The following is a 72,089-nucleotide window of genomic DNA, read 5'->3' on the forward strand; positions in this document are numbered from 1 at the left end:
GGCGCAGCAGATTTGGGCTTCTGTGGGTCATTGAGTTGGGCTAATATGAGCTTGGAAAGGTATAATCTTTCTTTTTGGTTTGGGCTTGTTTCAATTGATTTTGGGTCTAGTCTATTTTGTTAAATAAAATGCATTTTTTTGTTATAATTTAAACCATATTAGGAAAGGTTATATATATATATATATAATACAAATGCTCATTTTAATGTTAGAAAATCAAAATAAAAAATAATAATAGTAATAATAATAAAAATGCAGAGTTTAGAAGAACATATATATATATATATAATAAGTAAATAAATAGTAAGAAAACTAATAATAGATTTAGTTTGGTTAAAAATAGCAATAATAATAAGCAAATGAGAGGAATAAGAAAAAAGAAAAGAAAGAAATATTCATATTTAGATACTTGTAAATGTAATATATATTTTAAAAAAACAACATGATACAAATATAAAAATTAGAAGAAAAATGAAATGACTATTTGAGAGATTTTACCTAAAAGGGGCAAAGAGTTGCCTCTTTCTGGTGGATTTTTTAGGTGTGGAGTTTGAGATGGATTTTCATTGAAACGTCGAGATAAATCCGAACTCTATACTCCAACACCCATTAATTCAAATAATTGTTTAAAAAATATAAAATGAAATAAAAAATAAAAAAATAAAAAAAGTAAATAACAAGCATTAAAGAAAAATTTTAATAATAAACACGTAAACAAGGTAATAAATTACCTTAAACTATTAAACACATAATTGGATGTATTATGAACCATTTAAATTAACAAACGTGTGCATGTAGATATCATCATTTTCTTCTATCATAAGATGCCACATTTATCGTGTAAATGGGGCAAGAATTTCGATGACGGGATTCCCTTAAAGAACTTGTAAAGATGAGTTCTTCCAAGGATATCTCTAAATGAGGAACATTTCAAAACTTCACCAAAGCGTTAGGATGGTTTTCGAATGATTTTTCAATAAAAAATTATCGACCCCATTATTTAAAACAAACAAATCACGACATCATTTTACGCTTGCATCATGTGCATAGGTACTACCGAATAAAGGATTCAATCGGATAACATAATAAAGAATTAATTAATAAGAAAGATTAAGGAAATACAAGAATAAAATCAAGGTAGGCTACAATAGGATAACTTAAGATTGAATGGTACCGTTAGTGGAACGGGCGTAACAGAAGTGCTAACCCTTCCCCGTGCGTAACCGCACCCTCGAACCTATCTCTAAAAATTGTAGACCAGATCTCGTTCTTTCGACGGATCTAAAATTAATTTAGGACTTCGTCGATTAGAACCGAGTTAATAGGTGACTAATCACACCTAAAATATATAAAACAGATTGGTGGCAACTCCTAGTTATTCTATTTTCACCTACGTCTAGCGGTCGGGTTCCTAGACCCGTACTTAACGACAACTTGGCAACTCCGCTGGGGACATCGAGAGTCAAGCCATTAATTAATCATAAGTTATCTTAAGCTTTAAATAATTTGGTGTTTTCTCTAGCGTCGAGTATTTATCTTGCATATTTTTTTAATGCATTTATTTATTTTGCTATTATTACTTTACTGTCTTTAATAATTGTGGGATTTTAGGATAAGGGGAGTGTTAAATTATTGGTCCGAGGTCGGTATATTCCTCTTTACACACAACACATCTTGCATTCATGCATAAGCCTTCTACTCGGGCTTTGTCCTTAATTAGGAGGGAGTTAAGTAGTTACGCTTTCATGAGGTGATAACCTCCTCATGGGCTAGTGAAGACTTCGACTCAGATCGAACGCAGTCCATTTGAAGCCTATAATGGGTAAGGACTGGGGTGCCTTACTAGTCCGTGTAGACGACAGTGAGAAGCAATTTGGGAACCTTTAGCTCCATTTTCGACCTGAACTCAGCATGTAAAATACCGAGAGTCACCTTGCCTAGGTAGAGCTTCACCCGTGAGAGAATACCCTCTGATTAGGTACACAGAAGGAATGGTCATATTCCCTCTACCTTAAATTTTTCTCTGTAAAATAATGAAGGTATCTTGCGTATCCATGTTATTAATTTCATTAGAATTACTCTTAATTTTTCTTGTATATACTAACTTAAACCTGTTGCCATTTTTGCATGTGCACATTTGCATCATACTTTTGCATCTAGGAAAAGTATTTGTCACTAGACAACTATTGACGGAGTACATCCAATTGCATCCATGGAGTCATCATAGCCACCTTCAAGCTACAACAGAATATATGAAGTGACTTAGCACATGGCGAGTGCCCAACAAAGTGAGGGGGATTGCTTGCCAAAAGATCACATCTCATCACTACTAGATAAGGTCCACGTTGATCTTAAATAGAATGACTTCACCGATCTGCTTGACATATGGGATAGGTGGGAGGCCACCACTCGAGTGAATTTCGATAAGAAATATGGCCATATAGCTCAGCTCTTTAAGGTCCAGATTGATGAACAGTTGTTGAAGGCCATTGTACAATTATGGGACCCGTCGTATAGGTATTTTGTGTTTAATAAGGTGGATATGGTCCCAACAATTGAAGAATACTCAACTCTCCTTCAAATTGATCTTGGTAATCTAGATAAAATATATTAGAGAAGACAAAAGACTGGGCACAGGTGAAAGCTAGCTATGATGATGGGTATTACTCCGGGGGAAGTCAACCAAAACCTAAGAAAAAAGGGAGACAATGAATGTATCCCATGGAGTTTTCTACGCAGCTATATCATGAAGCATCAAGACACCGAGCAAGGACAACTAATGATGGCTTTAGGAATTTATGGGCTAGTGATCTTTCCCAAAGTCTTGGGGCATATAGAGGTCGGAATTATAGATTTCTTCGAGCAAGTTATCAACAAGGCCAACCCTTCGCCTTCAATTCTAGCAGAAACTCTCAGATCACTGAATTATTGTCTGAAAAAGGGGGAAGGATAATTTGTGGGATATGCACAGCTTCTTTCCATCTAGATAGTAAGTCACTTTAAATGGAAGGTCAAAAAGTTTAGAAAGCCATTTCATCTGCAAAGTGCCCCTATTAGAGAATTTTGTGAAAGTAAATGGCCGACAAACAAGACTACGGAGCAATGGATTTCTAGGCTCAGGAAACTCATAAGCGTGGAGGTAACATGGAGAGCTCCATGGATGCCGCATCACCTAGTCATGTATAAATGCGAGGATGAACCCTAGGTACCATTAATTGGGCCATGGGGAGCGATCAGCTATGCCCTAATTATGGTGAGAAGACAATTTGGGTTAGAGCAATTTGTGTCTATGACACACCGACTTAACACTTTGGAGTTTGCTTATGAAGAGCCAGGTTTTCTGATAAGGATCGAGGAGATTGCACGAGCTTGGAAAAAGACAAGTTGAGTCAACCAATGAAGGTACACTGATGAAGTTACTACTGGGTATCTAGTGTGGCATGCTCGACGAGTTAAGGATGTGGTATACCCGAAGGAAGATGGACCTCGTGGCCCAAGCTATCCGGAACCTCGAGATGCTTTGCTAGGAAGTGAATTGGCTCGAAAGAAGTCTGAAGCTGACAACACCAGTTGAAAACAACAATATGAAGATCTCCAAAAAAGGTGTGAAAAGATGAATATAAAAGCAGCCAAACAAAGAAAGAAAATTCAAAAATTAAAACGTAAAGAAAATTCGAAAAATAGAACGTGATTGGGAAAAAAAGTATGAGAGCCTGAATAACGAGTTTTCTGCCACGACCAGTGAACTCCAAAGGGAAATACAAGCGAAAGAAAACCAAGGCAATGAGCTTCAAGCGTACAATGATGGATTGAGAAATCAAGTGCGATTCTAACAAAAGTCCATCCAATTACTAAGACAAGAGTATGAAGAGCTCAAAAGGGTCATGACGACTTATCAACAGGAATATGAACACCTAACGCAAGAGAGCACTCGATTTCAAGAGTGGGGTGAATCCTACAGACAAGCTTATGTGGAAAAACACAACCAGATGGATTACTTCGTTAGGCAAATCAGGGAAGTGGCTTACAAGGCAAGAAGCATGGCTAGAAAAATAGACTTATTGAGGAGTCAGGTCTTTCCAATTGGGAAACGATAGCAACAGTTGATTAAGTATCTTGATGAAGTGTATAACCATCACAACAAAATTATTGAATATTTCTAGATATAAAAGATGACTCCTGAATTGTAATCAAAGACAATATATTATGCAATGGATTACTTTGTTGATGGGTATTATGTGACAAATACTTTTAGTGCATGATCATTCATTGATACATGTATACATCATCATTTCATGACAATGAACGTTTTCGCCTATAAATAAAGATAATGGGTGCATTTTTTCATCTCATTCATGCACTAAAAATGCATCTAATTCATGTTTATGATTTAAAAATAAGGATTCCAAGATAGATCGACAACCTCAAATCAGTGACCAGCGTGTTCATAATACACATCAATGAGCAAGAATCATGGAAGAAGAACAAAAAGAGCGAATGGATAAAATGGAAACAGCTCAAGAGGAAATGAGAGAGCAATTAACAAAGATGATGGAATTGATGATGAACTTTAGTAAAAGAAAAAGAGTGGTTGAAGAATCAGCTCCACCAGAAAACCCATCGGCACAAGACACTGGAAACTTAAGGGATGATCCACCTTATCCCTCGGGGTTCACTCCACCCCATGCCTAGACTTTTCCAAGGGTCCACCCTCAAGTGACGTCATCCAATTATTACAATATATTACCCCCGATGAGCCATCAATCGATTCACGGGCAATTTGGGACAAATCCTACTAAACCAATACATGTTCCGAATTTAGACGATCCAAAAGAGCAAGAAAAATTAAGAAAATGTTCATCAAAAACAAGAAAAAATGACAAAGACCAGAAAAAGTACAATATGTTGGAAGAGTGCCTTCATACTATCGAAAGAGTTGATAGGTTCGGCACTATGGACGTAGTCAACTCTGCTTAGTGCTTGATGTACTGATCCCTGCCAAGTTCAAGTTTTCGAAATTTGAAAAATATGACGGAACGAAGTGTCCCATGGCATATATTACCATGTATTGTCGAAAAATGGCTGCACAGTCTCACGATGACAAGCTACTGATCCATTTCTTCTAGAACAGCTTGACTGGGTCAGCTGCTCGGTGGTACGTACATTTGGATTGAAATCATATTAAAACCTGAAAGAGCTAGCAAGAACCTTCATAGCCCAATACAAGCATGTGGTTGAATTAGCTCCTCATTGGTTGCCATTGGAGACTATGGAAAAGAAGCAAAGTGAGAGCTTCAAGGAGTATGCCCAAAGGTGGAAGGATATAGCAGCGCAAGTTCAACCACCTCTTACTGATAAGGAAATGATTGTGTTGTTCATAAACACACCCTAAGCTCCATTCTATGAGCGTTTGATCAGCAATGCCAAGAAAAAACAAATTGACATAGTTAAGGGCATTTTGGTAATTTTGCTAGAAATGGATAAACTTAAGCCATAAAAATCCAAGTTTCTAGGATGTTCTTCAAATTTCCAGCACTTTTTCTTCTTCTCCTTCCTCTCCCATGTTCTCTCGCCCCCCTCATGGAAGCTTGCCTTGAATTTTCATATATTTCCTTGAGATAACCCTGATTTTCATGTTTTTGTGCACCCTTTCTCAAAGTTCTTTGTGCTCTTTTACTTTTTCACCATAAAACCCTCAAAAACCATTCCTTATTACACTCTCTCACTAGCTGGACGTTCTAGAGAGAGAGAGTGTGAGATTTTCATGATAGTTTGAAAGCTTTTGGGAAAGAAATTCAATTACAAAGCTACCAAGGTGAGTAGTGAAATTGAGTTGGATTTTTTTAAGTTGTTGAGAATGTTTAGTAATTAGATTTGTGAGAATTTATTTGTTGGGATTATTATTCATTTTTGTGTGACTAGAGTGTTGCAAATAATAGTCATTAAATGGTAGTTGGGAGCTAGTTAGGAATAACTAGCTAAACTTGAATTAGGAAATAGCTTTGAGAGTGTATTAATGCCAATTTGGGTTGGTTGTAATGTTGTGTGTGTATAGGTTCCAACAAGACCTCACATGTCCATTTGGAGCATTAGTTGAGGTTAGAGTCAAGTAAAAAAATCAACAAGACCAGTGAGTGAACTTGCATTTTAAAATTGTTTTGAAAAATAGAATTGTGTTGAGATGAATTATTTGAATGATTTTATCCAACTTTTCATTAAAAATGGGTGCTTGGGAACCAACCCTTGATAAATGTTTTGATGTTGCTAAAATGTGAAAAGTGCAAAAAGATGAATCCATGTGCTCCTATATTATGTTGGCATGTATATATATATATGAAAATATGTTGTGCATTGATGAATAATGTTGTGTGATAATATTGACTCGGCTATGTGCGAGTAGGGAGTGTGCATAAGCCGATGATGATGATGACCCGGCTATGTGCAAGTAGGAACTGCGCATAAATCGATGATAATTATGACCCGGTTATGACGATGAATGAAGTGGGGTGGTGTACTTGTTGATATATGTTTATATATGTATATGTGATAACAAGTTTATGATTATAATATGTGATTGTTTTGAATGTTGATAACTTGATTATTGTCAATGTGTTCACTTTGATGTGCAATATGGTAGGGATGGATTTTGTGGCATGTGAAAACCCCTTATTTGTCATTTGCCCTGAATCTCACTGCAGTAAGAAACTCTCAGGTGGTGGGGACATAAACCAACCCTGTTTCTCATTGCAGCGAGAGTCAGAGAGGAAATTTCGCTGCAACGAAAATAAATCTCGCTGTAGTGAGAAATTCCCAGGTTCTAATGTAGTGCTTTTATTTTGGTGAAGATTTTGACCACCTTCCCTTCCGAACTAGGAAAAGTGGCAAACATCAAAGTTGTAACCCTATCTCTTAGATTTCTAATGGTTGAAAAATTAGGTCAATTAGACTTCTTTAGTGGGAGATATGCTTGAAAAACTGAAATATATGCAAACTAACACTATTTCTTGCTGCAACGAGAAACTTTCTGTTTTGGCCCCTAAATCTCACTGCAGTGAGAAACTTGCTACCATGCTTACTACCTTGCTTGATTTTGACATATTTTTCACCTATTTAACTTCATGGGTTGATCTTGGGTTTTTGCAACACTATGAGGTTATTAATCAAAGTTTGAAATGAGGGGTTTTTAGTAAGAAACTAAATTAATTTCATTGTTTTTGAAACGAGTGCATAATGATTTCCAAATTCTTCCTATTGATTGCTTGTTCCCTTCTTATGTTCACTCACTGAGTTTTATACTCACGTTTTGAAAATTCATGTTTTCAGATTTAGAGGTAATTGGGACCTAGATTGAGTCGCACACATGCTCACCTTCTTAGTAGGTATTATGACATCTCAGTAGCTATATCTTCACCCAGAGTCACTCCGTTGACGGTCAAGAGTCTTATGCTTGTGTACATGTATATGTAATGAAGACCACTAAGATTCATGTTAAAAAATCAAATATGTATATTTGATTACTGAAGCCACTATAAGGTGGCAAATGAGTAATACTATGTTAGCATAATACAATTGTGAGTATTGGGTTACTATAAAATGTTATTGAAATATTTTTAGTTGAGAATTACAATATGAGTTTGAGAAATGATAGTTTGGAATGATGATCAGGATTGCATAAATAAGCTTGCTTGGGCTTAATGAGCTATGCCCATTGGGCCTATGCGCTGGTCATAGCTTGAAATTTGGGCTGTGACAAGAAATACCAGTGACAATTGGTCCCTGCGTGTTTGATGTCCAATTCTAAGTGATCGACATTACCCCATCTTATAACTGTCTATTAAGACGCCCGTGGATTCATATGGCTAGAGCTGTATCGTCTTCTCTGCATCAAAAGGTAAAATTCATAATTGAAGGCCAATTGATAAACATCTCTGCAGAAGAAGACATACTAGCCATCCAATCCTCATCAGCCCCTTATGTAGAAGTGATTGAGGAAGTCCCTGAATGCTCGTTCAGATCTTTTGAATTTGTTAATGCTACTTACGTGGGAGAAGGGGCAGTGATACCGACTCCTTGTTTGTCAGTAGCAACTAAAATGGAAGTTAAGTAGATAGTGGGAAAAAGATGTCGTGCTGGTCTAGGGCTAGGGAAGAATTTACAAGGAATTAGTCGTCCTTTGATTCTAGTTAAGAATGAAGAAAGGTTCGGTCTGGGGTATAAACCTACCAAAAAAGAGAGAAGGAAATTGGCAGCCCAAAAGAAGATTAAAAGGATGGCTTAGCTCGAGGGAAAGGAAGAAGAATTTGAGAAAAGAACAACTCCATACTTGTATGAGACTTTCCGCTCTACAGGTTACATTCATCCTGAAGCACCAACAAAAGACAATCAAGTTCTGCAGATGCTTGATGAGCTATCAATCCATATGATCAAAGATGAAGAATCTAACAAGAAAGTCCCTGTGGTGTATCCAGTACCTCCAGGAGAGGAGTTAAGCAATTGGACAGCCACAGAGTTACCTGTCATCTTTAAGTCTTTAAAAATATAATGAACAATTTTACCTAAATGCCTATGCCCAAGGGCGTTAGGAGTAATTTCCTGTTTAAGTAGGGCTTTCTATTACCATAATCATTTAATCAATGACAATGCATGATGTGTTTCATAATTCATCAACCTTTTTGCATATTTCCTTTTCATTTATTCATTTAGCCAATAAACACTTGCCCATACATGTGTCCAATTTTACCTATTTGTAAGTCTTTAAATAATGAACATGAAGACAATCTAGAGAACAATGTGAATTTTGATTTCGAGAAAGTTTTGAACATTGATGAATTGAAAAATAAAGAGGAAGTGGGTGACTATGACTTACCCCCTGATTTGTCAAGATTATTGGAATAGGGAGAAAGGGAGATTTTAACTCATCAAGAACTCACAGAAACGATCAATCTGGGAAATGGGGAAGAAAAGAAAGAGGTTAAGATTGGTACCTCGTTATCATCTGATGAACGGCAGAAGTTAGAGGAATTGCTTCGTGAGTATGTGGATGTGTTTGCTTGGTCATATCAGGACATGCCGGGTTTTAATACTAACATTGTTGTCCACAAGTTGTCTCTGAAACTGGATTACAAGCCAATTAACAAAAATTGAGAATGATGAAGCCAGATATATTGCTGAAGATTAAAGAAGAAGTAAAAAAGTTATTTGATGCTGGGTTCTTGAAGGTGGCCAAGTATCTTGAATTGGTAGCTAATATAGTCCCGGTTTCTAAGAAGGATGGAAAAGTTTGAATGTGCATTGATTACAGGGATTTGAATAAAGCGAGCCTGAAGTATAGCTTCCTTTTGCCACATATCGATACTCTTGTGGACGATACAACAAAACATACTTTATTCTCATTTATGGATGATTTTTCAAGGAACAATCAAATTAAGATGGCACCCAAAGATATGGAAAAAATAACGTTTGTAACCATGTGGGGAACATTTTGTTACAAAGTAATGTCATTTGGATTAAAGAATGCAGGTGCCACCTACCAAAAGGCAATGGTAACTTTATTCCACGATATGATGCATAAAGAGATAGAGGTATATGTGGATGACATGATTGCAAAATCTCGTACAGAAAAGGATCATACTGTTAATCTCAGGAAGTTGTTCGAGAGATTGCAAAAGTTTCAACTCAAGCTGAATCCTACAAAATGTACTTTTGGTGTTATTTCTGAGAAATTGTTGGGATTCGTAGTAAGTGAACAAGGAAATGAAGTGGACCCGGATAAAATACAAGCTATTCAAGAGTTGCCACCTCCTAAAATGCAAAAAGAAGTGAGAGGATTTTTAAAGAGATTGAATTACATTGCTCTATTTATATCCCAACTCACCTTCAAATGTGATCCAATCTTCAAGCTGCTTCAAAAACAAGACTCAAGAGAGTGGAATGAAGAATGCTAGATAGCCTTTGATAAAATCAAAGAATATCTCACAAATCCACCAGTATTGGTACCACCAACGGTTGAAAAACTTCTATTTTTGTATTTGACTGTGAACAAGAATTCGATGGGATGCGTATTGGGGCAACATGATGAAACTGGAAAGAAAGAACATGTCATATACTACTTGAGCAAGAAATTCACGGAGTATGAGTCCAAATACTCTGCGCTTGAAAAGATGTGTTGTGCGCTAGTATGGACCGCCCAAAGGCTCCAATAATATATGTTGTATCATACAACATGGTTGATGACAAAGTTGGATCCCATCAAGTATATTTTCGAAAAAACTTGTCATGTCTGAAAGAATAGCACAATGACAAATTCTACTATCTGAGTATGATATTGTGTATGTGTCCCAAAAATCAATCAAAGGGAGCGTCATAGCTGATTTCCTGGCAGATCGAGCTACTGAGGATTATGAACCTGTAAGTTTTGATTTTTTAGACGAAGATTTGATGGCCATCTTGCACATAGAAAAGGACGGTCTCAATGAACTTAATCCTTGGAAAATGTATTTTCATGGGGCATCCAATGCTTTGGGGCACGAAATTGTTACAGTGTTGATTTCTCCAGACGGAAAGTATTATCCAGTCACAGCAAGATTGAATTTCAACTGTACTAATAATATGGCAGAGTATGAGGCATTGGTAATGGGATTACAAGCAGCAATTGAGATGAAGGTTGACACGATAGATGTTTATGGAGATTTGGCTTTGATGATATGTCAAATGAAAGGCGAATGAAAAACTAGAGATTCTCAACTAGTTTCATATCAAAAGCTAGTTACAGAATTAGGCAAACAATTCAAGGAAATCAACTTCAACCATTTGTCTCGAGAAGAGAATCAGATTGCTGATGCTTTGGCCACTCTCGCAGCTATGTTCAAAATAAAAGAAGCGACTCATGTACGCCCTTTTGATTTAGAAGTTCGTGAAGTCTCCGTACACTGCTTGAACGTCGAAGAAGAGGTTAATGGTAAGCCGTGGTATCATGATATTGGGCAATACATCAGGCACCAAGCATATCCGGAGAATACCACGGACAATGACAAGCAGACTTTTAGAAGCTTAGCAATAGGTTTCTTCCTGAGCGGAGAAGTGCTTTACAAAAGAAGTCGGGATCAAATACTTTTGAGATGTGTAGATGCTACTGAAACGAACAAAATAATGAAAGAAGTCCATGAGGGAACTTGTGGAGCTCATGTTAATGGACATATGTTGGCTAGACAAATTATGGGAGCTGGGTATTATTGGTTGACATTGGAATTGGACTGCATAAACTTTGCTCAAAAATGTCACAAGTGTTAGATTTATGCAGATAGAATCCATGCTCCACCAGCCTCATTGCACGTTTTCACGGCACCTTGGCCATTTTCAATGTGGGGAATGGATGTGATTGGGCTTATTATGCCAAAAGCCTTTAATGGACTTCAATTCATAATGGTGACCATTGATTATTTCACGAAATGGGTAGAAGTGATATGCCAATGTGACACAAAAGGTGGTGTGCAAGTTCATCCAAAGGGAGATAATAGGTAGATAAGGGCTGCCGAAAAGGATCATTACTAATAATGCAAGCAATTTGAATGGTGCGATCGTGAAAGAGGTTTGCGCTAAATTCAAAATCAAGCATCATAACTCGACAACTTATCATCAGAAGATGAACGGAACGGTAGAGGTAGCCAACAAAAACATTAAAAAGATTGTCAAAAAGATTACTAAAGTCTATAAAGATTGGCATGAGAAACTTTCTTTTGCCTTGCACGCATATCAAACTTCTGTGCGTACCTCCACGAGGGCAACTCTGTACTCATTAGTATATGGTACAGAAGCAGTTCTACCTATTGAAGTGGAAATCCCATCATTGAGGGTGTTGATGGAAACAGAATTGGAAGATGCTGAGTGGATCCGTTCTCGCTATGAACAATTGAACCTGATTGAGGGAAAAAGGCTTGCGGCTCTTTATCATGGCCAAATGTACCAACGAAGGATGATGCGAGCATATGAGAACAAGGTTCATCCCCAGCAATTCTGAGAATGAGAGTTGGTTCTTAAGAGAATACTCCCTAATCATATTGATTTTCAGGGAAAATGGATGCCAAAGTGGGAAGGACCATATGTGGTAAAGAAGGCTTTTTTAGGAAGAGCTTTAATTTTGGCTGACATGGATGGGGAAGATTTGCCTAATCCAATAAATGCAGATGCGGTGAAGAAGTACTATGCTTAAAAAAGAAGAAGAAAAAAATAATAAAAAATATATAATATGAATAAAAATGGAAGGGGTTTGTGTTGAAAACCAGAAAAAGGACAACTCATACCCAAAGGAGGAGGCTCATGCTAAAAACCCAAAAAGGGCGGCTTGAGGCCAAAAGGCAGGAAGTTAGAACGAAATGTCAGCCCAAATGGAGTACAGAATTGAGGTAAAAATACACTATGAATAAAGCTCCACAATTTCCAAAACAAGGGGAAGTTAGGGAGTCTACAACCTATAGATTTGCTCAAAGCATCAATCAAGGACAATTCTTGAAGTCGAATATCAAATTGGTTTTTCTGAATGGTTTGAGTGTTCATTACTTAAAAAGATCTAATATTTGCTCTGTAAATTCTCTTTTCTTGGAATTATTTGAACTCTTATATATGAAACTCCATTTTCTTATCTATTTCAACCTCTTTGTTCTTTACCATCCCATGGTTTCACATAATGATTGTCATAAAATGCATGTTGACTGGTAAAAGGAATAAGCTAATTAAGCAAGAAATTACACTCATTGTTCAGCAAAGACTTAATGATGAGGAAAAAGAATGGCAAAGTTTTAAACCTAAGCAAAAAGTCAAATGTCAAAAGAGAGGATGCTTAAGGGAAATCTAGAGTTTCCTAAAGTAACCAGAAAGAAACAAACAAAGATGGTTAAAAGCTGCAATGAAAAATTGGATAAAGCAGGAAAAGGATCTTGGAACCTTAATGAATCATAAACATGAAAGCATTCCATCATTTCAATCATGCATACATGCCTAGCCATGCACATGGTCATTTTCGAAAACAAGAATCAAAATTAATTCATGTCCCAAGCTTCGAAAGTAGGGATCCACCTGACCTAAAATGTTGAGGTCGTAAAACTTTGCTAGAAGGATTTGAGTTTTTCATTGTGAAGTTAACCCAATTAAGTTGGCCTCGTGATTTAAATCGAACCTGTTTTGAGATAGGTCGAGCCTAGATTAAGTCTAGGAATTTTCAATTTATTTTAAATCGAACTTGTTGTGAGATAGGTCGAGCCTAAATTAAGTCTCAATTTTTTTAAATTGAACTTGTTGTGAGATAGGTTAAACCTAAATTAAGTTTAGGAATTTGAATTTTTAAATCAAATCTGTTGTGAGATAGGTCGAGGCTAAATTAAGTTTAAAAATTTGAATTTTTAAATCTAACCTATTGTGAGATAGGTCAAACCTAAATTAAATTTAGGAATTTGAATTTTTTTTTAAATCGAACCTGTTGTGAGATAGGTTGAGCCTAAAATAAGTTTAGGAATTTGAATTTTTAAATCAAACCTGTTGTGAGATAGGTCGAACCTAGATTAAATTTAGGAATTTTAATCGAATTTGCTCTAATATGGGTCAAGCCTAGATCAAGTCTAGGAATTTCAATTTTGTTTAAATTGAACTTATTTTAAGATAAGTCGAGCCTAGATCTGATTGATTAAAGCAACTAGCTTCGAGATAAATCAAATGTGGTGTCTACGTCTTTGCATTATCCTTGATTCTCAAGAATGTACAAAGAGGGGCAATTATAGACACCCATTCAATAAAAATATTAAAAATATATATAAAAATATAAATAAAAAATAAATAAATAAATAAATCTAATAAAAATAAAAAAAATAAAAAAGAAAGAAGAGTCTAGAGACCCGTATGGCCTCCACAGTCAACAAAAACGGAGCATTAAATGCTCCTCCGGCAGTCGGGATTTGAAGATCCTTCCAGCAGATTTCTTTTTGACTTGAAGGCCACTCGAAAATCATGCTGAACAGAGCATGATTGCCCTCTCTGATTGTCTAAAACTTTGGACAACTGGATTCTATAAGAACCCTAAATATTTTGAAGCAAAGGAGAGATTTTTGGGAGGAACCAAGAAATAACCCAGAAAACCCAATCTTTCCATATCACAAAGCACCAAAAAATCCCATTCTCAAAACCAACAAAATCACAAAATCAAATCCAAAGGTCCTAAATTCTACCAGCAAACTACCATAGCCACAATAAAAACAATAAATCAAAATCAATAAAAACAGAGCAAAAAAAAAAAACAAACAAAAAAGAAAATTAGTGTTTTAAAAAAGGGGTTGATTTATGTGGGTGTGGGAGGCCGACGGCACAAAAAGGGCCGTTGGCAAAAGGGGGCGACAGAGAAAGGGAGATTTGGGATTTAGGTTCGCTGATCTACGGTGGTAAGGAGAATGTAAGAGAGCCGACAACAAAGAAAGGGAGATTTGGGATTTAGGACCACCAATCTGCAGCGGTATGGAATAAAAAGAAGTCATCAACCGACGAAAAGAAAAAGAGAGTCAGAGAAGTCACCGATCGACGAAAAGGAAAAAGAGAGGGAGAGAAGTCATTGATCGGTGAAAAGGAAAAAGAGAGGGAGAAGAGAGAGAGAAGGGAAAGTTTTAGAGAGAAGGTAGAGAAGGTTGCGGCTAGAGAGAGAAAAAAAAGACAGAAAATGAGAAGAGAAAGGAAAATGAAGGTTTAAATACTTAGGGTTAGGATTTTCAAAACGACGCCGTTTTGGAGGATTACAGTTCGCCAAACAAGCACCCAAAACGGTGCGTTTTAAGCTCTACCTTGTGGGCCTCAAGAAGTAGATCCGACGTAGCAGATTTAGGCTTTTGTGGGTCATTGAGCTGGGTTAATCTGAGCTTGGAAAAGTATAATCCTTCTTTTTGGCTTGGGCTTGTTTCAATTGATTTTGGGTCTAGCCCATTTTGTTAAATAAAATGCATTTTTTTGTTATAATTTAAACCATATTAGGAAAGGTTATATATATATATATATATATATATATATATATATATATATATATATATATATAACACAAATGCTCATTTTAAAGTTAGAAAATCAAAATAAAGAATAATAAAAAATAATAATAGTAATAATAAAGATGCATAGTTTAGAAGAACATATATATATATATAATAAGTAAATAAATAGTAAGAAAACTAATAATAGATTTAGTTTAGTTAAAAATAGTAATAATAATAAGCAAATGAGAGGAATAAGAAAAAAGAAAAGAAAGAAATATTCATATTTAGATACTTGTAAATATAATATATATATATATATAAAACAACATGATATAAATATAAAAATTATAAGAAAAATGAAATGACTATTTGAGATATTTTACCTAAAAGGGGCAAAGAGTTGCCTCTTTCTGGTGGATTTTTTAAGTGTGGAGTTCGAGATAGATTTTCATCGAAGTGTCGGGATAAATCTGAACTCTATACTCCAACACCCATTAATTCAAATAATTATTTAAAAAATATAAAATGAAATAATAAATAAATAATAAAAAAAAAACAAATAACATGCATTAAAGAAAAATTTTAATAATAAACACGTAAACAAGGTAATAAATTACCTTAAACTATTGAACACATAATTGGATGTATTATGAACCACCTAAATCAACAAACGCGTGCATGTAGATATCATCATTTTCTTTTATCATAGCATGCCACATTTATCGTGTAAATGGGGCAAGAATTCTAATGATAGGATTCCCTTGAGTTCTTCCAAGGATATCTCTAGGTGAGGAAAATTTCGAGACTTCACCAAAACGTTGGGATAGTTTTCGAATGATTTTCCAATAAAAGATTGTCGACCCCATTATTTAAAACAAACAAATCACGACATCGTTTTACACTTGTATCATGTGCATAGGTACAACCGAATAAAGGATTCAATTAGATAACATAATAAAGAATTAATTAATAAGAAGGATTAAGAAAACACAAGAATAAAATCAAGGTAGGCTACAATAGGATAACTTAAGATTGAATGGTACCATTCGTGGAACGGGCGTCACAGATGTGCTAACCTTTCTCTGTGCGTAACCACACTTCCGAACCCATCTCTAAAAATTGTAGACCAGTTCTCGTTCTTTCGACGGATCTACAATTAATTTAGGACTTCGTCGATTAGAACCGAGTTAATAGGTGACCAATCACACCTAAAATGGATAAAACAAATTGGTGGGGACTCCTAGTTATTCTATTTTGGCCTACGTCTAACGGTTGAGTTCCTGGACCCGCACGTAACGACAACAAAGTTACAAGATGTTCCCTCTCTAAGCTCTCAAAGCACTACTTGCAATTTCAAAGCCTAAAGATCCACTTTTATAGTATAAAAGTCCAAAGTCAAATGTGATTAGGACTCGATGTGGAATAAGAAGTTTAAAACCATACAACTACTCAATGTTGTACACAAACAAGAATTTTAATCAAATAAGATTTAGAATTCTAGTCAACCTAAAACTCAACAATCACAAATCAAACATGTGGCAAAAAAGCAAAGCATCCAATTGAATCACAAAAGCCTCAAAAAATCTCCACAATCAGAGAGCAATGAAAACCAAAAACTATTCTATCATTAAAACCGAAAGAAAGAAAAAACTATTAACGGCAATCAATTTCTTTTATATATTGACAAATTATAATACATCCCTGCATCTTCTCTTCTCCTGTTATTGTTGATGGCTTCATTTCTTGGAGTTATGAATTTCTGTAAGCCTTGAAACGAAAAGGAAAACTTGTTTAGCTAAACCAGAAAAAATATAATATGGTATATGTACAAGAACAAACATATAAGAGTACGAAGGAATTTCAAGAAAACATGCATTAAAACCAAAGGATACAAAGATTGCTCATGTTTCATTTTGTTTTGCACTAACAAATTGATATATAGGTGACAAAATTATCAAATTTTTTATAACAAAAAATGAAAACACCACCATAGTCTAGTACCATTCATGCGACTATTCATACTTTTTTGTTTTTCATACCGAAAACTGAAAACAATTATTTACAGTGAAAGCAATCAAATAAGTTAAAATATCACCTATTTTCATCTAAAAAGCAGCAATAATATTAGAACAATTTTATCCTCGGTTTTCAGAAAAATAATGTCTTACATATGAGCAAGTGATGAACACCATATCCGCAGCGACCCAAGGATTAAAGTTTTTCTCCACCCCATGAACAATCACGTTGCCATCATTGTAGATGTTCCAATTGGTAATTCTAACATGGTTAATCGTAGGGATCTCATCAGCGTAGTTTGCCATAAGCATGGGCCATTGTGGATCAAAGGATGGCAGCATTAAGCAGTTTGAGAAATCTCCACTATCGACTTTCATAGCTACAATTTGATATCGATAATGTGTTCGTTCCCATTTCTTGAACGAGATAGCCTCATCTGGGGGAGCGAATATGGTAATTTTACGACCGCTATATAGAGTAATTGTGTTACTATTTTTTTTGTAGGTACCACTTTTTCGGATTCCAAAATCTGAATGTGAATCTCCATGAGGTATGAGAGAAGGAAGATTTCTGTCAAGAATCAATGCCATAAGTTTGAAACCTGTAAGCCTTAGAGCTTTCGTGATCTTATCAACTTGTATAACTACTTTATGGCTATCTGGTCTCGGTTTGAAATTGGAGTGAAGCTGGTCCCAGCTCAAACCATCGCTTTCTGTCGAGACATGCTGCGAGGTATTAGTTTCATTAGGTGAAGTTCGGGGGCGATAAATAAGTAGGAAGATAATGGCATAGAGGAAGCACTGGAAGATAATAGAATAAAAGAAACGCTTGGAAGCCATGACACGATACAAAATAAGGGCTAATGTGACCATCAAACTTCATAAAATATATATAGATTGGAGTCTCAACAGAGGTTAAATTCTTATTTAGGTACAAGTATAGTTGGACTTGACATCAATTGCCGGGGAACCACTGGAAATTATAGTTTTTTTGTTGCTTGTATTTTCCTCTTAATTAATCAAAAGGTGTTATTGTTCCCCACCAAAAATGAATTACTCCTAACCCAAATACCAATGGAAATCATAGTTCACCTTATGTTGAAAAACAAAATTATCCGTAAAAATTCAATACATTATGTTGAAAACACAAAAGTTGAAGTACAATTTAACTTATTAGATCCCTTCACTTGTCACGTGACAACAATCTTAACAAGCCAACTATTTTATCTTCAATTTATGTTATATTATGACCTATTGGATGAGCATAGGTTTTCACTTCCTAATCGTTTATTTAAAATATAATATAAGTCAAATTTAATCAGGTAATAAAACACACCACCAAGTAATTAGTTTTTTAATTAATTTTTTCCACGTATTTATTATTCTATATACATTGAATTTGAAAATTATTTGATAGTGATTGTAATTTTTAATCTCGTTAAAAAAGCTTGTTAAATTTTCAATTCCTTTCAAGCAACATCTGTCAACAGCGTACTACTTGATAGAATGTAACACACATCTAAGCTTTAATGCAAGGTAAACTACTAGCAGAGTATACAAGCAGAATGTAAGCAGCCTGCTTTAATTGCTCAGGAATTCCTTTCACATTTTGCATTCTCAACAATAATTGATCCTACTTTTATTAAACACAATGCTACGCAAATTAATGTAAAATCAGGTAAACGAAACTGGTGCAACTAGCTTTGAGCCAATAGTTTAAGACTAATAATTAATGCTAATAATAACAATTACAACCAGCAAAATCTAACTCTAATTAAATAAATAAACAAATAAAATTTCAGAAATAATTAAATATTCTTTGAAGACTTCCAGAAATTGCAATTGAAAAAATTTTGGACTCCATGAACAATGATGTGACCATCATTGTAGATGTTCCAATGTGTTATGTTAACATTGTTGATGGATCCGTAACCATTAACAAGGACTTTGCAATAGGAATCGCATGTGAGCAGCTCGACGCCCCTTTGTACAGATCCTGAATCGAAACCTTCTTTATCGACCCTGGCAGTCACAAACTGGTACTCCAACACCTTCCAATTTTCATCATCGGAGAAAGATTCGTCCACAGGAGCAAATATGGTGATTGTATTGTTGTTGTATATGGTCACACTGTCTGTGGCATAACAAAGGCGACAGCCAGCAGGATACGTACCACCGAATGGAACAACGGTGCGGAGATGGTTTTGGAGAATTAGAGACATGATCTTGAAGCCAGCATCCCACACAGCTTTGATAATCCCATCAACTTCTATGATGGCGTTGGTATCTGATGGCTTGAACATCAAGATGTGCTCTTCTCTTGGTTGCGTTGGAATTGCAGATAATTGGAATGTAGGCAGAGTATGAACAAGGACAATAACAAGAACCAAGGCTAGGGTGTATTTGGATACCATGATCAGGATTCAGAATTAGGATTAATAGAGGAACAAAACCCTAGTTCTGGGAAGGGGGAATTAATGCCTTAGGATTATTGTGTATATAAATAAAAGCAGAGTTGGATTTAATTATAAGATTAGGTGTATAATTTGATCAAAACTCAAAAAGTAGGAAGGTTGCTGGCTTCAAATCAAATTATTAAAACTCATGCTTTTTTTTTTTTTGCTGCTTTCTAAAATTTTACTAATTTGTTGCCAATGCATGGGCTTTTTAAGCTCTTTCTAAAATTTTACTTAATTTGTTGCCAATGGATGGAATCCCCAATGCATAGATATGTGTCATCATAATATTACAATTGCGACACGATAAAAGTCAGATTATAATGCAAATTTTGGTTAATAGGCAATATAAAATCAGTTGAATAATTTATTGATAAATGAATAGCTCATAGAACATTAATATTTGAATAATGTTATTCAATATAGAGCTTCATAAAAACTGACTAGACGTAATTTAGAGAAAACTCTACTTATTCAATTATATATATATATATTAAGCCATCCAACCTAAATCAAAACAACTAGGTGAAGATTTTCCCAACCATATGCGGTCTCTTTTTTCCTCTACCTTTCCTAGTCCAGGCATATATGTATTATTATTATTATTATTATTATTATTATTATTAGTTCAGACCTTTTATCAATTGTATATGTTACCTCTTAACTAGTCTAAAACTCGAGATGTTGAAAAAATTTGTAGAAAAACAGGAAAAGGTAAATTGAAGAATAACGGACTTGTGTGTGATAAGATGTCTGTGTATTGGTTGTTGGTTATATAAGATTTGAATGGGCAGCCAAAAGAATCCATTGGTGTTGCTATGGAGCAAATATTAGCCACTGTCCAATATTTTCTCTTCTTGACCTTTACCATTGTAAGCTTAACCAAACTAATATCACTGCTTTTTGAAAGCTCATTTGAACCATATTCTCGTTTGCTTTGTCTCTATCACAGGGAGGATGGTATTACCTTTTGATCCCTCAGCATTAACATTTCAGAATGTGCAATACTATGTTGACACACCTCCGGCAATCACATAAATCTGCCCTTTGTATAAATTTGAAGTCGTAGAGCACATTCTCTCTCTCTCCCTCTCTCTCTCACACACACACACACACACATGCATAATCAACTTACATATAACCATGGACAAACTCTAACATAAGTTATTTAAGTCAGAAGGAACCCATTTGAGGTGACTGGCGAGACTTGAACCGAAGAATTCATCAACAATTGCTAAATATCATGACTAATGAGCCATTGGATGAAACAACACTGATTCCTCAACAATTCGAATCAAGATGTTTGATGGTATAGTAAGGGCACTTGAGGTGAAACATGTACCTAACATGAAAAAGAATTTGATATCCTTGAGTTTGTTAGATAATAAGGGTTGCAAATATAGTGGCCAAGATGGTATCTTGAAGGTATCTAAAATAGCCTTAACTATCATGAAAGGTAAGTTATCCGGTGGCCTTTATTGTCCAGTGGGAAGTACGATTATTGGAACTGCTTCTGTAGTCTCATCCCATGATCCTGATGATGATGTTACACGTTTATGGCATATGAGATTAGGTCATATGAGTGAGAAAGGAATGACAGAATTGAGTAAGCGAGGTTTACTATGGGGTCAAAAGACTGGGAAGATAGATTTCTGTGAACATTGCATCTATGGCAAACAACACCGAGTGAAATTTAGCATTGCTACACATCGAACCAAGAGTACAGTAAACTACATCCACTCAGATTTATGGGGTCCTTCTCTTGTGGCATCAAAAGGTGGATCATTATACATGTTAACATTTATTGATGATTTTTCAAGAAAAGTATGGACGTATTTTCTGAAGGCTAAAAGTGAAGTGTTTACCACCTTTTTGCAATGGAAGGCATTGATCGAGAAGCAGACAGGGAAAAGGATCAAGCGCTTTCGAACAAATAATGGTTTGGAATTTTGCAAAGGTGAGTTTGATCTATTCTGCAAGAGTGAGGGAATCATTAGACATCGCACTGTCATCAAAACACCACAACAAAACGGTATTGCAGAACGGATGAATAGAACACTTGTTGAAAGAGCAAGATGCATGCTTTCTAATGCTGGTTTATCTAAAGTATTATGGACAGAAATTATCAACATGGCTTGCTACTTGGTAAATCGGTCTCCATCAACTGCCATTGAATTTAAGACTCCCAAGGAAGTTTGGTCTAGTAAGCCGCTGATTACTCTATATTGAGAGTATTTGGTTGTCCTGTTCATGTTCATGTGAGTGATGGTAAACTTGAGTTGAGGGCGACAGAGTGCATATTCCTAGGCTATGCATATGGGGTGAAGGGTTATCGGTTGTGGTGTACTGATTGTAAGTTGCCCAAGTTTATGGTGAGTCGGGATGTTACCTTTGACAAGTCTGCATTACTTTGTGGGATAAAGTCTAGAATTGCAAACACATCAGACCAAGAAGTTGGCAAGCAGGTGGAGCTTGAAATCAATACTCTTGTGACAGTGCGGGATGATAGTGAAATCTAGAAAGAATTGCAAGAGGTACAAGAATTGGTATCTCAACGAAGCATTACTTGTATTAATGGTGATTCTGATTCTTATGTTTTATTTGTGGAAGTAGAGATTGATGAGCCTTACTTTTATCATGAGAAAATTACATATGCTGAGTTTTCTAAGAAGATTGAGTCTCTACACTGGGATCAAACATGGGAGCTTGTGAAAACACCTAAAGTTACTATTGAAGTTGGCTTAGTGGGTGAAGGAGGTGCAAACATTAGTCGTAATGTGGTTGGCTTCTCCAAATCAGATTTTGCTGGTGATCTAGATAGTAAAAGATCTCGAATGGGGTATGTGTTCACTCTCTTAGGGTCTGCAATTAGTTGGAAAGTAATAGCTGCTTTGTTTACAACTGAAGTTGAATATATGACTGTGACCGAGACTGTGAAGGAGGCCTTATGGCTTCGAGACTTAAGGAGGCCTTATGATTCAATTATGATAAACATTCTCTATATTTGTTTGCTCATTTAATTTTATTTGCGTGCATGATAAAACTGTGATAACATTTTAAAATTATAGAGTCAATCATGTTTCATATTAAACTAAAAAAATTAAATTAATTACCACCTATATATATATATATTTAATTTTAAAATTATTAACAATGGAGAAAATAATATGTGAGTTATAATCAAATAAGGATTCATTAAACATTTAGTATTTGAGTTATAGTTAAATTTTTAATATGACATCTAAAACTTAAAAATTTGAAATTAAACACTCGATTCTATCCATCAATTTACCCACGAGATTAATATCATTAATCAAATGGATGACATGTTTAAAGATATCAAATAGAAAAGCAGAAGGAGCAAATACTATACCTTTCTTTACAATCAATCTTAATTTCTCTCCATCACATTTTTGCTTCATAAACAAGCCACGTTAATGGCAATCAGCACAAAGAGCGCAATTCATCCATCACCTCATCCAAGAATCGAAAGAGCACACTCCTGATAGATTTCTTTATTACCAAAGTGCTAAAAACAGCCCAGAATGTCGCAAAAAAACTGTTGAATTTCCAGTGATTTCAGATGGTGAAGAAGATGAAGAAGATTCTGGCGCCAGTCCACAACTAGTCGAATTAAAGGGGAAGATAGGAACGGTGTCGTTCTGCCCTGGTTTTAATGTGCTACTAAAGCACACTTGAGTTTGTCATTTTACCTTTATGTTATAAATCTCACGTTGGCTCAAACGCCCTAGTTTATGTCGTTTTGGTTTTACTATGTAAAGGCTGAAAAGCCACGTGTTTGAGTCTGTTTTTTCTCCTTTCTTCTTAGCTGTTTGTTTAGCCATTGGAAAGCACAAAATTCCATGTTTGGAATCCTGTGCTCAGCTATTTTTTTTTAAGTTATTTTTTCTCTTTCCGAGGCTAATTTTTCAGGAAATTGTTGTTACTATCTTATATATATTTCAATGCAAAAATGAGTAAATATAGGCTTCTCAAATATTTCGTTTTAATCTCTTAAAATCCTTCCCAACTCCTCTATTTTTCTTTGAAAACCATGGCTCTCTTATTCTGTTGATTTTTTTTCTTTCTTTTGAGATATTTCTTCATGGTTTCAGAGCTGTAAAATTGATTTTAAGGGTCTATTCTTTAGCTTGTTATTATCCATCATCTATTTCCTATTTGCTGTCTCTGTTTTGGATCATGGCTACAATTGGTTTTAGCACATCAGCTCCTCCAATATTTATTGAGAAAAATTATGTTTTCTAATCAATAAAGATGCAATCCTATCTCAAAGCCTTCAATCTTTGAAAGGTGGTGGAGACCGGGCCTGAACCAGTGCAACGACATGCTAATGCAACCTTGGCTCAAATTAAGCAATTTGGAGAAGACAAGGCAAAAAGGTATAAGGCTTTCTCTTGCTTGCAATCTATAGTGTCTGATGAAATTTTTGATAAGACTATGCATCTAGACAATCCTAAAGAAGTTTAGGATAATTTAAAGGAAAAATTTTAGGGTAGTGATGGAACCAAAAAAATCCAAGCATTAAATTTGAACAAGCAGTTTAAGATGTTAACCATGGATGAGAGTGAGACGATTAAAGAATTTTATGAAAAAATTATGGGAGTACTTAACCAACTCAAGTTGCTGGGAAAAGAGATGTTCGAGGAAAGATTAGTGAGCAAGATGCTGGTAGGATTACCAAAGAAGTATGAGTCTAAAATCTCATCATTGGAGGACTTTAGGAATATTAGTCAGATGACCTTGAAGGAATTAATGAATGCATTAAAAGGCTTAGAGTAGAAGAGAGCCTTTAGGTATAAAAGTCTTATTGTGAATGTCCTAGTTGTGAAAACAAAGAATGTGAAGCTTGGTAGCAGTAATTCTAGGAAGCATGAAGCTGACAAGGAGGATAAAGGGAAAAAGGTAGATGAAAAAAGACATGGAAAAAGTAAGAAGTCATTTCTACCATGCTTTCATTACAAAAAAAAAAAATCATATAGAGAAGTTTTACTAGTTTAGACCAAATGTCAAGTGTAGAAGATGTCACTAGCAAGGTCATGTGGAGAAAGTATGCAAAAGTAAAGGTAAAATGTTGAAGAGAAAGCTGTTGTTGTTGAAGAGCTTCAAGCAGATGAAGAAGTCCTATTTATGGTCAAGAAGATTGATCTTGAAGAGAGAAATACACTTGGTTTTTGGATAGTGGCTGTTCGAACCACCTAACTAGCTGCAAAGAAAATTTCATTAATTTTAATGAAAATTTTAAAACTCAAATGGAGATTGGAAATGGTGATATGTTAATAATCTGTGGAACTGATACAATGGGGGTGCAAACACCTAGCGGGACTAAATCAGTGGCAAATGTCTATTTCGCTCTTGATGTAAGTGAAAACTTACTAAGTGTAGGCCAACTGGTGGATGAGGGCTTTGAGTTAACTTTCAAAGACAAAGCTTGCATAATAAAGGATTTAGTTAAAGTAAAACTCTTCATAGTGGGAATGAGGAACAAATGCTTTCCATTAAATTGGATGGATATAAAGCACACTGCTTATAATTGCATTTTATCTGATATTGAGATGTGGCGTAAGAGGTTTGGTCATGTGAACTATGGTTCACTCAAGCTAATGGCCTCTGGAAACTTAGTGGATGGGTTACCTTTAATGGTAAATATGAAGAAGATTTGTGAAATGTGTCAGTATGAGAAGTAGAGAAGAGTGTTTTTTCAAAAACCAGTTCTTGGAAGGCAACAAAAGGACTACAACTGATACATACTGATCTTGGAAATCTTATGAAGACTCTATCACTGAATGATAGTAAGTACTACATACTTTTTATTAATGAGTATTCAAGGTTTTGCTAGGTATATTTCATGAAAATGAAGTCTGGTGCTTTAAGTGTATTTACAAAGTTTAAAGCTTTAGTTGAAAATCAAGTAAGGTTGACTGTAAAAAAAACTTAAAAATGATAATGGGACTAAGTATACAACTAAGGAGTTTGAAGACTATCTAAGTAAGTATGGTATTGCACATCAATTAAAAGTCTCTTACAGCTCACAACAAAATGGGGAGGTAGAAAGAAAGAGTAGAACCTTGACGAAGATGGCTAAGTGCTTGATGTTTGAGAAGAAGCAACCTAAGCCATTGTGGCCTAAGGCAGTTAACACTACTAAATATCTACTTAATTTGTCAGTTACTAGAGCCCTGATAGGTAAAACACCTTTTGAAGCTTGGTTTGACTTAAAACCATCTGTCAAACATCTAAAAGTGTTTGGATGTGTATGTTTTGCAAAGATTTTTTATGCAAAGAGAACCAATTTGAGTAGTAAGTCACTGTTAGCTATCCATCTTGGATACAATGAGGTTTCAAAAGGGTATAGACTTCTAGATGTTAAAACCATGAAGTTATTTATTGGCAGAGATGTTGTTTTTGATGAAGACAAGATGTGGAATTGGGAATTCAAGTTGGTTGAAAGGTTAAATAACCATGTAATTGAAGGAAACTAGTTGCCATAGGAGGAATTTGAGTTGAATACAAATGATGTGGATGAGATACTTGTGAGGGGAACAAGGCGTTTGACAGACATATATGCTAGGTGTCATCTAGTAATCACTGAACCTGGTTCTTATGAAGAATCTACTACTAATGAGCATTAGAAACAAGCAATGGAAGCTAAAATGGTGATGATTAGAAAAAATAGAACCTAGTTGTTAGTTGATAAGCTTGAAGATCAAAATGGCATAGGTGTTAAATGGATTTTCAGAACCAAGTTGAATCCAGATGATTCTATTAACAAATATAAAGCTAGACTAGTTATTAAAGGCTTTGCATAGGTATATGGTGTTGACTACATGGAGACATATGCCCTTGTGGCAAGACATGATACAATTAGATTACTAGCAACTCTATCTATATGAGAAGGTTGGTTCATATATCATCTTGACATAAAATCTACTTTTTTGAATGGTTACTTGAAAGAAGACATTTATGTGGAGCAATCAGAATAAAATGTTGATAAGGGTTCTGAAAACAAAGTTTGCAAACTAATGAAGGCTTTCTATGGTCTCAAACCAGCATCAAGGGCATGGTATGAAAGAATGGATGGTCATCTACTGAGTTAGGGATTCATCAAATTAGATACGAAATTTGATCAGAAATTGCAAAGCCAAAACAAGGCACAAAGAGTTTGATGATGCTAGAGGAAAATGAAGTGGAAATAATAAGGGTGATGGCTGATAGAAATGATGAGCAAAAGAGTACAATTCAGAGAGAGGGGATTCCTTCAATGATTTTGACAAGAGAGAGAGGGAAGCCAGGAAAGCTAGAGGTTGAGACAGATGATGATTGAAGATTGATTGATGACGAATGAGAGAAAGTGAAGCTTAGAAGAAGCACAAAAGGGTAGAACAAAAGCAAAAAATTCTTGTTAGAATTAAGGGAAAGGTAAGAAAGCTCAAATAGAGGAAGAGGTATCTTGAAGGAGAGGAAAGTAAAGAAGGGAAACAAGACTTTAACCCCAAAGATTAGGTCAAAGGACTAGTTGGAAGAAGAAAAGAAATTGGAGGACTTGGGGAAAGAGATGCAAGAATGAGACTCAATGTCAGATTCAGACATTAAAAAAAGTGAATGTTGTAATTAGACAAGAAGTAGATGAAATTTGGTAATTTACTGAGGTATTGGGGCTATCTTCCAAAGAAGACAAAAAGGAGGTTATTTAGAATATTGTTGAACTAGAAACAATAAATAAAGAGGCCAAGTACCAAAAGCCTCTTTGTAAACTCCAACAAGGATGGCTTAAGTTGGTTTTTGAGTTTTGTTGGTTTTGTCTGTTTGTGAATTGGTGGATGACCTGCTTTTCACTACCTTTGTAACTTTTTTTTTTTTTTGCTTGGGATGGCTTTTCTAGCTAGTTTTGGAATCCCTGAGTTCTATCTGATTGTGTTGACCCCTTTGCATGTGTTGGCCCCTACATGATAACGTGACATGCCATGTGGCACCAACTTGATGACATGGCAATGCCATGTGGCCATAATATGATGATGTGGCATAGTAGATAAAAAAAATTTCATAAAAATTTTTTTGTGCCATGTCATAGGGACTAAATTGAACAAAAATATATAGTACATGGATTAATTGAATAAATTAAGATAAATTGAAAAAATTATTTGAAAAATATAAATCTTTTAGTAGATGATAGATATACTTATTAATAAGTCAAATAATTAAGTGCAAAAGATTTATGGTGTTAAAAAATATATATAAATATTTTTATACTTGATCATTTGATTTTAAAATATGTTCATTACTTTATCTTCTCTGCAAAAATTAAGTTTGAATTCCCTTTCTATAAAAAAATTTTAAAAAAATTATACTTAAAGTCAAATTTAGATGAATAACTTGCATTATGTTAAAATAAAATAATATAAAAAGACTAAATAAATTTTTTTTCTATTTATAAAAGTATAAAAATTTAAAATTTATTTGACTTAGTTTTTAACTTGAGCTTAACTCAAATAAGCAAAATAGGTTGATTTAATTACAACTTTAACAATTTACAAATATCCATTCTTCTATAATTATTTAACCTTTACCTAATTTACCTTTTATTTAAATTTACTCAAAGTTTCTTATAAAACGATTTTATTTAAGTTCAAATACTACAATCAAATTTTGCTAAATTTAAATTTACGTTATTAAGTGGGATCTACAAAAAATTTGTAAATACAAAATAAAATTGTATAAATATTTATAATTATATTTAACTCTATTAACCATAAATGCAGTCTTTAATCTAAGAAATTTTAGCCTAAAGAATATAACCTGAAATGTTAAACAAAATAAAAATATAAAAAATAAATAAAAAATTAAAGAGGTGGAGTAACTCAGATTCTATGGTTGCAATAGGAGGTTTGTCATACCCAAGTTAAGTAAGTCAAAACAAAGAATTATTTTTATAATCATTGCTAACTTCGTATCTTCTTTCTTCATCTAACAAAATGCAAGTTAATTCATCTAAATTTAATTTTAGGTATGAAGTTTTTTTCAAAGTTTGTTTATAGAAGGAGAATTCAAACTCAATTTTTGCAAAGAAGCTAAATTAATATATATATTTTAAAATCAAATAATCAAGTATGAAAATATATATACATATTTTTTAAAACAATAAATATTTTACACTTAAATATTTGGCTTATTAATAAGTGTATCTATCATCTACTTAAAAATTTGTATTTTTCAAATATTCTTTTCAATTTAATCCCTCAACATCTCAATTTTATTTAATTTAGTTGTTGTATTATATATTTTTGTACAATTTAGTTTCTATGACGTGGCGTAAAAATTTTTTTTGAAATTTTTTAAATCTGCCACGTGGCACTACCATGTCATCAAGTTGGTGCCATGTGACAGTTTACATCATCAAAATATGCCACGTTAGTGTTGATATCAGCGTTGAAGTCATCATTTTAACGGCAAAATTGGATGTCGTTAATGAGAGAGACTAAATTGAAATAATTTTCAAAATTAAGGGAATAAATTGTTTCAATTTGGAGTTCAGGGACTAAATTGAACAAAATGCATGAATACATGGACTTGGTGGGTATTTTGACCATTTTATTTTTTAACATGGGTTGTCTTGTTTGGTTTTGATGTAGTTTCTTTGATCGAGATAGGCTTCTAGGATCAACGGTTCAAATGATTTTTTGGGGAGGGTTACTGAATCTCATTAATCAGTTTAGGGTATAATTTTGTTCTCGTGCTGCTCGGTAAAGTTTTTATGCAGCTAATCGACTTTTAGCAAATGTTCAGGGCATTAAAGTTCCAAGGATAGTCTTTTTAAACTCTAAGTTGAAGATCGAGAGTGGCATACTAGCGTTGAAATGATTAATAAAATTAAACGTTTTTCAAAAAAAAAAGTCAATCAAAACATAGTGCGTCTCACAATTTTATTGGAAGCATTGGACACTTCGCTTATTTGACTAACAGTGTTGTTTAGTGTGCAAATTGATAAATAGAAGCAAATTAGTTCAAGTACTTAATTCCAAATTTTTATTCTTTAAATAACAAATTGAGAATTTGATTATAATTTAAACACCAAATATTTAATTAACCCTTTAAACCATAGTGCAAATTATGGTATCAAACTAAAGCCATTGTTAAAGAACCAAATTTACTCTTAAATTTATAAATTTTACTTTTAAAACTTTAAAATTTTTTAATTTATTTATTAATAAAATGATAGTGCATGATTTATTAATGGTTAAAAGACCTATCAAGTCCCTGTACTGTTCAATTTTGTTCAATTTAGTCCTTATATTTAAAATCGAAGCAATTTAGTCTCTCAATTTTGAGAATTGAGTCAATTTAGTCCCTCCCCTTAACGATATCCAATTTTATCGTTAAAGGATAGCGTCAGCGTTGATGTTAGTATTGACGTGTCACATTTTGATGACTTGGTATGCCACATGACACTGAGTGTGACATGGCAATGCCACGTTGCATTATAAGATGACGTGGTAGTGCTTACATGGCACTGACATGCTGACATGTTAGTGCCACGTGTTAGATCAAAAAATTTTTGAAAAAAAAAATTCTACCATGTCAGAGGGAATAAATTGAATAAAAAAATGTAGTACAAGGACTAAATTGAATAATATTGAGATATTGAGATATTAAATTAAAAAAATATTTAAAAAATACAAATATTTAAGTAGATTATTGATATACTTATTAATAAGTCAAATATTTAGGTGTAAAAGATTTATGGTGTTAAAAAATATATATAAATATTTCTTACTTGATTATTTGATTCTAGAATATGTAAATTAATTTATCTTTTTTAACAAATTTAAGTTTGAATTCTCCTTCTATGAAAAAAATTTTGAAAAAAATTTCATACTTGAAGTCAAATTTTTATGAATAACTTGTATTACATTAAAATAAAATAATATAAAATGACTAAATAAATTCCTTTTTCTTCTATATATAATAGTATAAAAATTTAAAATTTATTTAACTTAGTTTTTAACTTAAACTAAAGTCAAATTAGCAAAATATACTGATTTAATTTTTTTCTTTTAAAAAAATGAAGAACGAAAATATAAAGTTAGCGATGATTATAAAAATAATTCCTCGTTCTGACTTCCTTAATTTGTATATGACAAAATTCTTATTATAACCATAGAATCTAAGCTCCACCCTTTCAATTTTTTTATTCTTTTTTATGTTTTTATTTTATTTAATATTTCAAGTTATATTTTTTAATTTGAAATTTTTTATATTAAAGATTGCATTTATGGTTGATAAAGTTAAATATAGCTATAAATATTTGTACCATTTTATTTTATTAACAATTTTTTTGTAGATTCAAATTAATAATTTAAATTTAAATTTAGTAGAATTTGATTGTGGTATCTGAATTTAAATAAAATCATTTTATAAGAGATTTTGAGTAAATTTAAATAAAAGGTAAATTGGGTAAGAGTTGAATAATTTCAAAAGAATGTATATTTGTAAATTGTAAAAGTTGTAACTAAATCAATATTTTGAGTAAATTTAAATAAAAGTTAAATTGGGTAAGAGTTGGTGAGAAGCCATGGAAGGAATCTGTGACACCCTAGAGTTAAAAGTTGGTGACACACCATGGTGGGAATCTGTGACACACCGGAGTTAAGAGTTGGTGACATGCCATGGTGGGAATCTGTGACACGTCAGCATTTAGAGTTGGTGAGACACCATGGAGAGAATCTGTGACATGCCAAAATTAAGAGTTGGTAACACAGCATGGAGGGAATTTGTGACACACTAGCGTTCAGAGTTCATAAGACGCCATAGAGGGAATCTGTGACATGTCAGAGTTCAAAGTTGGTGACACACCATGGAGGAAAGCTGTGACACGCCAGAGTTCAGAGTTGGTGACATGCCATGGTCATAATTTAGAGTGTGTGACACGGCATTGCTTGAAAAGCTGACACGCCATGGTCATGGTTTAGAGTGTGTGACACGGTAGTGCTTGAACAGCGGACACGTCATGGTTTGAAATAGAGAGAGGAAAAAAATGGGCAGTTAACATGGTAATCGTTTGGACTTTCACTGAATTAATTCCCCTTTTTCAAAATAAATAAGAATATTACAAGGCCATTTTTCATTTTAAACAGTTATTTTTTAGAATTTCTAACGTCTGTGTGATTCATTTCTCATTCCCGTTGGTATTGAAGTGTTCGAGAAGGCTCTTTGCAAGCGTAACAGCATCACAGCACCAGCAACAATATCGGCCATGAGTGAAGAGGTCAGTGAGTCTCAAATTAAAACATTCATGTGTTCGTTAATTTTTTTGATTTTTTGTTGGGTTTGTTTGATATGTTCGTGTTTTTTGTTTTGTTTTGCAAATGTTTAGATTGTGTTTTCTTGCTGGTTTGATGGTTGTTGGGGTTAAGTCGTAGTGGTTTTAGGGGTTTTGGGTGATTACCGTGTGACGCCATTGTTATTATAGTTAGTTATTAGCGTGTCAGGTTTATATGATTTGATTTGATATGCATAGCGTGTGACAACATTTTACTTGATATGCATAGCGTGTGACAACATTTTACTTGATATGCATGGCCTGTGATAGCATTTTACTTGATATGCATGGCGTGTCACAAGATTTAACTTGTTATGCATGGCGTGTCACAACATTTTACTTGATATGCATGGTGTGTCACAACATTTTACACAACATTTTACTTGTTATGCATGGCGTGTCACAACATTTTGCTTGCTATGCATGGCGTGTCACAACATTTATTCCTTATTTATGTCTTCAGTATACCTTGTTGCACATGACAGCTTAACTCACTGGTGCATGTGTGCCAAGTTTTGCAGATCCAGTGCAGACAGTATGAGGATCTTGACAGTTTGCTGATCATGTCGAGGGAGAAGTGGGTGTTCAACGTCACAATTAACACTCACTGTAAGTGGTCGCAGTTGCATTACATCACAAAGACTCTCCAATAGAAGTGGGAGTACAATGCAGTTAAGCGTACGTGCTTCGAAATGCTCCTGGACGTCTATCCATAGGGGTACTTTTGTGTCGGTCTCTTGCACAGCATCATGATTCACAGGATCACTGAGAGCCAGTCCATGGACCACGAGCTATGGTTTGCCATTGGCAAGAGCAAGGCACGACTATCAAAGCAGGAGTTCTGCCTCATCATCGGGCTGAAGTTTGGTCCAATGCCCGATGTGTTCAGACTACCGTACGAGGTTATTGCGGAGGGAATTCATGACAGATACTGGAATGGGTAAAGAACGTTAAGTTGCAAGCTTTGCTTGATACGTTCCGCGAGGGTGACTTCTAGCGACCAGGAGACGTGACCAAGATGGCACTTGTCTTGATTGCAAATAACATTTTATTTGGTCAAGACTACCGTAGTCGGGTGACACCTTGGTTGCTGTCATTGGTGGAGGACATCGACGCTTGGAATGTCTTCTCATGGGGCCACTATGTTTGGAAGCTAACCTTGGACTACCTTTTGAAAGGGTTTGAAGTTCTTGACTCAAGCGTGACAAAGGAAACTCAGTTGCCTTACAACATTTACGGATTCGCATGGGTGATACAAGTACTATCACGTAACATTTTTCAGTTTCCTTTAGAAAAAATAATTTATGGGTGCACTCGTTTATGATTTACGGTCTGATAATGGTTACATTTGACTTGCAGTTCTAGGCAATGGAGGATATTTCGGCCCTCTAAAAATAGTTACCCCCTCTGGTTCAAAAGACAACGTCTACCCACGAATGTGCAGATGGGATTGCAATCAGAAGCCAAAAGACTTCTACAAGGCAATTTAGAAGTTAGAGTCATCTGACCATGTGAGTGAAAAACTGTTAATTTTTGCTTTATGTTTGTATAATAATTTTCCTTATTCGATAATAACAAGATTTTATTTGTTTATTTGTAGTTGTAGGCACTGGAGACATTGAAACCCACTGCGGATGAGGCCCTCTAGGAGTATTTTGTGTACCTTGATGTCCCGTTATTAGAGGGCCACGAGTACGTGCCAATAGGGCACATGGAGGATCGGTCAGATTGGGGCTTAGGTGCGAGGCAAAAAAGGAAAAGCTTGAAGGAGAAAAGAGTTTTTGGTGGCACGAAGCGGATGCGTATCGCTGCTGCTTTAGTTGATGAGCTGTCAGGCCCTAAGTTGATGGACGAAGGGGATGACCATAGTCAAGGCAGTGAACAGCCAGTAAGGATAATTCTAACAGTTTTGTGTTCTCCAATTTCATCTGTGATTATCGAATAACATTTCTGTGTTTTCAATTGGACCATGTGCCAGGAATTTCAGAACCACCCACGGATCTTCCTCAGACGCACAGTGGAAAAGACCCGTCGGTAAGATCTGTTCTAATGATTTGTGTTATACATTCCCACATATGCTTATCGAGTAACACAGTAATTTCTGTTATTACAGTTTACAAAAACGACGACAAGTCCTCAAGCACCAATCGGTCTGGCTCCACCGCATACAGCTAATGAGCCGCTAATAAAGATATTAAAGTTGTAACAGTTAATGTTCAACAATTCCATACATGATTATTGAATAACACAGTTATATATGTAATTACAGTTAACGAAAGTAATGATAGGTCCTTAAGCACCGATCGGTCCAGCTCCACCACAAACTACTAACGAGTCACCAGTAAGGATATTAAAGTTGTAACGGTTAATGTTCAACAATTCCATACATGATTATTGAAACAGTTATATATGTAATTGCAGTTTACGAAAGCGACGACAAGTTCTTAAGCACTGATCGATTTGGCTCCACCGCAGACTGCTAACGAGCCGTCAGTTAGGATATTAAAGTTGTAACAGTTAATGTTCAATAATTTCATATATGATTATTGAATAACACAGTTATATATGTTATTGCAGTTGACCTAATTGAGAACAGTCAATGATAGAGCAGTCACTACCCATTAGCTCCGACGGATCATGCGCAAGCATGAAAAAGAGATGTTAGAGTTGAAGGCTTTAATTCAGTCATTGAGTTTAGTAATGCAGACGCTTGAGGACTGTATCGTTGCTCGGATTCTTGACGGCCTTAAATCACAAGTACGTTATTCTATCTTTGCTTGTATTTTGGTGGTTTACGTTTAGCAACTGCTTAGACTATGTTTTCTTGCTAGTTTGATGGTTTTTGGGGTTAAGTGGTTGTGGTTTAACTGGTTTTGGTCATTAGCTGGTCAAGACATTTGTATTATAGTTAGTTATTGCCGTATCAGCCTTAGTGTGTGACAATATTAGACTTGATATGCATGGCATGTCAGAATATTTTACTTGTTATACATGGTGTGTCACAATGTTTGATTTGATATGCATGGCATGTCAGAACAATTTGATTGGTGATACTACAATGGGTCCAATGCCATTTTCAAACAACAATACGATTCTCGATGACAATGCTACATCTGATCAGTGTAAAGACCATTAGTTTGATGATGACTCTAATGGTGAGCATGATGATTGTTTAAAGGATGACTGGTGTGACGAAGCTGACATTTCAAATTGCAATCATGTTGAAGGCAATACAGAACATGTTAGAGGTATGGATTTAGGAGATGTTCAATGTGATAACCCTATTTTCAATAGCCCCATTGTTTATGACAATGGGATTCGTTCACTTGAGACATTACCTCGATGACAATGTTCAAGAAAGGGTAATTGTATGGGCATCTTATCTATGGCTTATTTCGAGTGCAAAGATGTTTTCCTTCTAAATAGTTACCATCAAAAAGTCCACATCAATCAATGACCGCTTATACTAAGGAAAAATGTTTTCCTTTAAGGTCGAATTGAAACGAGATAAGAGTTAAAAAGTCATGTCATGCTCGTTTTAAGGTTTTTTGTAAGGACAAGGAAAACAAGTTCGCTTTGCATGTAATTAAGTTACCTGATGGAGATTATTGGAAAGTTCACTCATTCTACAAGGTACACACGTATACTGTTGATGGTTTGTAAGGTTAATCCAGATAACAAGTGTGAAGTTAATTGGTGAACTTAAGTCCTTCAAGCTTCAGGCTTATGGAGTAGCATTGAGACTTAAGGACATAATGGTTGAGATTATGGCTCAATGGGGCTTACAATGCTTGTATGGTAAGGCTTGGCAAGTGAGAGGCTTGTTTTTTTGTCCCTTGGAGGAGACATTCCAACTCTAACTCTTATATTTTCATATGTTAAAATGTAAAAATCCTGTTACAGTCATAGTAGTAGCTGTTGATCAGGCATAACAATTCAAACATTGTTTTTGGGCATACAGGCTTGTATTTTAAGGCTGTAATGTGACCTATAGTTGCGATTAATGGTACAAATCTGAAATACAGGTTCAAACGTATTCAGTTTGTTGTTGTTTGAAAATACCTGAATGAGTCCATATATCTAGTTACATTTGGCATTAGCCATGTTGAGGATAAAGACTCATGGATGTGGTTTCTTACTAAACAACATCGTGCGGTTGGTAATCTTGAAAACATAATGTTCATTTTTCATCAACATTTTGACATTAAGAAGGTAGTTAGAATGTATACCCAAATGAATGCCATGGTCTATGCAGTTATCACTTGTGGAAAAACTTCAAAAACAAGTTCAAGCATGATAACATTGTAGTAATTTTCACCTTTGCTCGAGATTACTACAAGGTATCTAATTTCAATAGACATATGAACCAGCTAAACTAGATTCACATAGATATCCATGCCGTCCTTATGAAAATAGGCCTTGAGAGATGGGCACGTGGATGGTCACTGGTAAGGCAATACCAACTCATGACATCCAACTTTCCAAAATGTATTAACTTGTGGTTTAAGCATGTGAGACAAATACCACTCATCATTTTGGTTGAGTTCATTAAAGACATGTTCCAGCATTTGTTCCATGACTGACATGAGCATGCCATCAATGGGTCCACACCTCTTAGCCCTTGGGCTACCAAGTAGTTAAACACACAGTTCAATGAAGTACATCACTTTGCAGTTAAACCTATCGATCGAGTGGAGTTTTAAGTTAAAGACGAGAGGAATGATGGACTAGTAAACTTGTCCATAAAAGCGTGTTCATTTTGGGAGTTCTACATCGATCTATTACCTTGTAGCCATTCCATTGCGAAAATAAGGTACAAATATCCATGCCTTTTATTTGCTTTACAACAAATATAACTTTTACATTGTGCTTCTACTGTGACTTCATTGTTTTTGTAGTAAGTGCAAATGTGTAGTTGTTGAATTCTGCTTTGACAACTACAAGTCTACGTCTTTGGTGGAGGATTATGTTGGGACCATTTTGTCAAGCTCGACCTTATAAAGTACTTGCAATGTCCTTCATGTGATTGACAATATGCTTGCATACTTAGAAAGCTCCGAAAAAAAAAAATCGTCAAAAGTCGATATTGTTCCAAATGGTACTATTAAGTTGAATTAAGTCTTTAACTAGTCTAAATAGAGATCTTAAGATGAAATTGAGAATTTTAAAACCCCAGAATGACTTAAAATGATGATTTGGAGTTTGAAGGCTAAATTGGAGTCAATTTGGAATTTTCATTTTCTAGGGGCAAAATGGTAATTTTGCCACTCGAGGATAAAATGAGAATTTTTAGAAAATGATTTTGATCACATTTGACTCATTGGAGTATGATTTGAATTTGAGAGGTGAAAAATTTAAATTCTGACATTTTTGGAGTCTTAGGGGTAAAACGGTAATTTTACTAGTTTACGGGGGCAAAGTTGGAATTTTGGAATTTTACACCACCTAACACTTGTCATGCCCATGGATTTCAGCCTTTAACATTTTACATTGTGGATAATTGAAACATTTTATGTGGTGGAGAGAGATTGTTTAATGGATAAGTATTACATATGGACCAATGGAAACATGCCATGTGTCAAGCTTGGATTATTCTAGAATTTCCTTGTAAAATCTATTTAAAACTCTCTTAGTCTAACCCATATGGCTGGCCAAAGCATGAAGTGAAGAGGAAAGGAAAGAACACAAACCCTAGGTGAGAAAATTGAAGAAAAAGTGTGGGATTTTAAAGGATTAAGCTAATAAAGGTAAAATTTTGTGATTTTATCTTGTGATTTACACTACCCATGCTTTTTTTTTTCATTTTCCATGCTTAGAATGTGAGACCTTGACCTTTATAGACTCGTAGATAGAAATATACGCGATATCCCTAATTAGGGGTAATTTTGTCATTTTCTCAATAAGCCCATAAAAGTAAGTTTTAAACAATATTATGACTTAAGTAGGCCTAAAGCATAAATGAATGATGAAAATATGAGTGAAATGACCAGGAAATAAAAATTTTGATGATTTTTATGGTAGGGGCAAAATGGTCATTTTTTACCTCGGGTTAGAATTTTTAAGTTTTCATGAACCTAAGCATGTCTAGACCATTATGGACCTTGTCCCAATGTCAAAAGAGCAAAAAGAATGTATAAAAGATTAGAGCAGAATAAGCTAATTTGTGGAAGGGCATTTTAGTAATTTCTAAGGGAGTGGATAAGCTTAGGCCATAAATATCCTCTCCTTCTAGCAACTTCTTGGGATTTCCAGCAGCTTTTTCTTCTTGTTCTCTTCCCTCTCACATTTCTTCAATTCTTCCATGGAAGCTTTATGTGAAGCTTTCATAACTTTCTCTCTCTAGCTCTAATTTTCATACCTTGGTGCCCTTTTGACTAAAACCCTTGTATTCTTCCACTCTCTCACTTTAAAACCCTTGAAAATGATGAAATTCTTGTTTCCATACTCTCTCACTAGTTAGATGTTTTAGAGAGAGAAAGAGGAAGCTTTATTAATAGCTTGAGAGCTTTTGGAAAGAAGTTCAAAGTTACAAAGCTATCAAGGTGAGTAGTAAATTAGTATTGGGTTTTAAATGTTGAGAATGACTAGAGATTTGATTTGTGAATATTTTGTAGTTGAAATTGTTAATTCACTTTAAAGTGATAGGAAACTGAAAATGGATGGCCATTTAAATGGCAATTAAAAGCTAGCTAAAAGGTAGCTTTTAGGGTTTATAGTATGTAAATTGACATTATGGAAATGTTAATTTGATGGTAGGTGCTAACGAAGCCCCATCACCCCAATTGGATCATTAGGGGGATTAAGAGCCGACTAAAGGCTCAACGAATACCGGTGAGTGGACTTGCATTTCAAACTTGTTTTGGGAAATATGAAAGATTCTATCCAACTTGTCTTAGAAAATGTACCCTGGGAACAAGCTTTTAGTAAAATGATTTTATATCATGAAAATGTGCTATACAATGGTTTATGTGTTATCACAATACGATAAAATGAATGATATGCATTGGATGCTTTTTTGCATGTTGATGTGGACTCGGCTATGTGCGAGTAAAAGTGCACATAAGCCGTTGCTGACCCAACTATGTGCGAGTAGGAGTGCACATAAGCCGTTGCTGACCCGGTTATGTGTGAGTGGGAGTGCACATAAGCTATTGCTAACCCCGCTATATGCGAGTGGGAGTACGCATAAGCCGTTGCATATGAGATGATGATGATGGGAGGGTGCACATGATGATTGATATATATATATATATACATATATGGTATATGGTTGTAAATGCAAATATGTGAGCATTTGATTTATTGAAATTTGGGAGTTTACATGTGTTACATGTTGCTATTGTTATTTAAGTAGAATGGCTTGTTTTAAAAGAAAATGAGACTTTTTTCTTTATGTTTTGACTCTCGCTACAACGAGAAACTCTCGGGTTTGAGGGCTTTCACCAAACCTGGTTCTCACTGCAGCAAGAAACTTTCTGTCCATTTTGGCTAACTTGTGGGCTTCGCTATATTTTTCGATTCTTTGGTACCATAGTTAAGTATGGATCTTTTAAGTGATTTACTCATAAGGGGTTTACATGAGGGGTTCTACTAAAAACTAGAACAAATTGCATTGTTTTGAGAAAATGAGTGCATCATGATTTCGATAAACATTCCTTATGGTATGCTTGTTCCCTTCTTGTTCACTCACTGAGTTTATGCTCACCGCTTTCAACTGCATGTTTTTAGATTAAGAGACAGCCGGTAACTAGGACGGGGTGTCCTCGTGGACTTGTATCCATCTTTTGGTAGGTGTCTCGACATTCAGTAGCTGTACGTTAGTCCAAGTCTCTCCGCTGGACATCGAGTCTTCTTTTGTTGTGTATAGACAAACCTAATGTGAATTATTAAGATACATGTGTAGACAGTGTATATACACTTGTTTGGTATGCCAGTATGAAGTGGCAATGCTTAATATTTTTTTGATTCTAAGTTATGATATATGACTTAGCAGTTTATGACGAAATTATGAACATGTCAGATTAATAGGCTTGCTTGGGCGTAGTGGACTATGTCCATTAGGCCCATGTGCCGGTCATGGCCCGAAATTTGGGTCATGACACATTTAGTCGATTAGGCATCACAGTGACTAAGACATCCCCTTGATGTGAAAAAAATTATTGTTTTGCCACCACCTTGGAGAGGTCAAGCGAGAAGACCTAGGAGGAGAATGATTCCATCGGCTAAGGAAGGCAGTTGGCCACAGAGATATTCACAATGCAAGAGCTATGGCAATAATAGACAAAATTGCCCAACACCATTCGTAGTTCCATCCACAAATCCGGTACTATCTTCAAGTTTGTCGACACATGACAGGGATTGAAAACATGTTCAACTTGTAGACAACCCATTCACACACATAACACCTGTTCAATATGAATGACAAACTCTGAGAACATAGGGAGTGTTGTAGATGAAGACAGTGGCTCTACCTAACTATATGTGTTAGCTATTTCCATTATGTTAACTTGTTAATGATTAATAAACCTTAACTTCTTCATGATTACTTAATTTTTCATGAATATGTTTTTTCATGCTCAAATTTTGGATTGTTGCATGCCATGCCTTGGAGAGAATTAGTCGTTACATGTCATGCCTTAGTAGGCAATTGTAGCTACACACCACCCCATGTGTAAATATACATTGATATTACACATATTGCGTAAATATACATTGTTATTACACGCCATGGCTATTAGCTTTAAAATTATTATAGTTTTGATTATGATAAAATAATCAAATTTGCTTGAACATTATTTGAGTGATCCTTAACAAGTTCTTGAAATGATTTAACTCTCGTACATTTGTTCTTACATAGTTACAAGCTTGACTCTTAAAGTTATTGAACTATATCTAAAAGCTTGTATGACTTAGTTTTATGAGTTCTTATGATTCCCATTCATTAAAGTCTAATTTAAATATTAAAGGAAAATCCAGATGCACTCATTAAAGGGCAGTTTTGAATATCTTTTTTAATGCTGATAAAAAAAAAAAAAGAGAAAGAAGACTAAGTTAAATAGAGTTTGGTAGGTCTTTATGTTTAATTTATGTGTGTGATGCTTAGTTATGGTTTTGTTGAATATTATGTGTTAGTTATTATGGATATTCAATATATCTTGCTTAGCTACTATGGATATTGTATATCTTGCTTAGCTACTGTGGATATTATAACTATTTATTACAAATCTTTAAAGAAAACTAGATACATTAACTAAAGAGAAGCAATTTTCATTATGCATAAAGATTTAAAGCATTCATATTGAACATAGATATTGCACTCTTCATCTAGGAGTGTTTTGTCTTCATCAAAAATAAAAGAGAGAATGTTGACTCCATGTGTTTTTAATGATAACAAAACATTCCTAATCATTGGTGTCTAATCATATTATTTAAATGTGCAAGAAAAAGCTTAAATTCTTTAAGTCATTTGTTGTTTGAAAGCAAGTCAAGAAGCTTGCTCACTTAGAAGATGGGTTAATTAGTTGAAAAGGCAAAAAAGAAAGGACTTAGTGAAAACAAAACATCATTAACTGATTAATGTGGAACATTAACCTATTAAGGCAAAACTGGGCGTTATACAAAAGCAATATAGTAAAGCCTTAATCAATTAGCATAAGGGTTAACTAATTAAAAAGGTGTTGAAAGCTAAAAACAAAGGTATGCTAATCAGTTAAGGAATTGGGATAATTAGTTGAGCACAAGACTTTAGTACCTTCAAGTGCCAAAATCCAAAGTTCAAAGAAAGTTGACCAATGCAGGGAGCCAAAATGGAGAAGTTCAAAATTTGAAGATTTTCTAATTGATTAAAGTTGATTTTAATCGGCTAAGATTAAAGGAAGTGAAGTCTCAACCAATTAAAAGAAGATTTAACCAATTAAAGAAAGACAACTATGCAAAGGAAAATGAACGCAAAAAGTTTGTAATCAGTTAGAGTTTTCTCTAATCGATTAACATAGTGTACACAGCTATAAGACAGTGTAAGGAAGAAAAGATGTAATTGGTTAGAGTTGCTTGTAACTTGTTAACGGAACATTGTCTACCTATTTAAAAAAAGTTGCTAGAAGACAATATTGACTAGTAATGGCTAGATACTATCTTTAATTGCTAGAATCAGTCTCCTAAGTATTTAAAGGCTTTCTAATAATAAAAAATCATATAGAAAAGCTATCAAAATTGATTTTGAGATTAGAAGACCAAAAACCTTTTCTTTACACTTGTATTTCACTCCTATCCTTTGAAAAAGTGTTTAAGCTTAACTTTGTGCAATTTAGATCAGCTAATTGATAATTGTACTATATCTTTTCTCTATTTCTTGTATTACTTAGAGTGTGAGAGATACTCTAAGAGGTAGACTACGCTTAAGAAAGCTTAAGGAATCTTGTAAGGGTTTTGAGCTTAGTTAGAAGCATATCTTGAGATTGGGAGATCAAGGTAGTAAATATAGGTCAAGTAGACCAAACCACTATAAATACTTTTGTTTGTCCACTTTTCTTTATCCTCTCTTTGCTTGGTGAATTTCTACCTTTACAAGTTTTAAACCCTCTTTTTTAAAAATCCTTCAAAAGTTTTCCAACCTTAAAAGTTTCTTTCAAAATTTTTAAAAGTGCTATTCACCCCTATCTAGCATTCCGTTGGGACCAAGTGGTATTAAAGCTTAATACTTGATTTTAAGGCATAACATCTTAAAGGGAAGATCCAATGGCTACTCAAAATTCTAATAATGTTAAAGGTCAATCCACAAATAGGCTTCCTCTATTTGATGGAATCAATTACAAATTTTGGAGTACGAAAATGTCTATTTATGTTAGAGCTTATGATTATGAGATGTGAAATGCCATTACGGATGGTCCTTTCATCCCTATGAATACTAATTCGGTAAATGATGAGAAAACTCTCAAAGATAGATGTAAATGGATAGAAGCTGAAATGAGAAAAGAACAAATAAACTCCCAAGCCATGCACACTTTCATTTATGCACTTGATTATAGAGAACACAATAGAGTGTTAATGTGAAAAAGTGCCAAGAAAATTTGAGAAAAATTAAAAAAGTTATATGGAGAAACAAAAAAGGAAAAAGAGTTGGAAGACACATCTTGTGAGAATCATTGCTTAACAAGCAATAAGACAAATGTAGATAAGGAATCAAGAGAAGATGAATCTTCAAGTCAAATTAAATTATGCCTCATGGCTCTTGAAAAGATCAAGGTAATTTCTACATCTTGTGAACTTAATTCATCTGCTTTTAATGAATTGCGTGGCGCTTTTGAGGATTTAGCATTTAAGTTTGAGAAAATGAATATGAAGGACAAGAAAATTATTTCCATACTCAATGTTTGAAAATGAATTTTTGATGAAAACAAAAATTAACTTGGAAAAGGAAAATGACAATTTGGTAAAGGATTTTGAAGCTTACAAAAAAAAATTTATATTTTGGAAAAAGGAAATTTTAATATGAAAAGGAAATTCGAAGATTCATTAAATGAGAAACAAAAGGTTTTCGTGAATTCTTCATTTTCCAAAATGACCAAATGCAATCATTGCACATTTTATAGTTATTGTTCATATACTTGTCCAATTAGAAAATATTTACCTTATAAATTTAGACAAGTTTGGATTTCAAAAGGAACTTTGTGTGACAAGACTAACTTTCAAGGATCCAAAGTAATTTTGACACCAAAAATCAAATAAAAAATGTCTCTTGTAGGTGTGCTAGAGTAAGGAGGAACAATTATTGAAGAATGAATGCTCTCTAGTCACACATCAAGGAAAATGGGTGACCTCTATGCTAAAAGCCTTTTGTTTGTTTAATGAGAATTTTAATTGCTTATTTATTGAATGTTTCAATTATATAGCTTGGTTTCTAAAATTGTTTGCTTTTCTTAATTAAAAATTTTGGTTCCTTATTCTTGCTTGAATATTAAGTGCATAATTTTTTAAGCTTTATTAATAAATCTTGGCTATGCAACTTGATTTGATATGATACATGCTATAAGTTGCAAGGAAGTATGAATTTAAAGATTGAGTATGTATTTATATTTGATCTTGAATATATCGTCATTCTTAGTTTGAGAAAATTGTTTTATTAATTAATATTGCTTGATTCTGGAAAGTTGTTTCTACAAAATTTTCTCAGGTTTTGTGAAATTGTTTTCATACTATTACTTTGTGGAAAAATAATTTTTGAGCATAATTTTGAAACATAAACGGTTTGATAATGTGATACAAATATGAGCATACTTGATGACTTACACTCACACTTATTTAAGTAGCCTAAAACAAGGGAAATTCAGTTAAAAAAAGTTATCATTGATTTCCTTGTACCTCACATAAGTTGACCATTTGAACAATCTTGATTTACATTCTAGAACTTGCTTGAATAGTTCAAGATGGTTGATAATGAGCTTGAAAGTTTTGACTACTTTAATTGGTACATTTAAAGCAAAATGAGCTTATATGAGAAAAATGTTGCCATCCTTTATGTTTAGAATGTTTTATGAATTGGATAAGTTTGTTTTATAATGAAAATACTTATGACTTGTTCTTATTGGATGTGCATGCTTGTTTGTATGCTTGAACGGTCATAAGGGTATTTTTGGCACATGATAATGAGATGTTTGAAAATGACCATTTACATGCATAAACATGATTCATTATGCTCATTACACATTTCTTAAATCATTTAAAGCATAATTGAAAAAAGTTGAGTGATATTGAGCTCATCATTTTTCACAAAGTATGTTTAATCTTGAATGTTGCAAGTTGAAAAGTTTGTAAAGAAAGATTAAATCTTTATCAATTGTTCTCTTGCAAAATCTTTTTATTCTCTTTTATTGAAATTGATTTATTGTTTTTGATGATGTAGCATGGTTGAGCAAAATATATTTGATTCATGAATTGCATAAACCCCATCTTACTTGATATTTCTCTCATGATTTATGAAATAGATTAAAAGAGTTTTCTTAAGCATAATTATGAGTATGATCTAAAAATTTGGTGTGCATCTACTCTAGCTTATATGTTACTATAAATAGCATGGAATGTCAAACAAAATATGACCTACAGCTTAATTAAGTAGTGAATGCCTAATGTGCTTTGATTGAATATTTCTTTCTTAAATCTTGATAATTAGTATTCATTGATGATTGAATGTTCAATTTTACATATTCATGAGTTGAGTGCTTTATTTTCAATATTTTATAACAATTGATTTCACTTAAGAATCATGAATTATTGAGAAATAGTATGTACCTTGAATTTCAATGCTTGCATATTTTTTATTGGTATATGTCTATATAATTTTTTCAAAAATTATTATACTCATGCTTGCATTTCGATAAACAAAATTGGCATCATAGCCATTTTATTTCTTGTAATTATGTTTGTGCTTACTTAATCATAACTCTCATACATGATTGCAATAAATGAAAAATGCTTTGGTAGTATTTTGTTAATAACGATATTTTTTTTATGTGAAAATTCTCCTTGAATTACTGGTATCATAAATGATTTGGAGAAAATTTCTTGGAATGCTCGCTCAAAGAATAAAGTTGATGATAATTAAAAGTGCTAAATGATGATTTTTTTTATGGAATTTCTCCTTGAGTTGCCATTTTCATAGGAATTGGAGAATTCCTTAAAAAATGCTTGGTTGATATTGCTTGGTAACGCTAGATGATGCTTAACAATATTTAAGAATGATGCTTGATGATTAATGATACATTGAACATGTAAAGGAACTACTTTGCAAATATCTTGAAAAATATGAGTATTTGATACATATGTTGAGCATCTATTCAAATGGTCATACTCTTTTAGTTCCATGAATACTTGAGTATTAGGAAAATAAATTGAATATCCATTTGAATGCTTGTTTATTCTAGGCTCATGATTTCTCTCCTAATATTTGATATATTAAAGATACTAACAATTCGTGTTGAGTTTATCATTTCTGAAGGGGGAGTTAATCATTGTCATTGATATCATGAGGAATTGAGATTTTCAATACCGAGGTTGGGTGAGAATTCAACATTTGGTGTTCTTCACTACTAGTAACATCTTTCTAAACACCAAACTTGATATTGTCTTATATTGCTTCTCACTTAAACTTGGATGTTGAAATGCAAAATTGGTATCAGGCCTTAAGTTTTTTCAATTAGCATTTAGCTTTAAAATTAACATCAAGCTTTAGAATTATCTTTTCTCATGTGAGCTTATAATTGATCATAACTTTCTTAAATATGTTTGAGCCTTGAAGTTGATATGCTTAGAATGCTTAATGATAAGGGAAGTCTTTACTATTGTTTTATCAATTGATATAATGAGCTTTAAAATGATTCCATCTCTCATAATTGATATCGTGCTTTTATAAAAGGAGAGATTTTACTTATATCTATCAATTGGTCTATTGAGCTTTAACATTTGGTATTACAGCTGAAATATGGCTTATGTGCTTATTGAACATCTTTAGGCTTTTCTTTCTTGAGCTTCATAAATGTTATGTCCATATTTTGCTTATAGATGTATATACATGTAGCATTCTTATTAATGATTCTCTTGATGAATTAATACTTGAATGTGTTTAATGGTTATATTTCTTAATGACTTGGTTGAGGATATTAAATGCATATATATGATGACTTGGTGGCTTTATGGTTACATATTTATGGTTGTAATGCTTATATTCATGATGATTTTTGCTAACCATTATTTCTTGAGCTTTAGTGTTTAATGCTCAAACTTCTTAACCTTTTAAATATAACTAAAATGGGGAGAAAGTTTATGAGAAAATTTAATTTCATGCATATGTTGAGGGGGAGATTGTAAAATTATTTCAAATGCAAATTATGCTCATAATTTTGTCATATCAAAAAAGGGGAGATTATTAGCTTTAAAATTACTATAGTTTTGATTATGACAAAATGTTCAAATTTGCTTGAACATTATTTGAGTGATCCTTGACAAGTTCTTGAAATGATTGAACTCCCATACATTTGTTCTTATATAGTTACAAGCTTGACTCTTGAAGTTATTGAATTCTATCTAAAAGCTTGTATGACATAGTTGTATGAATGCTTATGATTCCTATTCATTGAAGTCTAATTTAAAGATTAAAGGAAAATACACATGCACTTATTAAGGGGGACTTTTGAATATCTTTTTTAATGATGACAAAAAGAAGGAGAAGGAAAACTAAGTTAAATAGAGTTTGATAGGTCTTTATATTTAATTTATGTGTGTGATGCTTAGTTATGGTTTTGTTGAATATTATGTGCTAGTGGTTTTGTTGAATATTATGTGCTAGTTATTATATATATTCAAGATATCTTACTTAGCTACTATGGATATTGTATATCTTGTTTAGCTACTATGGATATTACAAATATTTTATTGCAAATCTTTAAAGAAAACTAGATATAGTAACTAAGGGGGAGCAATTCTCATTATGCAAAAAGATTTAAAGCATTTATACTGAACATAGACATTACACTCTTCATCTAGGAGTGTTTTGTCATCATAAAAAAAAAAAGAGAGAATGTTGAGTCCATATGTTTTTTATGATAACAAAACATTCTCATTCATTGGTGTCTAATCATATTATTTAAATGTGTAGGAGAAAGCTTAAATTCTTTGTTATTTGTTGTTTGAAAGCAAGTCAAGGAGCTTGCTCACTTAAAAGACGGGTTAATTAGTTGAAAAGGCAAAGAAAAAAGGACTTAGTGAAAACAAAACATCATTAACTGATTAACGTAAAGCCTTAACCAATTAAGGCAAAGTTGGGCACTATACAAAAGCAAGATATTAAAGCCTTAATCAGTTAGCACAAGACTGAACTGATTAAGAAGGTGTTGGAAGCTAAAAACAAAGGCATGCTAATCAGTTAAGGAATTAAGATAATCGAATTGAGCACAAGACTTTAGTACCTTCAAGCATCAAAATCCAAAGTTGAAAGAAGGTTGACCGTTGAAGGGCGCCAAAATGGAAAAGCTCAAAATTTGAAGATTTTCCAATTGATTAAAGCTAATTTTAATTAGTTAAGGTTAAAGGAAGTGAAGCACCAATCAGTTAAGGGAAGAGCTAACCAATTAAAGGAAACTCCTGTGTAGATGAAAATGAAAACAAAAAGTTTGTAATCAATTAGAGTTTCCTTTAATCGATTAACATAGTGTACACAGCTACAAGACAGTGCAAGGTAGAGAAGTTATAATCAATTAGAGCTACCTATAACTAGTTAATGAAACATTGTTTGCCTATTTGAAAAGAGCCACTGAAGACAAAATAATGGCTAGTACTAGCTAGAAACTGTTTCTAACAACTATAATCAGTCTCTTAAGTATTTAAAGGCTCTCTAATAGTCAAAAATCATATAGAGAAGCTATCAAAAGTGATTTTGAGCTTAAAAGACCAAAACCCTTCTGTTTACACCTGTATTTCACTCCTATCTTTCGAAACGTGTTTGAGCTTAACTTTGTGCATTTTTTTTCTATTTCTTGTGTTACTTAGAGTGTGAGAGACACTCTAAGGGGTAGACTAAGCTTAAGAAAGCTTAGGGAATCTTGTAAGGGTTTTGAGCTTAGGTTAGAAACTCACCTGGTAAAAGCTTAGTGGAAGCAGTCAATTCTACTTGTTTAGTGAAGCTAAGTTGAAAATCCTGTTTGGGATATCAAGGTAGTGGACGTAAGTCAAAGGAAACAAACCATTATAAATACTTCTGTTTTTTCCATTTCTCTTTATCCTCTCTTTACTTGGTGATTTTTTACCTTTACAAGTTTTAAATTCTACTTTTCAAAATCCTTGAAAAGTTTTCCAACCTTAAAAGTTTCCTTCAAAAATTTTAAAAGTGCTATTCACCCTAGCTCAAGCACTTTATTAAGACCAATAATGGCTATAAATTGAGTTGTTACATCTCACCTAACAATACCAAATATTGCTACAGCCATGCCAACAAATAAAGTTGTTACATGCCAGACGTAAATAGACATTGTTATTATGCGTCATTCTATATTGGTCTTGTTGTATTTATGAAAACTAATGGTTTATAATTGTTCAATTTTAAAAGACCTTAAACTAAACAAAAAATTAGACACACCATATCAATACCTAAAGATCCATCCCAAAACATAATCACATTGAATAAAAGTATGAAATTTAAGAACATTACAGTAAATCAAGTTTCAAATGTAACTACAAATGTAAGTTGATTATAATAAATAAACAAACTTACAACTATAGTAGCTCTATTTCACAACTATTAGCATAAATCTCTAATTCGTAATTCTTCCTCAGCCATGCAATCATGTCATGCTTGACTGTGATGTTTGTTGGTTCTAAATAAATGTGCTAAAAGGGGGGGTGAATAACACTTTTTGGCTCTTACTAAAATTGACTTCTAATTGGGGACAAATGCAAGATAAAAGAAAGATTTAAAAATGAATGAAAAACTAAAAATAGAGCAGACAATCACACAAGAATTTATAGTGGTTCAATCCAAGACCTACATCCACTACCTTGATTATTCAAACAAGGATTTTCCAAACCAATCACTATGAATGGTGAAATTCTCAAACTTTCACCAAGCTTTTACAGTGGCTTTTCACTAGCTCAGCCACAACCTTTAACAATGGTTTTTCCTAGAATCAACCAAAATCAATCTAACTTTTCTAGGCTAAGTTAGAACCTATACACTCAATTAAGCAATCCAAGCTTGAATAAATCGCTTCGAGTGACTCACTCACTCTAAGTATACAAGGAGAAAAGAAATAAGGAAGTACCTATGATCACTGAATTGATCTAAATGGTACAAAGTGAAGTGTTGATCTCAAATACAAAGACAGCAGTGAAGTACAATGAAAATACAAAGAATTTTTTCTGGTTTTTGAGCTATTTTTTATCTTGGAAGCCTTGCACATATTTTCTAGACATTGGGAGTCCCTTAAATACTTGGAAAATTAGCTCTAATGGGTGTTAGGTAGTTTCTAACTGTTGAAAATAGTTTAGTGGTAGTTCTAGTCATTAATCTGTCTTCTAGTACTCATATTCAAATTTTCAGACAGAATGCTCTTAGTGCACTGACATATGTCTTAGTCGATTAAGACATTTCTGTTTCTGAACTCAATTTCTAATAATAAGCTCTTAGTCAACTAATCGTGCTTCTTAGTCGATTGAGTGGTCTTTGTCTTGCAATTTGAATTTCTGGCAGTATGCTCTTAGTTAACTAACCACGTATCTTGGTCAACTAATTGTTCTCTGCCTCTCAATCCTCTTGAGCCTGTCAACTTCTAATTTGATATTTAGCTAACTAATACTCTTCATTATTTGAATAAAAGGCTTCTATTTTGTTGATCAATTATTGCTCCTTATTCTTATGATTTTTGATATGTGCCTTTGAATGATTAATTTATTATTGGCATACAATTTTTGTCTTGCACACTCAAGTAGAAATATTAGACACAAATGAGTGAGAATGTTTTATTATCATCAAAAACTAATAGAGCTAACAATGTTAGCCGTTGTCATAAGATCTTCTATTGCCCTAACAATAAACATCCCATAAGTGTTGACATCCTACTGTTTCGAGGAAAATACTGAGCGCAAAATCCACAGTGGCAACTACGTCCACGATAGTTCCATGAGGCTTGAACTTTGGAAGTAATCGGACTTATAACATATGATGGGCATCATCATGGTTAGTCATAGCATCTGTCTCTCACACAGTTTGGACTTTTTTGCCTCTGAACTTCTTATGGAGCCCACCAACGTTCTCTCCCATTGAACCAAGTTAATATGAGCAACAAGCTAGTGCGCACCAACATTGCAAGGTATGAGGATCCAATCAACGTCTCTCCATGTAGTCCCCCATGGAGGCCTCCCACCCTTCACATAATCAACCAAATTAGTCAAAATTTTCTTTTTCTTAAGGTTGAACACCTTCTTAGTGTTGGTGACCTCCTTTTTAGTGCACATCAAATGTAGCTTGTCTTGTCAATTATATTGTCAGTTGTTACACGCCATGAACTAAACAACACGACACATTTTCATAATTGCACTTGAACGATCAATGGTTAGGGCCTACGTTGCACTTGAATGATCAATGGTTAGGCCTTCATGGCACTTACACAGGACGTTAAGGCATGTGTTAATTTATTCGTTGGTCATCCAAACCTTAAGGTGCTCCAATTCCTTGAAAATGTTAGACCTCACACTCTGTTGATTTCGAAGTTACACCTGCACATATAAAATACCAATATCAAAATATCATTGATTATTTGGAAATGCAAATGCATGAATGTAATGTTTTCAGCTTACCTTTCGTTTAGGTCTTTCTTCAACTCTGTGTATTTTTTCTTGACTGCTACCTTGTCCTTGGGGGAATAAGAACAGGTTCACGTATGGGCTCCCAATGTATTTGCTTTGCATGATGATTTGTGCCACTTCAGTCTCATCTACATCTAAAGTCATCCGTATTAAACGTTAAGCAAGTCTATGGCAAATATCAGTTACACGTTAGTGTCAAACTGCCTCACTGGTGTGGTATGAACCGGTTGTGTGGTGTGAATTGGAAGTGTGGTACAAACTGGAGGTGATGTCTGTGGAGGAGGTGTGCTCTGAGAAGGAGGGACGGACATGACCATTTGCCATTACTCAACACCCCTGGGCGAATCAGCACCAATTGGCTCCTCACCAATTGTCCCTTCATCAAATACCTCAAGATTCCCAACACCTCCCACAGCTTGCTCCACATCCTCATCGCCACCACTATCATCGTCTCCACCACCGTCATCGTCATCACCACCACTAACATCATCCTTGTCGCCATGATCATCAACCTTGTGGTTATTGTTATCACCACCACTATGTTCCCCATCGCCACTAGCATCATCCCATTAGCACTGGCATCATCCTCGTGGCCATCGCCGTCATCACTACCATCAACATCAACACCACCGCCATTGCCATCAACCCCATGAGCATCACCATCATCGTTGGGTGCACTTTTGTGTTGACCGGTAAACCCATCCTACACAATGAGATAAATGAGAATAGCAAATAGGTTAGAAAATACATTGTTGCATACTATGACTAAGAATATAGAAGTTGCTACATGCCATGCCTAATTAAGTTGTAACACGGCTTACTTTAAAACCAATGATGTTACACGCCATGCACAATTTCCTACATTGTTACACGTCATGCCTAAAAATATATGTTACTACATGCCATGTGTCACGGACTACGCCTTTCGACCTAAGTATGCGATAGTCCGTGCTGCACTTAAGTGGACACTTGCACGCAAGTCAACCAATACTTGATTATATCTTTACCAATGAGGCAGCCCAACAATCCGTCGACTACTCACCACTTATAAAGAGTTTACTAGATTTTACAAGTATTCTACTAATAGCCATTACAATGCTTGAAATGAGGACATTCCTTACCTAAAAGGTTTTTCCCTTAAAAACTTAACAAGCGTTTGTGGAGGTGTCACCACAAGACATTACATTGTTTGAAAGAGGGACATTTCCCTTACAGATACAAAAAGACTCAATCTCATAAATAACTCTACCCTATCATATTTCAGTACAAGGTTGGTTTGTGACACCAAGCCTATAAACACCACATTGCTACCAATGGCTAACCATTCAAGTTGCTACACGTTATGCCTACAATTACTAAGATGCCACATGCCATTTTGTCACAATATATTACATGCCATATTAACAACATTCGAAATAAATGGACATCGTGTGTAACAAAATTGGAGATTTTTCTAAACGCTAAGTTACCCATAATCAACAAAATAAACAACTTTGCATAGGACAAGCAACCATTTGACAACATAATCAACAAAAATGAAAGGTGAACAACAAAAGCCACTAAAAGAACACATATTTTTATCAACAATTTTGAATAAAATCAACTGACTGACCTACTTAAACACATTAAAACATCAAAACCCTCTCCATGTAACTACATTCTCAAGAAATATGGCATTGAAACATATAAACCCATTAAAAACACTACAAAAAACTCAAATACATCCTAAATGCTACATGAAAATAATGAAAAAAAGCTAGAAGATTGTACAAAGAAAATGTTGAGAAGTCGATATATGTGCCGATCCTTTAGTGAGTGCATGTCTTTTTGCCATTCCCGCCTCAACTTGTGTGTGGTCCGTCTCAAATGACGCATTGTGACCATATCATCATTGTTTAACCTCATCTTTCGCAACTGTAATAAGAGCAAATAAAATGTTAGTTGATAGTAAAACAAAGTATTCTGGGGTATATAAAGAACCATCTTTATAAACATTTAGGCGATATCAACGGAGCGAAGAGGTGCCACTCATGCTGATGTATGATGACGAGCAGTTGATGTTGTTAGGGATTCAATGTGCGTCTGAGGAGTTGGTATCAACGTATGCATTTAAGGATGTGGCTTACGCATTTAAGAAGGTGGAAATGCATACATTTTATTATCGAGTTGGAATTGAGCAGCTAGAGTGACATCAACTTCATCATCCTCCTCGTCCATCAAATGAAGGTGTGATTGGTCGTTTTACTAGATGCACCAGTGGGCTTCCACTTAAAGGTGCCACTAGTTATTTTCTCCTTGAACGCTCTTCTTTTCTATCTTATATAGAGATCCTATATATCCTGATACTCCAAATGCCATATTAGAATATATTGATTCCCCTTAGATATAGGGATATTTATATGAACCCAATATGGCATTGTGGTCTCTTCCGTGGTAGGCTCCAAAGTATGGTGTTTGCGCAACTACACAAAACATACAATGCAATTAGTTTGAAAGATAGTTGACATATGACAACAAGAAAAAATAGTAGAGTTTTGCTCACCTTCTAAGGACTCCAATTTTTCCAACAACTTGTGGAATAACTTTGGCTTTTTCCTGCACTCTGATTTACACATTCGTGTATAAACTTCACCAACACGAAGCCTATTAAAGTTCAGAAAGCAAGAATGGCCTTCATCACCCATAATTGCAAGTCAATTGAAAACAATATAATCACCTAAATGTTACATGACACGCCTTAATAAATGTTATGTGAAAAGGAAAATGGAAAATGTTAAGTGACGCTACCTATATCGCCCATGCAAATCCACATACATTGTATTGAAAAGGCTTAGGCTTCTTCGATGCCTCGACCTTGGCCTTGGTCTCCATTATAGGAGGAACTTCAAATCTCCTCAATAGGTAGTCCATAGTTAGCTTCCACACATAATGACACCATGGGAACGCATTCTACACTTCCATGTCCTCGACCAACACCAACAGCCATAACATCACCTGTCTTTTATAGTCTTGTCCAAATAAAATATTATTCACAAGCAAGACGAGGGCCATCTTTGTTATGTCTCCCTAGTGCTTAAAGTTGTCGAGCCGAAACCTTTCAAGCACTTGCTCCAAATTCACTTTCTTTTTCTCTCCCTATTATTTGTAGTGAATTCCTTTAGGGATGAGCTTGTAGGGACATGAGAAAACATTTATCATGGAGTCGAACTTCAATCTTGTCACAAGGCAGAACTCACACTTAGAGAATCGCACCTTGGTTTAGCCTATGGCAAACCAAAACTCATGCTCCGTTGTGTCGGGTTCATTAACTATATGTTCAGCAGCCTCTTAAAGCACTTTGTCTTCACTGCATCGTACTCAACTACCTCATGGTGCGTGTTGATTATGTATGGCACAACCCACTTACAATAGGTGTTAATGATGATGTGGAAGACCCATTTGTCCTTTAAAACAACAAGCGAAGCTTCATGGTTCTCATACCATGTGAAAGCCATTTGCAACAAAAAATAGTAGTGCATAAGTAAGTTACACACCATGAACAATTAACTTAGAGAAGCTACATGCCATTTACAAAAAAATTAATGTTGTTACATGCCATGCAAAACAAGTTAAATGTTGTTACACGCCATGCCTAATAACTAAGTTGTTACACATCGTACCTAAAATCCTTGGTTGCTTTATGCCATGTCTAAAAATTCTCAATTGCTACATGCCATGCCTAATGACTAAGTTGTTACACGCCATGCCTAATGACTAAGCTATTACACACCTTGCCTAAAATTCCTAAGATGCTACATTTCATGCCTAAAATTCTTAGGCTACTACACACCAAGCCTAAAAATCTTTGGTTGCTAAACATCATACCTACAAATTCTTAGTTGCTACACACCATGCCTAATAACTAAGTTGTTACATGCTATGCTTAAAATTCCTAAGATGCTACACATCATGCCTAAAATTCCTAGGCTGTTACACGTCAAGCCTAAAAATCCTTAGTTGCTACACGCCATACCTATAAATTCTTGGTTGCTACAAGCCATGCCTAATCACTAAGTTGGTACATGCCACGCCTAAAATTCCTAAGATGGTACATGCCATGCCTAAAAATCCTAAGTTGCTACACGCCATGCTTAACAATCTAAGTTGCCACACGCCATGTTGAAATTCATAAATGATGCTACATGCCATGCCTATATTCATGCACTTAGGAAATCCTTAAAGTTGTCACACACCGCGCCCATTTTGTCTCAATATGTTACATGCCATGCTTATATTCATGTACTCAGGGAAATCCCTAGAGTTGTCACACACCATGCCCATGTTGTCTCGACATGTTACATGCCATGCTAACAACATCCAACCTAAATGGGCATGGCGTGTAACATCTCTTAGGATTTCTTTAAACCTTAAACTACTACATTTAATAAAATCAACAACTTCAAACAACATCATATGCCATTTAACCACATAATCAATGAATATGGCTACCATAACAAAAAAAAAAACACTTCAAAAAACACATAATTTTATCAACAAGTTCAAATTAAAAGCAAGCATTGTAACTAATAACTCTATTATTTAGAGTTATTTGAGCTTAATTTTAATAGTAATTTAGCTTAGTTCTTGTAGTAATGCATAGAAATTAGTAAATTTTATTTAATTATTTTAAATTAGTTATTTTAGCTTTGTCAAACTAATATAAGTTAATTTTATGCTTAATTTGGTGTTAATGTGGTTAAGAGAAGTTGTTATTGATTTATTTGTGCTTTTGTAGGTGTTTAATAAAAGAAGAATTTTAATGAAAGAAGGAGAACAATTTTGAGGTGCAGACTTCTATTGCATAGCTTTCGGTATTTTAGCCATAACTTTCTCTACAAAGCTCCAAATGAAGCAATTGTTAGACCATTAGAAAGATAAGAGACAAATATACAACTTTCATGTTTACCACTTTGCCTCAGTTCCACATGAAAGATGGTCAAAAATCTTGTTGAAGTTAACATACTATAATAGTCCTAGAGTAATTACGATTTCTGTTAATTAATTGGGCCAAGCTACGACTCACATAGTCTGGTGAGGAAATTTCAACTGAAATTGACTTCTTTCTTCACCCAACTTGGCCTAACTTCAAAGCCTATAAAAATAACCTTTCAGAGGACTTGAGGAGAGCGGAAAAAGCACTAGATTGACAGCTGAGAGTCCAACCACAAAGTCATTAAAGCTGAGAAGATTTTGGAGGATTCAACAAGACTTGGAAGATTAAGATTATAGTTCTTGAGTTTTTTCTTTTCGATTATTCTTTTATTTTCTTAGTTTGTTTTTATTGTTTAAACTTAATTTAATGATTATGTGTGATTTGATGGGTAACTAAGTTTTTAATCTAAGATTATGATTGAACTCAATATGTAGTCTAAATTATTTATCTCTCTTTTACTTATGTTTGATAGATTTAAGTTGTTTATTTTATTCTGTTCTTAATGATTCTAATTGACTGATCACCAATTAAATTGAATTGAAAACCTAGGTAAAACCTTGACGAGAGATTAAGGTAAACCTAGAATAAAATAGCGTATGATCGAATACACTTAGTTGATTAGGTGGTTGGATTTGCATATAGGGCAAACAAACACCTATAAGCCATATGTAGCCAAAATTAGAACACGAACTTAATGAATCTTTCTTCAATTCAATTTGCATAGACATATAGTAAATTAATTGAGATAGGTATTTTTATGAGAAACTCGACAAAGACTTGTAAATAATTTTGGACTCTAGGTTAACAACTTGATCCATTAAACTAAGTTAAGAGAGAGAGAGAGAGATAATAATCAAATAAAGTATTAAGGGGCATCATAATCTTAAGTCTGGTAGTCGATTGAAGTTTCAGTTTAGTAGTTCTAATTTTTCTTTTTAATAATTTTAAAATTTGATTGTTTGAATAAGATTAGGGTGCTATAATATTAGTAGTTAATAGTAAGAATTAAAGCAATTCTTTGTGAGCAAGATACTCTATTCATTACTACATTACTTGTTAACGATACGTGCGCTTGCGTGAGAAATCAACAAGAAGTTTTTGGCACCATTGCTGGGGAATTGGTTTTTAATTCTTTCTTGTTAATATTAATACCAAGTATTCCTAATCTTACTTCCAACTTTTCTTTTTATTTTCAGATACTTTTGATTGAGGTGATGAACTATCAGTGGCCATCTGAACAATTTGTGCCTAAGAGGGTTGTTAGTGATTATGCATTGGATGCAATCAGTGTTTTAGCCACCGAAATAGATGCTTTGTCTCAGAAAATTAACGCTTGGGGTGATAATGCTTTTCAAAGTGCTTTTGTGACATGTGAACTTTGTGGAGATAGACATTTAAGTTATTGTTGTCCAACCTATTACGAATTAATGCAATTTGATGGAAGCTTCGATGGGTAGTAAAATAAGTCATACTCCAACAATTACAACTTAAGATGGAATCACAAAAATTTTTCATGGAGTAATGATCATGGTCCTACATATTCATCACAGCCTATTTTCCATAATGGTTTTCAGTCACAAGTTAGAGCTCCTATGCTAGAGAAAAAGCCTTCAATAAAGGATATGTTCATGCTTTCATGACAAAGACAAATGCCTTCATGAAAAAAACTGATGCCATCATTCAAAGTCAAGCAGAATCAATCTGAAATCTTGAGACATAAGTAGGTCAATTAGCTACTGCCATCAATAATAATAATAGACTTCAAGATGATGAAGATAAAGTAGATCAAGGAAATACCTCCAGCAGTCAAGCTCAAGATGAAGAAATTAAGCAAAAAGAGGAAAAATCTACATCACCACAAGTCAAGCCATATATGCCTCCCATTCCTTTTCTAGATACAGTTGATGTGTTAACTAAAGAGGTTATAGCAAAAGCACATTATTCAAAGAGAACTCAATTTGAGAAGTTGGATAAAAGTCAGTCTATTCCACCACCTTGGGTTAAGCAAGCATCAAATATTCAGTTAAAAACATTACAATCTCATTTTAGGAGGAGGCTACTTTCACACCTCAAACTTTTTCCATGCAAACTCAAACCTCAACCAAAGTCAAGCTATTGACTATAAAAGAGCGCTTCTTAGGAGACAACCCAAACACTCTAACTAACTTTATTTTATTTTTTATATATTTTTATTTTTATTATTAACTTATTAACACTCTTTTTTTTTTATTTGTGCAGGTACATGTAAAAAAATTTGAAAAAAATTTTTTTTGAAAAAAACGGTAAGTACGACTCCCACTAGGGCCTCTCGGGCTTTAATTAATACAAGTTGTAGCCCATTATGCTCTAGGACCTGACCCCGCTTAAAAAAAACAAACACCATCGAGGTCACGACCTAGAGCGCTAGCTGTGGCGCTCTAACAGCAAGGTCATGGCCTCGTGCCCTTTTGTAAGGTGCTGTGGGTTGCCATGAATAGGCGGCCCACTACCCACTACCCAATCTCCCCTTTTTATTTGGGCCACCCATTACCCAATAAAACCCTTCTTTTCTTTTCAATTATTTTTATTTTATTTATTTATTTCTACATTAACCTTTATTTATTTTGTTTTTGTAGTAAAAAACAATTCCTCCTAAAAAGTGAGAATGAGGAAGAAGACAATAAGGAAGAGGAGGATTATAGCTTCTACAAAAATTCATCCAATCATTAGGGGAGTATTTTTTACCTTTCCTATATTTTTTCTAACATTGAGGACAATGTTTAGTTTAAGTTTGGAGAGGTGACTTTATTTTTCTGATGATGAATATTTTGTGAAAATTTTAGATTTAATTTTATTTACATGTTTATCTAGATTTATAAATAATTTAGGTTTAGTCGGTATATGAATTTATTTTTTGTTTAAATTTTAGGAATCTAGAGTAAAGTTGTGCAAATTTTTTTCAATGATTTCTCTATCCAATGACGATAACTAGTTGTATTGAATTCTTAGCTTTTGGTGAATAAGATTTTTGTTTGGATTCCTGCTAAATCTTTTATTAAGTATCATTGTTAGGATATGATATCCACAATTTCAAACACTATAACTTTTACTTTGAATTATTGTGAATATATAGAGAATGTTTATATTGATGTAAATTTTAGATTATATCATGAATTCTAGAATTTGCATGATTTTTCTCTTGAGGTGAAATCCTAGACAATAGTTAATTAGAGACATGACTTAAGCCATCTTTGGACCGTTTGAGCCCTAAAAGCCAACCTTGTTAAATCTTTATCCCTAGTATACCCCTTTTAAGCCTAATTCTCCTTTTCTTTGTTTAACTACATAAAATTTTAAAGTCTAGCTTTAAAATAAAATTTTCAATTTTGCAACCTTCACTCCTAAGCATATATATTGTTTTAGGAAATATAGATTGAACTAAATGTTGAAAAAGGTGGAAAGGTGATGTTGCTATGAAAAAAAAAAGTTTAAAATATGAAAAGTTACCCCACTACCTACAATGCAAAGAAAATAAGTTTGGGGGTGTGAAATTGTGAAATTGTGAAAAAAAATGTTGAATGAAAGAAAAGTTCAAATGTGGAAGAAAAGGTGTACTTCGAGAAGGAAAATAAAGCTTTATATATAGATCCTAGAATAATTATGTGCTTAGGGTGATTTGAGCCACATTAATATTCTTTATCATACCTTGACCCTAGCCATACATTACAAGCTTTATAAAGTCCTATTGATCCCTAGCTTGGTGTTAGTCTACATTAGTCAAGAGAGAGATGAAAAGTAAACCTATGGAAATTTAGTACTAATTTAAAATTTGTGTTGGCATAAACTCATCCAGATATAATGATAATCTTGGTAAAAGATTACACACATACGAAAATCCATTTAAGAATGTACTTGCATTAGAATTGACATATGAATTTGAATGAGGCTTATATTTTTCCTAAGGTTAATGATTGATGGACATACTTTTGAGGAAATTATAAGGAATCATTGAGTTAATGCACTTTATCTTTAGTAGTAGTAGTAGTAGTAGTAGCTATATTTATTTTAGTTTTCATTAACTGAATTTGATTTTTGTAAGTTAGTTTTTTCTATGATTTGCTCGAGGACTAGAAACATATTAAGTTTAGGGGTGTGATAACTCTATAAAGTTATTTGAGCTTAATTTTAATAGTAATTTAGCTTAGTTCTTCTAGTAATGCATAGAAATTAGTATGTTTTATTTAATTATTTTAAATTAGTTATTTTAGGTTTGTCAATCTAATCTTAGTTAATTTTATACTTAATTTGGTGTTAATATGGTTAACAGAGGTTGTTATTAATTTATTTGTTCTTTTGTAGGTGTTTAATAAAAGAAGAATTTTAATGAAAGAATGAGAGCAATTTTGAGGTGTAGACTTCTACTACACATATTTCGGTGTTTTGGTCATAACTTTCTCTAGAAAGTTTTAAATGAAGAGATTCTTAAACCATTGGAAAGAAAAGAGAAAAATCTACAACTTTCATGTTTACCACTTTGTCAAGTTCCACTTGAAAAATGGTCAAAAATCTTGTTGAAGTTGACATACTGTAGCAGTCCTAGAGTAGTTACAATTTCTATTAATTAATTGGGCAAAATTGCGACTTACATAATTTGGTGAGGAAATTCCAGCTGAAATTGACTTCTTTCTCCATCCAAGTTGGCGTACTTCAAAGCCTATAAAAACAACCTTTCAGACCACTCTAGGAGAGTGAAAAAGGCACCAAATTGACAGTTGAGAGTCAAGCCAAAAAGTCATTGAAGTTGAGAAGATTTTGAAGGATTCAAGAAGACTTGGAAGATCAAGATTATAGTTCTTGAGGTTTTTCTTTTTGATTATTCTTTTATTTTCTTAGTTTGTTTTCATTGTTTAAACTTAATTTAATGATGATGTGTGATTTGATGGGTAACCAAGTTTTTAATCTAAGATTATGATTGAACTCAATATGTAGTCTAAATTATTTATCTTTCTTTAACTTATGTTTGATAGATTTAAGTTATTTATTTTATTCTGTTCTTAATGTTTCCAGTTGACTGATCACCAACTAGATTGAATTGGAAACTTAGATTAAACCTTGACAAAAGAGATTTAGGTAAACCTAGAATAGAATAGCATATGATCTAATACACTTAGTTAATTAGGTGGTTTGATTTGCATATAGGGCAAATAGACACATGAAAACTATAATTAGTTGTTAGTTAATTTTTTTCTTTTTAATAATTTTAAAATTTAGTTGTTTGAATAAGATTAGGATGTTATATTTAGTAGTTAATAGTAAGAATTAAAATAATTCTTTGTGGGAACGATACTTTATTCATTATTATATTACTTGTTAACGATACATTCACTTGTATGAGAAATCAACACTAACAACCCCATTGACACAAAATAATATTCAAAAATCAAACACTCTATTTAATAGATTGTCAAGGAACATGGTTTTCAAACAATAAAACCCACTAAAAAACACAACAAAAAATTCAATATTGACTAACTTCCCTCTTTATGCAATTATTGTGAGTGATTACTTTACTCTAAACTTATTCAAACACTTTACTTTTTTTTGGGAATGAGGAATGAATCAAATGATGTAAATGCTCAAATGCTCTGCTCTTAGTCAAAGATGTAGAAATGATTTTGACAATTTTTATATTCAAATGGCATGTAACAACATTTGTTTTCAAGAAGGCATGTAGCAAATTGTGGGGAAGGTTATTTTCAAAAATGTTCGCTTGAATATGAGGAGATTTCATTAAAGGCAATTTTGTCCTAAAATCTTTCCTCTTGTATAAAAATACTTAAAATTATGAGAAGGTTATTTTCAAAAACACCTTTTCTTTGAGGGTAATTTTCAAATTTAAGCCAATCTTAAAGTATTAGTTGTCCACAATTTGATTTGATTTAAAAGACTTGATTTAAAAGCTTGCTAGAAACTTATAAAAAAGTTGAATTGGTTTAAAGGAATTGAGGTGAAACTTAATCAGTATATTGTGAAAAAATTAGCACCAATTAATGTCAGTGGGTGCTAAATTTTAAAACTATAATCCTTGAAACATATTATCTATATATATTATACTTGATGATTGAACAAAATTGTGAAAGGCATGTGCTAGTAGAAATCCCTAGGTTGTTTGTGATTATGATATGGATTTCTAAAGTTGTTTTCCCTATATTGTGTGTGTGTGTGTGTGTGTGTGTGTGTATACATGTTTTTAAAGATGGGGAAACAAACCTTTGACAAGTTTTCACTTTAAAATTAGCCTTGCAAGCTTCATGTGGTGCTTAGGCCAATGGCTATTATTTGACTTACAGAAAGTGACATTTTACTTGTTGTTCTTATCAATGCATGTTGTTTGCATAATTATTATGCCATGCCTCAAAAAAAATTTGTGCATAAATATTTGATTTATGAATATACAACATATTGCTTTATCACGTTTTTTGAATGCATCAAAATTATTTTGTTTTTCTTTTAATAAAATATAAACACTCAAGGGTAAGACCTATTACCATACCAGGTTAGTGTGGTCTTGGAGCATAAAGTAGTGATTATTCGTTGATTGATATTTGATTTTAAAGGGAGACCTAAAGCCCAATTTTATATTTGATCGTGTAGGGCATCCACGAGTACGTAAAATGGGACCTGAAGCCCCGATTTTATATTTGGTGGTGTGGGAAGTCCCACGAGTAGGTAAAATGGGACTTGAAGCCTTGAGCATCAACTTATATTTGGTGGTGTGGGTGAATAAGTGATGATGTTATTAACACGAGAGAAAGAGCCTAAGGGTTATATTAAATCTACGCGAGGATGATGCTCACATATTTGATTTCTCATTAAACATGGCACGGCATTAATATACTTAAAATCTGTTTTTACATGGCAAGTGATGTTGTACTTGTTCATTGGTGATTAGATATAACCCATTCTTATGTTTAAGATTAATTATGGTATACTTGTCATGAGTTTACTATTGATATGAGATTGAAGTCGAACGGATATCAGCACACTAAACATAAACGTATTGAAAGATTTCGTTAGTATGCATACAAGCTTGATTTGTGAAATACATATGTTTTACTTATAAATTAACATTTGAGACTTTCAAGGCTTATATTCCTTCCATTCAATTGATTATATTTTCATCGATCATTCTTTGATTCATAAATGTTCTACCTTTTTGTTTATTTCCCCTCCCTGCCTGCTCATTGAGTTGATGATCATTGAGTCTGTGAGACTCACCCACATATATTATTGTGCAAATAAATAAATAGTTAAGGACATCGTTGGCAAGGATACCTTCGACAACTGTGTAGGTAAATGCATCTCTTAGCTATCTTTTGTGTCACTCCATTGTTCAGTCGTTGAGTCATTTTCGATTTATAAAAAGTAATGTATTTTAAACTATTTTCGATTGAGGCCCTTGGATTTTGTAAATTTAAAATTTAGAGTAATGTTATTTAAGACACATTGTACGGATACTTGATGTTTCTATTATAAAATTTGACATGTGGTGAAGAAAATTTGGTTATTATTGTTATGGTGCATACTATTGGTGATATAATCATATTGATGTTAATGACATTAATTGGAGTAGTAAGGATGATATAAGGAAAGGAAAATATTGATAAAATAAAAATGTTAAGAAGGTTAGTCGAGTTGTGTGGATTTACCTACATGATTTGTGCAATGATAATGACCGTAGGTGAGTCGTTACATATTTGAATCCTTCTTTTTCATAATTAAAAAATAAAGTTATCCAAGAAAATCAATACATTACATGGAAAGCACAAAAGTTGAATTACAATCTAACTGATTAGGTCCCTTCACTTGTCATGTGACAACAATCTTAACAAGCAAACTATTTTATTTTCAATTTATATTATATATTAAATTTGAAAATTATTTGATAGTGATTGTAATTTCTAATCTCATTAAAAAAGCTTGTTAAATTGATATTTTTTGAGGGCCCTCTTTGATATTGTTGCAAGGAAGGCAACATGGGTTATGATTGAGTTGAACCATTGGAACTACCGCCCTATAATCCTTTGTAAGTGCCTCACAAATCACAACCATCGGAACGGCAGAGCCTAGAGTAGCCATAGTTGAGATCGAATGGAAATGGAACAAGATCTTTTTGCTTTTGTTTTGAGTAGAGGTAGACACAACAAGACTGTTAATGCAAATAGAGTTTAGATGGAATTAAAAGAATTGATAAAATTAACTTCAAAACAAACCTTTTAATAAAGGTTATCTTTAAGACTTATTTTGTTCTCACCATTTAGTGCATGTTTGGCCTAGCTTTTTTTCAGCTTATCTACCCCTTAAAAGCAGAAGCCAAGCCAAACATAATTTGTTGAAAAGCTCTTTAAAAAAAACAATTTTTTTTAAGAACAAAATTTTTAAAAAAAGAGCTTAAAAAAAAGCTCCATGGAGGAGCTTTTTCTTATCTTCTTTTAAAAAAACATTAATTTTAAGGAAAAACTCATCTCTCAATTAATCTCCCTCTCCTCTTCTTCCCTCTGCAAATTACTATTCTTCAACGTAAAACATGATTTCCCTCTTTTTTACCTCTTTCTACAAAAACTAATAAAAAACCAAAAAACCCAACAACAGAATATAAAAATCTAGAATTTTTTTTTATCTTACAAAGATTAAGAGAAAAAAAAATCTAAAATTCAAAACTTCATTCACATACTATTTAAAGATTTTCTCTCTTTTTCACCAAAAAAGATTTTAATATTAAATATATTGTTTCCTCTTTTCTCTTATTTTTTGGGAATTAAAGCATATGGTCTGATTGCTTGTTAGATCAATAAAAATCTAATATTATTGCTACTATACAAGTTTGAAAGTTATTCCTTTTTTTGATTGATTTCTTCGATTTTAACATATGAAATTATATATAAACTTGAAGCATAACATTATAGCTTATTAGGTGATTGAAGATGGCATTAATACCCTTTATGGTAATTTTAATCAAAATTAGAGCTTACATAATTTATTTTGTTAAATAGTTTTAACTTAATTCTAAAAGCTATTATTTTTCATAAGAGCTTAATAATAGCTTTTAAGTTAAAAAAAAGCTAGGCCACACAAATGAAAACAATGTGAATAGTTTTAGGAATACAATAAAACTAACATCTAATTTCGTCTTACACTTTAGGAAAGTCATCCGATAGATACATCTTAGAGTTTGTAAAATTGTTCGGTTTTAGAATTTACTTTCTGCAACAAGTAAATTATAACGAGTTTGGACACTTTTATAGTTGATGGGAACTTAAGTGTCTATGTTAATTTTCATAACACAATACTTCTGTTGCTCTTAACTTCTCTATTCTTGTTTTGTTTTTATTTTGATATGTCAAAATGGTTGGCAGTAAGTCTTTTATAAAGGATTGTAAGTGTGTCTTCTTAAAAAACACAACCTTTTCATCAAAGTACCTTTTTGTTTTAAAGATACTTTTACATTTTGTAGAACATAACCTTTAGATAAAGATATTGTTTTGACAATCACCTTATCGAAAAACAACCATTTATTTTATAAGACATAACTTTTGAAATACAATATGAAAAGATAACTTTTCATATCACTTTATAAAAGGACAATCACTCATTCTATAAAACATAACTTTTAAGCTTTAATATGAAAAGATAATTTTTCTTATTCAAACTTTTGATTTGTAGTGGTTTTTCAATTATCACATAACTTTTGAGTTAAGATAAATTTTCATGTTAAAAAACAATTCTTTTATTTTAAAAATACACCAATAAAAAAAACAAAGAAAATAACTCTTCTAATCCCTTCACCTATCAAACCAACCTTTCTTCTTTCTTCTTCTACTTGATATCCAAAACCTCTACTCTCTCTTCACTTCATCAGCCATCATCACAAAATGTTTAGATAACACATGTTAAAAGATATAAAATGAATATAATACTTTTTGTAGGTGAGAATTATTATAGTTTATAAATGATAACAACTACCATCAGTAAAATCCAAGTCCAATTAAAATAAATAAAAACATTTCTGAGCCTTTTTTAAAGTTTGATTAATTAAGCATTCTTTGAAAATTCTCAGAAGTTGTAGTTAAAAAAATTCTGAATTTTATGAACAATGATGTGTCCATTTTGTTGATGTTCCAATGTGTTATGTTAACATTGTATTGTTGTTGTATATGATCACTATCCGTGGTTAGACAAAGGCGATGGCCAGCAGGACAAAGACCCACCGATCGGAACAGCAGTGAGGAGATGGTTTCGGAGAATTAGAGACACGATTTTGAAGCAAGCATCTCACATAGCTTTGATAATCCCAACAACTTGTATACTGGCTTTGGCATCTCATGACTTGAACATCAAGATGTGCTTTTCTCTTAGTCCGATTGGAATTTCAAATAATTGGAATGTAGGCAGAGTATGAACAAGGACAACTAATCAGGATTCGGAATTAGGATTAATAGAGGAACAAAAACCCTAGTTCTAGGAATTAATGCACTGGGATTATTGTGTGCATATGAGTTATAGCAAAACCCCTAGTTCTGAGAATTAATGCATTAGGTTGCTGACGATCTTTACTTCTTTATGTATTCAATGTTCATTTATTCCTAGGCAAATTTGCTTACCCACCTTTCCTGGTATATAAAATTATTGTTGATTCTAGGTAAGTCACGATCTTTAGTTCTTTGAGTATTCAATGTTCATTAAATCCTAGGAAACTTTCGCCTACCTATGCCTATATATAAGATGACTACACCAACCCAACCCAACTCAAATCGAATTTTATATTGGGTCTCGCGGATCTTGGAACACCTCAGAGTACACAACAATGGAACAAATCCAATCTCTTCTCCCCTTTTTTTTCGAGATTTGAGTAGATTAATTCATAAAAAATTAGCTTCAACTATTCTATCATTGTCCTTTTGAAAAGTTAAAAATTCATTGACAAAAGTAAGGAATAAAACATTCCTTGTAACTCAGGGCTGAGCAACCATTCGGTTGTAACTACACAACCGACCGGAACTGACAGCGACCATCACAATCGACGTAGTTTTTCGATGTCGATTTTGGCGTCGGTTGTGACTGTCGATTTTGAAGGCACCGCAGTTCGACTGCTGGGGGCAATTCCTTCTCAACCGAACTGACCGAAAAATCAGAAAGGATGCAATTCCCGTTATATATCTCATTAAATTCCCCCTCTTCCTTTCCTTCCCTTCCCAAGTCCTGATTGTTGATAGATTGGCCGCCCCCTTTTCTTGAAAACCCCCTAAAATTAAAAACCTCCCCCTTCTTCCTTGATCCTTCACTTGCTGACTGCCGTTGCCGACTTGCCATCTCTTGCTGTCTTGTCGTCTCCTTGCCAGCCATTTATCTTCAAGGTATGTTGTGTTGTTGACAAATTCTATTGTTGGGCTGAGGATCTTAATTTTGCTAAGGCCTTATTCTAAGAATATTTTAGTTGCATGAATGTCTTATGCCTCTTCTTTCCTAATTGCTATCTTTGGTAAAATCAACCAAAATGAAAAAATCTTTAACTCAGACAAACACTTGAGGCTTGTTATTTGTATGGACATCAACATTAATTTTCAGAACTGTCTTTCTGTTTTGATGTGGTATCTTGGGTTTTAGTTGGTTTGATGCTGTTGGTGATTTTGTCGAATTTTGGGTTATGTATTTTGGGTCCGGTTTGTTGCTGGTTGGTTTTTTATTGACTCTTTCTGCTGCTAGGTGATGTTTGTCTTGAAGTCTGAGGGATTCATGTCAGACCAAAATTTAGCATTTCTTCGAAGAGGATTTATGAGATTCAATGCATTGTTGGTTCCATATTCGTGAAGACTAAGGTTTCAACTAATGTTTTTAATCTTCTGTGGATGCTATTTTTGCCATTGTAGTATGTTTCTGTTGGTATTAAAGTGGTTCCCCTAGTTATAGTTCTGAGTTGATGTGGAATGTCAGCTTTGGTTTTAGTTCAAGTGTTCTTTCCTTGCATCATTTTCCCTCTTGGTGCAGGTTTCCCCTATGGGGGCTTTCCTTAAAGGACTTTGGCAACTCAGTTATAGTATTAGGCTTATGATAAGCCATTTTTAGTCATAATCTGATGTAATCCAGCAGCCTGTAGCATTAGGCTTTATATTTGATGTTATTTCCTACTAAGCAAGCTCAATTTATTAATTTATGTTGTACTTCATGCATTTAGATTAATGCCATGGATGATTGCATTGCATATTATGGGTCTGTTTGGTAACCAAAAAATAACTTGTTAAAGAAAAATTTTTTCAATATAAAATATTTATAAAAAAATTTAATTTTTTTGTTATTCGGATAAATTGTGGAAAGCAATTTCTATCGTTTGGATCATTCTGTGGAAAATATTTTCCATCATCTCTAGTGGAGTTATTTGGATGTTAAAGTGATAAATAGGTGTTGCTTACAAAATAATGGTGTCACTTGGTTTTCATTAATTTGGATTCAAAATTAAGAATAGACTTGAAAATAGACAAAATCAATAATGATATTTCTTAAAACATTTAATCACATATTTATAATTAAAATAAGCTCTAGTTTTCAAAAAATTTTCTATTTCATCACTTTTTTACCGTAACATTTTAGAAATATAAATATCATCAATTGTGTAAAACATCTAAAACTTATACTATGTGTATTCATTAAATGATGATCATTGAAATATTTTTTATTATAATTATTAGTAAGATTTATTCAATTTATAAATAAAAAATTAATTGCATTGAATGATTTTATTAAAAAAATTATTTTTTTAATTTTAATAATATTTAATAATTTAAACATTAATATTTTAAAATAAAATTTTTTAGTTAATATATTTTTTTACTTTTTTAATATTTTAAATTAAATATCAATATTCATCGAACCAATAGTCCTATGCTTGGAATAAGAGTTTTTTTATTATTATTCTTTGGAAATTGTCTAATGTTGAAAGACATTTTACATGGTCAATGGGTGTTTTTCCTATTTACTTGTAAACTGTTTTACATTTGTAATTAAATTTTCACAAATATAAATCTTGAAAATATTTTTCAAAATATTGTACGTCAAAACAAATAGACTTGACCTTTTCTCTTATCTTTTCTATTTTATTTAATATTTTTGTTAGCCAATTTAATATATGGTGTTTATTACTACTTTAAAAAAATAAATTATTGGTTAAGAATTCTTATAAATAAATAACATGGTGTTTATTGTTTTTTATTAAAAAAATTATATAGCGTTTAATATTTTTTACCAAAAATTAAACTATGTGGTGCTTGTTTATTGCATTTCTTAAAAATAAATCGTATGAACTAAACTACCTATTTAAATAAGATGGGGCTGATTTCAATTAAAAATATGGACTTGATTGGTTACGTTTCAGATTTTAGTCATTTAAGCTCAAAAAATGAGTTGGAATACCTCAATTTCGATTGATTGATTTTCCTTTTTGACCTATACCGATACTCTCCCCAGTGTAACTTTTAACAAAAAAAAAAAGAATTCCAACCAACCACACAAAAAAAGGAATCCCAACACCTAAAAAAACAAACTATTCAATTACTGTGTAAAAAAAAGCCCAACATCGAAATTTTTAGCACAAAAGAGTTCGTGAACGACCTAAAGTCAACCACGAAACCATCGGTAGATCAACTTATCACAGCCAACCACAACATAATTGGTAGCAATAAAGAAGATAACATCGCTCAGCAAGCAAAAGGCACCAGAATCACAAAATAAATGATCCCATAACATCACTATTGTGGAAACTGACCAAGAAACAACAAAGATAAAACTTAGAGAAATTAAGCAAATAGAAAAAACACAAGAATTTACGTGGTTCAGCCTCTTACCTACGTCCACGAAGTGAAACTGTTCTTCTATTATTGAGAAATTAAAGTATAATAAATTGACCTCTATGATTCCCCAAACCAACCCAAGATCCCTTGCACACTTTTCCTCAATAATCTCCTAAGAACACTCACCCAAACCACTCTAGCTCCACCTAGAGCAAAAGATAAAGTTACAAGATGTTCCTTCTCTAGAGCTCTCAAAGCACTATTTGCAATTCTAAAGCCTAAAATCCACTTTTATAGTATAAAAGTCCAAAGTAGAATGTGATTAGGACTCGATGTGGAATAAGAAGTTTAAAACCATACAACTTGTCACGACCCGGAACCTCCCTCGGGCCCATGACAACCTCCGTGACGTCCCGATTGATACTTATTACCCGAAATACCAATCGGAACCCCGTAAGGCTTACATATTAGTTTTAAACAATTTCTAGTCGTTTTCGGCTCAAGTAAATCAAAAGATAAAAATATAGCATTTTTATATAAAACAATATTTATAGAAACACGTGTAAGAAATCTTTTGTAACTTAGAAGTAAAATAAATTCATACATCCAATAATTTACAAAGTTATAACGTACAATAATAATTACAATGACAAGTAGCCCATAACTACACCAAGTGTTGGTGATAGTAACCTACTGTCTGTGTGATAGAGTGGTCAATTGGAATCCTCGACAAAATCAGTAACTACAAGCTACCACAGGCCTGAAATATTTGGAAAGGAGGTGGGTGAGATTTTGGAATCCCAATGAGTAAACAGACATTATCATAAATATCTAAAGGCGAGTAACATGGAGGCAAGTTTAAACAACAAATTACAAACCATTTCATAAGGTTTTCAATTTATTTCTTAAACCATAAAATATTAGTAATTTACCAGAACAGTTATTAAGGCTTATAACTTTTATTAAAAACAAGGCTAAAGCCAAAACTAGTCCTCGGGGATACCTTGACCGAGGCATCTAACCGAGTCCGCCAAGATTGTTAAGATATTTACATGTTAAACACATGTTAGTTTTGAAAACAAGCCGTTCCTTGGCGTTGGCCGAGTTACACATTCACGTGGGGGTTCGACGTGAAGTGAGCTCTAACACTACCCTGGGAGTTACCCTCCTCGCCTCTACAACTGGAGTAACTATATAATCGGGTTTACCCTGCCCCTCTAATAAGCAGTCCACGGAAACCTATCACTGCAGTGACTAAACCCACCAATTTTAATAAAATTTCGACAGTATAATGTGGCTTTTATTTATTTACCCACCCTGCATAGTAAAAAACAGCTTACATAAATTCCCAATACAATTATAACATATAGCCACATATACTCATATATCATAAGCCATTCATAGGAAAATATATATTTCAAAATAATTGGCAGCCTCTATTACTCAATTTCATAATCAACACAAATATATTTTTATTTGTCACATTTATTTCTAAAACATCAAAAATCCCATTTTAATCTCATTTTCGTTTCATAAAATCCATGAAGAGCATTTAAAAATAAACTCTAAATAATTTACAATAATAATAGGTTTACTCACCGTTTGTACAAATTAAATGCTTTCTAGGTGCCCCAATCACTGTTCGTCGGGTATGACTTCCTTGCCTTTACCGAAAGGCTCTCCTCCTCGACACATTGCAAAAATTTCACAATTTACCACATTGATGCTAAATCACTATATAATTGACTTAAATCCTATACTAATGCATGGTATGAAATGCAATAGCCTAAAACGGCTTAAACGTGATATTAACCTATTTTTAGCACTTTACCCGATAAATTACTAACGCGCTCTATTTTAGCTCTAAATTGTCCAATTTTCTCTCCAACATTTCTAACCATTAAATATCAGCCAATAACCTTCTAAAATCACCAAAATCAGCTCACTTTTCTCCTTGAAAAATTCGGTCAAAAATGAGACATTTATTTGGTAAATCTTTCACTTTGTTTTTCTATCACATTTAACCATTTTTCATCATTTTCTCTTCATTTCTCTTAGAATAAAAATCAGTTCATCATTATTGTACATCATTGACCATTCAGCCAAGGGTGGGTATTGTGAAAATTTCATGCTTTCTTGCCCA

General features: G+C 33.5%; 2 non-coding genes across 2 annotated transcripts; one reads left to right on the plus strand and one right to left on the minus strand.

Moving 5' to 3' along the window:
- Nucleotides 1-28,341: 28,341 nt before the first annotated feature.
- On the minus strand, nucleotides 28,342-28,434 carry LOC148760703 (small nucleolar RNA snoR8a). Its single transcript, XR_016028712.1, has one exon. It is a non-coding gene; the product is annotated as a small nucleolar RNA snoR8a (small nucleolar RNA).
- A 2,131-nt stretch (nucleotides 28,435-30,565) lies between these two features.
- LOC148760704 (small nucleolar RNA snoR8a) lies at nucleotides 30,566-30,658 on the plus strand. The gene has a single exon (XR_016028718.1). It is a non-coding gene; the product is annotated as a small nucleolar RNA snoR8a (small nucleolar RNA).
- The last annotated feature ends 41,431 nt before the right edge of the window (nucleotides 30,659-72,089 follow it).

Source organism: Theobroma cacao, chromosome 9 (assembly GCF_053813885.1).
Source record: "Theobroma cacao isolate CCN51 chromosome 9, ASM5381388v1, whole genome shotgun sequence".
In the NCBI taxonomy this organism is placed as follows: Eukaryota; Viridiplantae; Streptophyta; class Magnoliopsida; order Malvales; family Malvaceae; genus Theobroma; species Theobroma cacao.